Raw genomic sequence first — 72089 nt, 5'->3', positions numbered from 1 at the left:
GGCTCTCTGGTCTTCAGTCATAGACAAAAGGCTGCACTGTTGGTCTCCCTGCGTTTGAGGCTTTTGGACTGGGGCTGAGCTTGCAGACAGCCTATCGTGGGACTTCGTCTTGTGATCATATGAGCTAATTCTCCCTAATAAACTCCCATTTTATTTTTTATTTTTTATTTTCTGAGACAGAGTTTCCCTCTGTCACTGAGGCTGGAGTGAAGTGGTGTAATCTCTGCTCACCGCAACCTACGTCTCTTGGGTTCAAGTGATTCTGGTGCCTCAGCCTCCCCAGTAGCTGGGATTACAGACACACACCACCGCTCCTGGTTAAGTTTTGTATTTTTGGTAGAGACGGTGTTTCACCATGTTGGGCAGGCTGGTCTTAAACTCCTGACCTCAACCCATCCCCCCACCTCAGCCCCCAAAAGTGCTGGGATTACAGGTGTGAGCCACTGCGCTGGGCCCCTAATAAACACCCTTTCATATATACAAACATCCTATTAGTTCTGTCCCTCTGGAGAACCATAAGACATTCTTCTAAAATAATTTGTCTGTAGTCATGCATTGATAAAGTACATTATAGTTAGCATCACATTTGACCCTTACAATACCACTCTGCAGGTGTTAGTGGATCTCTTTTAGAGATGGGTAAACTAAGACTCAGAGAGCTCATGTAACTTTTTGAGTCCATGAGAGTATATATGGCAGAGCTTGGAGTGGACCTCCTGTCTGGAGGAGGTCCCTCTGAGCCACAGATGCTGCTTGCCAGTCCCTCCCTAGGTTCATCATTAGATGTAGCTGGTAGGATGCCTTGACAGAAAGTGTTCTTGTGACGTATCAAGTCTGGGTTCTAATTCCGACTGCCTCAATTGCTAGCTTTGAGCAAGTCAATTAATGGCTCCCACTTTGTTTCATTGTATGTTAAAGGGAATAATAATCATTACCCCAACTTGGTTTGAACATTTATACATATAGTAGGACATGAGTTCTGCGAGGAGACTACTAAAGGGTAGTGGTAAGAAGGCTGAAGAAGATGCACAGTCTAACAGCTATACTCATGGTTCAGATCTCTCTCTCTCTGTGTCTGTCTCTCAATTTAAAAGGTATCAGATGCAGAAAAAGCTTCTTTGTCACTATCGCCACAGTTTATATGCCTGTATCACTCTATTATCCTTCCTAAAGGCAACCTCCAGTTTATGCTGATGTGTATTTGTCTCTTGCATGTGTTATAGTTTATTTACTCGTATACAACCGTCTGTGAGTAATGGGATGTGCTTTGCAGATTCCCAGCATGTGGCAAGTCCCAGTGATGTCAGAATGGGAGTCCATATTTCTCTACATCCTGGCCAGAAATTGATGTTGGTATTCATTATTTTAATTTGAATTTCTCTCATTACTAATGAGGTAGTACATTTCATAAGTTTGTTGCCATTCAATTTTCTCCTTCTATTCTTTGCCCAATTTCACCTGTTGGGTCATTTGTGTTTTGCTTAATGATTTTTGAGGTAACTTGCTGATTGTGAATACAAACCAGTCATTGATATGTTATCTTTTAATCTTTTATTATTTTAATCTGTGGTTTGTCTTTTAATTTTGTTTTTGATATCTTTTATTATACCAAAGCTATTTACTTTTATCGTTGCTAAATATATCATTTTATTTGGACTATTGTGTTTTTTTCATCTTGTTTAAGAAATTCTTTCGTTTCCTGATAGTAAAAAGATATTCTTCCTACATTAATCCTACAAGTTCTCAGCACTCTTTCATGAGGATCTTTAATGGAATTGGTATTATTTTTGTTTGTGGTATGAAATAAATCTATAATTCTGTTTTTCCACAATGAAGGCAATTATTCACAGCACCATTTAAGAATGGGCCAGTCTACTAATTTAAAAAAAAGCCACATCTATTATATACCAAGCAGGTAGAGAGAACATTGCTAATAAAATGCAGCCAAGCACATGGGACAGTATTGGCTATTTTTTCTTCAGGTCACACTCTAAGGGCCTTTAGCTACCATCTTTAATTGTGCAGAAATCATCATGGGATGCTATCTGCAGAATGGCTTCTTGCCAACTTACTGCTGCATCCTTAACTTGTTGAACACTTCAAAGGGCAATAAACTTCTCTAAAAAGACACATGAAGATGATCTGGCTGGTCATGGTGCTCAGTTATAGATCTGATTCCTTTAAAAAGCTGATCTTGGAGAAATAGAGTCTTAGAAAATCTGCTGGAAGTGTCCCTTAATAAAACAAATTCCACCAACCTTTGCCAACCATGGTACAATCTGTGGTATAAGCACTCTTTTCCTAATAGCTTATCATTCTGTGTCTTGACCAAAGGAGAAGACCTCATTCAAGTGACCTACTTTTGTTAATGACTTTGTTTTCTACTTTTTCCAAAATCAAAAATTCAAAAATCTTCTGAATGTGCAACTAGAATCCTTTCATTTCTTCAAAGTTTGACCAGGTCAGTCATAGAAAGGATGAGAGTTGGTGTCTATCTAGAAGGACTTTGTGCTGTTTTGGCCTCAGAGGTTGAAAAGAATATGACTTTGATATATGGAAAGAATTGAAATCATATCATATATTATAAAATTTTTACCCCCATAAATTAGAATCAATAAGAAACAATAAAAATGTATGTGGAAATCTTCCACCTAGATAGGGCAATGGGGTGGAAGCCATTGGGTCCAGTTTTATAATCAGACAGTTCAATCATCCATCTCATCAAAAGTTGCATTTCCCTGGTGATTTTTTCCTTCTTTCCCTTTATTCTATTAGCACCTGTGGCACGTGAAGCAGTTGGTCTTGATAGTGGTCAAAAGACCATCACTCTGTCAAGAATCCTGAGAACCCCATCTCATGCAGCTTCAGGAAACAAATCCACAAATTTCATCCAAAGTAGTGTAACAATTCCACTGGGAGCCCAATCAAGTGCAAGGTTCTTTCATTAGAGTTCTAAATGATCAACTTTTAGATGCAATAAATACAAAGTTAATTGGCTGAATTTTATTTGTGAACTTATTATTCTATTTAGAAAAGGAATAATTTGGCTATAAAAACATGGGAAAGAACATAGAAAATACCCATGAGTTTTGAGTCCTCCATTCCTTTGAATTTATTAAGTTATATTGGTTAAACTATGATTCTATCAGACTTGAGTCCAGAAACAAAGGTTATTTCTTGTACTGGAAATCTTGAAATAGCAATGAAATAAAAAGAAAATAGTGTTGGTAAAGCTGGCAAAATAGGTGGAAATAATTTCTCAGAATATGGAACTGATGTTGTTAGTTGTCCTTAGCAGGCATGATGGCCTTCAAGTTTGCCATAATTAAATGCATATAATAATGAAATTGATATCTTGAGTACATTTTATTTTTTGAGATATTATCTCCTGTGGTTAAACTTCAAGACTAGACCAACCTTTGGCTTTCACTATTCTCTCATAGTTATGAAAGACATGATCCTTACATTTGAGAACAGAGAGAGTCAAACCGAATTATGACACTTTCTTGGCAGAAACCTCTTAAAATTAGGGCAGTTTTAATTTTAAAAATTGACAATGTTTTGCCAATAATTTGGTTTAGTAAATTTTATACATGAATGTAGTCGTGAATTTTTTTACTTGTGCTTGCTTACTTCTCCACAAACATGAGTAAAGAAAATTTTCTTTTTTTTTTTTTTTTTGAGGCGGTGTCTCCCTCTGTCGCCCAGGCTGGAGCGCAGCGGTGGGATCTCGGCTCACTGCAAGCTCCGCCTCCCAGGTTCGCGCCATTCTCCTGCCTCAGCCTCTCCGAGTAGCTGGGACTACAGGCGCCCGCCACCATGCCGGGCTAATTTTTTTTTTTTTTGTATTTTTAGTAGAGACAGGGTTTCACCGTGGTCTCGATCTCCTGACCTCGTGATCCGCCCGCTTCGGCCTCCCAAAGTGCTGGGATTACAAGCGTGAGCCACTGCACCCCGCCGAAAATTTTCTTTTAATATACCTTTTATCTATAATTGTACTAATAATAACTTGAAGTTGCTCCTTTTTATAATCATCCAAAGGTTTTTACCCTGTTTTTATAAAATGGATGAGTAAGTGAAAACTAAATTGATGAATAAAATACATTTCTAGAGGCTTGTTGAAAGTCTCTGCAGGTATTTTCATGGTGTTGATTACCAATGAAAAGCAACCAAAGTCATGTAGACTTATGAATCAGTAAGACATAATTACTGAGTATTCATGAAACACCAAGACAGAGCTGCCTCTGTCTAAGGATATTATATTCTCCCTTAGACAGCCACAGTAGTACAGTGACGCCAGGGTTATGCCACAAACTGAAGATCAGTAGCAATGTATATTTTACCAAATTAAATAGCTAAAAACTTTTTTCAAAAAATAATTTTTAGTTAAATAGATTTTTAAGATACTAACATGTTAGTATTAAAAGTAAAGTGGAGCATCACAAACAAAACTTTGTCTTTTAAGACAGTAAGAGAGGGCGATTGTGGATAGAATAGTAAAAGGGGTAACAGTAAAAGAAAGAGTATATTATATAACTTTATATTCTTTTCTTTCATGTTTGCATTTCTTTAATTCTATTCCTATCCCTTGGCTTAACAAAGTGAACTAAGGGCAGACCTTAAACAAATGGTGAGAAGCCAGAAGTGGAACAGGAAACCTGGTTTGATAAAGGCAATTTTTTCAACATGTGGGACCAGTGCTTCACCTTGTTAATAGATGGTCTGTGAGCTGAATTGTTACTAACAGATAAGCTATTAATTTAAAATAGAAATTGAATCCATCTTATGGGATTTGCAGAAGTAATGGTTTTTCTTACATGCTTCTTTCCAGATGTTCTTTTTATAACTACAGGCAATCTTAATTTTTAAATGTTCCAAATGTATAATTAAAGTTACTGTTTCACCTCAATTTAAAGTATTAAATCTTGAATAAACTTGGACAGACTGCTGCTTTGGCAAACCAAGAAATGTGTCTTGAATTCTTCTGATTCTTTCTTCACCCATTCTGTCTGCCATCTGGCTATAAGCCACTCTTCACTTCTCAAAACACACACACCTACTTCTTCCTTCCTGGCATAAGCGTGACCTTACATTTTAGAACATGAATTCCTTTATATAATATTGTTCAGGGCAGAAAGCCTTTGAACTTCATTTTTCCTTTTCTATTATCAAGAAATATGTCTTACCCTGGATTTGAGACTATATGCTTTCTGTTGTTCATCTTCAGTCAAGTGGACGTGCCTTTTTGGACTACCAGACCCTTCCAAACTCAAGAATCCCACTTAGTTTGAACAAGTCTTTCAAGGCCGTTTTTTTTTAATCATGTGGCTCACTTCTTAAAATATAACATTAGATTATGATTGACTAAATCAGCATATTGTGAAGACTCACAATAAAAGTTGTTAAAAGTTAAGTCACTAATGAGGGTACTAGCCATTAGTAAAACCTAGAAACTTCAAAACAGAATGCTTGGCCTGCATCTTCTCTATTAGTTTGCTATTTCTTACCTACTGTTCCCTACTACCAAGACCATTTTTATATTTTCAAAATATGCTTGTACCTGAAAAACAAAGGATCGAAGGTGAGACAGGCTTGGTGGCAAGAAGAGGGAGGGTGTGGTAAGCACAGGAGCTTTGAGAAAAAAGCTTATTATCAAACTCTGTTCAGACTATTCACAATAGCAAAGACATGGAATCAACCTAAATGCCCATCAATGGTAGACTGGATAAAGAAAATGTGGTACATATATACTATGGAATACTATGCAACCATAAAAAAGAGCAAGGTCACGTCCTTTGCAGGAACTTGGTTGGAGCTGGAGGCCATTATCCTTCCAAACTAACACAGGAACAGACAACCAAATACCTCATGTTCTCATTTATAAGTGGGAGCTAACTGATGAGAAAACATGGACACATAGAGGAAAACAACAGACACTGGATCCAGTAGGAGCATGGAGGATGGGAGGAGGGAGAGGATCAGGAAAAATAACTAATGGGTACTAGGCTTAATTCCTGGGTGATGAAATAATCTGTACAACAAACTCCCATGACACAAGTTTACCTATATAATAAACTTGCGCATATATCCTCGAACTTAAAAATTAAATGAGCAAACAAAAATAAATTCTGTTCAGGTCACAATCTCTGTGAACCTCAATAATATTTATTTCACACAGTTTTTGTAAGATTGGTACATTAAATATAAAAGTATTTATCAGTCTTTTGATATGACAGTTTTGTTCAACAGACATTAAAATATTAATATTTTGGCCTGGCACGGTGGCTTACACCTGTAATCCCAGCACTTTGGGAGGCTAAGGCGGGCTGATCACCTGAGGTCAGGAGTTCAAGACCAGCCTGGCCAACATGGTGAAACCCCATCTCTACTAAAAATACAAAAACTAGCTGGGTGTGGTGGCGAGCACCTGTGATCCCAGCTACTCAGGAGGCTGAAGCAGGAGAATCACTGGAACCTGGGAGGCGGAGGTTGCAGTGAGCCGAGATCACATTACTGCATTCCAGCCTGGATGACAAAGTGAGACTCTGTCTCAAAAAAATAAACAAAAAAAATTTAATGTTTCTTTAAGGACTTACAGAAACATCTATTGGGCATTTATGTCTGTTTGTGCAACTGACAGTTTTAGATACTCTGATTATTACACATTATATGCATATATCAAACAAAATATCTCACGTATCGCATAAATATGTACAATTATTCTGTGTGTATCAATAAAAAAGAGTAATTTATATTTTAGACAGAAGCAAATCTTAAATAACAATGATCACTTTATCACTGCAATTTACTTACTGTTTCTCTGATCTAGTCAGTGAGAGGTGAGAAAAAATAGAGGAATCAGTAATGAAAGAAACCCAGTAATACATTAACAAAAAATATTGGGGGCTTGTAGAAACATTTACTGGGTATTTGTATATCTAGCAGATTGGCTGCAGTCTTGGCTGGCCTCAGCAGGACTAGGTTAGACTCCAGGATTTAGGTCAATTCAGACATACTCAAACTAAAGAGCAACAGCTACCTGGGTGTGCTGTTCTGATGGCAGAAGGTAGAAGTTCAAAGAGGGCAGGCAGAAACTGCCATGCCCCCAAAAGTTTTAGCTTGATATAGGCACTCTGTCACCCCCACCCACATTCTATTTAGCAAGGCAAGTCACATGGCCCAGCCCAAAGTCAGTGACAAAAGAAAAGAGATTTGTAGGCAAATAATTCGATCTATTACTACATGGAATATACTTAGTTATCAATAAAGGGTGCTTTTTTTAAAAAGAAAAAAAGCCACTTCCTTGACCAGTTGCATTTTTGCACCTAAATTCTAGCAAGTACATATTAAATTTAATTTTTCTTATTATGAGTTTAGATAGCTAAATAATATTTTAAATAAAATAGTATATATTTTAATGATCCTAATATCTGGATTACCAGTGTCATTAAAACAGCCACTTAGAAAAGAGGATTTTCTTAAGTCTAAAAGACATGTTTTTCCTGTTGAACTTTGCTTTCTTTGAGTATTTGAAGATATGTGTAGATTTTATATTGTGGGTAGAATACTTCTGTATGAGGATGATTAGAAGTTATTGGAAGATTTAGGATTTGGGATGAAACTTGAAAGGAAGGTGAAGAGAGAGACAGGCAGCAACTGAGAGATGTTATAATTTGGGGAATAATTTGGTCAAATGACACAAGGACAAAAATATTTGGAGGCAGGGAAGTGCCAAGAATGGGTACCCGTGTTAACAGCATAGCATGAAGCAAGATAGAAGCAAAAGCAAAAGGCACCTTCTGTGAACAATGCAATTACATATAATAGAGGTTATGAATGTTTTAGATCTGTATGTAAAAGCTGGTTATTTAAGCATGTTTTCTATCTTTGTGCTTGGTTTATTGTTTATAAAGTCATTATTTAACAAAACCTTTATTTTTTATTTTATCATTATACTATATTTTTTTTAAACAGAAAGCATTTCTAAATCTGTGTTAATTCTTCGGCTTATTCTCAGGAGACTAGTTACATGTTACATTACAAATAAAAAGTTGCATATTTTCTTCCATATTTCCCGTGTTTTCCCTGCAACTTATCAAATTAATTTTTTAAATCTCTCCTTCACTATCTAGTGAAATAATGTATTTAACATTCAAACGCTACATACGTAGGCACACATACACTATTGTTAATGCATTTATTTGTATGTATTTGATGAATCCAGGGATTTTAATTGTTTTACTTCTGTAAAATATGACTCTTTAAATTACCATTAAAAGTGGACTGAAAGGTTTTTGCCAACTTTTTCATCACGGGCTAACTAACAACAATTGAGAAATCTTTCATCCTCCTTATATTAGGATGAAAAGCCTGTCTCTGACATTAATTCTGAAGATAGATGGGTGAATACTTTTCCTTTTACAATGCTTGCCTTTCAACTGCCCCTCCTGGTAAACCTGAAAGGCAACCTCTAAGCTAGGCACATTGTGAAGCACTTCTACAGATCTAGAGAAATAAGAAATCAGAAAAAGATGAAGCTGCAGCTAGATTTCTCATGCCACCCTGAATGTACTTCAGAAATACTTCTTTAATTTTAAAACTTTTTAGTATTATCCACTATTCTGGATATTGTGTGATATAAAGAAATTAAAATACAGTGCTTCGATCTAGATAGTTTTGCTCTTTTTAGTTTTACATCTACGGCTCCTGCTGTGACCTACGACACTCATATGATGCTCAGATGCTAACACTCTGAATACGCCAGATTTTCATATAAGTCATAAAGAGATTTATGGAAATATAAACCATCAATTGATAAAACATACATAGTAGAATATCAGTTAAACAGAGCATCATTCTGAAATACAATTCATAATAAATATTTGAGTCCTCTCTCTAGAAAACATTTTCCCGTGGATGTTAGGAAGAGTATATTGAAAAGGGTGAATGGTCTGGAAATGGATGGCATTTCCCTCTCTCCTCCTTTAAAAGAAATATTTACATATATACATTTTAATCTCAGTGAATGACTGGGGCAGTACATCTTAACTGCTTACTGAAAAGCTGTTCATTGTAGTGGGTCTGCAGATACTGTAGGGAGCAATTATGCTATGTCTGGTACATTCAGGGACATGTGTGTACTTTTCTAAGAAATACTAAATATTCCAAAAATCCAAATTTATTTGTTCATTAAACACACACGGCAAGAAATACAAAGCTCATATCATCATAATCTCTCTTCATAAGGAGATTTTAGCATTGCGGGAGAAATACAAGTATATGAACAGCTATAATTTACAGAATAGAAAGCGATTAGATTTAGAGAAATGAGAAGTACCAGAAAAAAAAATGGCTGGCTAGAACAATTAACATCTTTGCAATGGGGATGGTAAGGGTGTTCATACTCAGAAAAAATACATGGAAGAAACTTCAAGCTGTGAAAGCAATATCAAGAAAAGCACAGAAACACATAGAGAAATTATTGACATTTCTTTCAGATGCACAGAGGACAAAATCAAAAATGAATTATTACATTTAGTGATTGAAGATCAGTCAAATTTCAAAGAACAGATGACAAAGTGGGTCTGCAAATCTAAAAATAAGCTTAAAATGATTACTTTTCCACAATCAAGAAATAAGGAGTTTTTGGATTATGGCATTAATATAGGCCTTAGCAGTAATATACTTTTTTCTTCTTAAAAATTTTTTAGATTTAGTGTAGTTTTGTTACATGGATATATTGTGTAGTGGTGAAGTCATCGGATAGTGAACATTGTACCCAACAGGTAATTTTCCATCCCTGAACCTCCTCCCACCCTCCCACCTTTTGGAGTCTCCAGTGTCTATCATTACACTCCATATGTCCATGTGTTCCCACTGCTTATCTCCCACTTATAAGTGAGGACATGTAGTATTTGACTTTCCGTTTCTGAGTTATTTCACTTAGGATAATGGCCTCCAGTTTCAGACATGTTTCAGCAATTGTATTTTTGAATAATCCAATTGAAACATCATAATAATTCTAGATTTAAAGAACAATGACATTTTTTCTCTCTCTTATTTCTGAAACTTGAATGTTCTCCAGAACAAATTCATGAATTTTTTTAATAATGATGACAAGAAAGGTAAGCTTTATATATAATCATTGTAATCTTAAATTAATCCTTCTTCACATTATAACACAAAAACCTATTTCAGATAGACCAAAGATCTAACTGTAAAATGTAAAATAATAATGCTAGAAGATAACACAGGAGACTTTTCTTCATGATTCTAGGATAAGCAAATATTTCTCTAAAGGTCCCACAGAGCACTAACCATAAAGGAAAAGACTGATAAACTGGACTTCATTAAAATTAGGACATTCTGTTCATCAGCAGATAGGATTAAGAAACTGAAAAGGCAAAGCAAGGAGAAGAATAATAAATGTATGATACACTTTATGTCTAAAAAGGACATATACCAAAAACAAAAAAAACTTACAAATTAATAATAAGGTATACAACCTAGTTTATCTATTTGAGTTGTACAGAAGCATACCTTAGGTCCCAGTAGTTCTACTCTAAACTACACAGCCAATTTTTCAAAAAGTGTAAATATGTGCACAAAAAGACATGTATGAGATTGCTCTTAGCAGTACTATTTTTAATAGTCCTAAACTGGAAGCAATCTTAATATTCAACAACAGAATGGACAAATAAATTGTAGTATGTTCACCAAAGAAAAAGCACAGAAGTACATATAGAAATTACTGACTTTTTCTTCCCAGCTGCATAGAAGGAAGAAAGGGTGGTAAAAAAAACCATAAAAATGAAGTTTTAAAGTTGTTTTTATTTATTTATTTATTTTTGAGACAGAGTCTTCCTCTGTCATCGAGCTTGGAGTGTAATGGTGCGATCTCAGCTCACTGCAACCTCTGCCTCTCAGGTTCAAGGGATTCTCCTGCCTCAGCCTCCCAAGTAGCTGGGACTACAGGCATGCGCCACCACGCCTGGCTCTTTTTTTATTTTTAATTTTAATTTTTTAGTTTTAATAGAGACGAGGTTTCACCATGTTGGCCAGGTGAGTCACGAACTCCTGACCTCAAATGATCCACCCGTCTTGGCCTCCCAAAGTGCTGAGATTACAGTCATGAACCACTGCACCCGGCCAAAGTTTTTTTTAAAATTGGTCATATAGCTATTACATATACAGCTACATACAACAACAGGAATAAATCTCACAAACATATTGAAATAAAAGAAAATAGACACGAAAGAAGCCAGAAAATGGAATTTTTATAGACCACAGACTCTTTGGCTTCCAATGTAATGAAAGTTAACACGGGCCAAACAGATTTCCCAGACAAGGCTTTTATTTGGGGCTTGTGCTTGAGTATAAGGGAGACAGCAGAAGCAAAAGAATCCTCCAGCTGACTCCCTGAAAAAGCTGGTGTGGATTTTTTTAATTAGGCAGAGCAAGAGAATTGACATCATGTGTAAGAAGTTATGCAGGCTAGGTTGGGCAAACCTTGTGAGGGGTACCGGATGCAGGTCAGCATCTGTGGTTGTGATGGTTATCTTGAGTAATGGACCATCTGGAGGTCTGGCCAGAGGCAGGAAGGATGCAAATCAATTTTGCAGCATTCCTTCCTGAGATGGGACACTCCACAACCTTGATTCCATATTTGGGTCTTCTAAGGCCCTTTTCTGGACTTAACATTTACCCTATTTGAGTACTTTCTACTTACTATTATGTTTTAAACGCTTTCATGCATTAACTCATCTTAATACAAAAGTAACAGATGAGATAGCTACTATTATTTAAAGAGAAAGGATTCAGGGCTGCACAAATTCCAATGACTAGTGGCACTTCATGAATCTAATTTAGGCAGCTTAATTTAAATTACAAGTTTTAAAACATTGCCCTACACTGATTCTACCTCCTAACACAACAGGAATTCGATTCTTACACCTCCCCAATAGAGGATGTACTTACCAAAAAAGTGGTGATAGAACAGACATGGAGTCATGAAATTATACAGTGAACAAAATGTCTATATATACCCACTTTTGCAAATTCAGGGATAGGAAAACACGTAAGAATAGATTTAAAGATAACTATGCACATAAGCAGACAATAATAGCCACATGAAAAAAATATGATATTGACAGAAAAATGTATCTTCTTTGTAGAAATGTATCTGTTAGAATGCTTTGTGATGCACGTAACTGAATACCCTAATCACTGTGATGTAAACATTTATTATTTATTTTAGCAAGAAAAATGGAAGATAGGTGTTGCAGTGATTGGTCAACGGCAGGGAGAGTCAGGCCCAGTTGGTCTTTTTGTTTGGCCAGGGTAATGGGTTTCTGCCCTCAGGCTTGTCTGTCTTCTTTGCAAAGTAAGAGCTGCCATCTTTCAGTTTCACAGACTTACACTCTGGTACCTAAGGAGACATTTTCTCTTTTTGCATCTCTTTTTATCACAGAAGAAAATCCTTGCCAACCCTCCTCCTTATCCCCAAGTCTTCCTTTCAACAGCTAGGGTTGCATGACATGCCCATGCTAAATCAGTCACTGGTGGCAGGGATAGATTGTGATGACTGGCTTTGACTGATCAACATTCGCCTCCTGAAGATGCCAGTTTGACAGCGTGTGAGAGGGTGGATATCCCCTATAAATTGGAGGCTATGGGCTTTGAAGGAAGAAAGGGGTGGAAGGCTGGTTGTTGGTAGGCAACCACCAGTGTTTGCCACAAGAAAGTAGTAATGCTAAAAACAACCAGGGCTTTACAAGTAACAGCCTTAGCCACAAACCAAAGTGCCACTTTTACGTGAATTCTGTGTGAAGAAGATATTTTCTTATGTCTACACACAGATTTCTCAACAACAAATAAAAAATGTGAACAGTATCATCTTTGAGTATTCAAGAATATTGTGTTTGATTTTACTGTTCAAAATGGCATTTCCGACATATATACTCAATCAGGAATGACAAGATGTATTATTGAAATGCTAACATGATGAATGTTTAAATCACCTGCAGTACCCAAATTGGAAGCCAAAAGAAATGCTGAGTCAAAGGATGTTTTTTCCTTGTTTAGAGAAAGATTTGGAATTAAAGACTTAAAACAATTTTTATTTTCTTTAATGTAAGCCTTTAGGTGTTGGATTCATACATTGTGTAAGAATGTTTATAACTGAAATATTCAAGAGTTACAAATTCATTTAACTTCACTTCCCTATCATTTTAATTCCCTTCTTCCTAATTTGAATTCTCTTTGCAAATGTTTCAAGTAATATTATTACTTTCAACGGCTCTTTATTCAATATTCAGTATACTTTTCAATGCCACATGAACATTGCAGTATAAAAACATAGTCTTCATCTGCTGTAACAAACGATAGTTCTTTTACCATAAACTTTGGAGGTTTTCTATCAGTTTCTAGGAGGGAAAGCCAGTTTTCTCAACCCTGTGCATGGAAATTATGAATAGTTATTTGAAAAATACAAAGTTAAGAACTTTTTTGTACTTAAAACTGCTATAAAATTGCAAAATTACACTTCTATAAAAGTCTTACGTGCATCAAAACTTTTCACCTTCTGCACCTTTCGAATAAGTGATGCTTCCCTTTTCTTTGTGACAGGAAGCAAGGTCTCACCTTCAGCTGAGGCTTAGAGTTGAGTTTTTAGGTTTGATAGATATGGTGTAGTTGAATGGTGGAAAGAGACAGGCAACAGCTTGGGATGATTTGAGTTACTACCATAATGTTGTACTTTATTTGATCATATGCTAGATACTCTAGCATTTAGAAAGAAGGAAAATTGAGACTATGATTCACCACATTAGGGAAGCAAACATAGATGGATTAAATAATTAAAAATAAAAATAAAAAGCCCCACACTCGGTAGGGTAAGCTGTTGTGAATTTAAAATTAGTAATTTTCTTACCCCAGATTACAACATGAACAGAGGAACGGCCTCTCCTTTCACTACCTATTCTAGCGCTGGTGTTTCAATTCCTGTCAACAATCCCTGATAAATTAATTAATGGAACCCTTTATATCAACTCCTTAAATGTATACATCATCATAAAAAGAAGTGCTATGGCCACCTTGAGAAGACAATGCCTCATATTTTATGAATAAAGAGGGGGTCTCAACTGTCAGGCCATTCTGAGTCACATATTGACCCCAAATTCTATTGAACATCTTCCCCACCTGGTCCTCATCAAGGATGCGGACCCCTGGGAAAAATAAAAGGAAAAATCTTTCTCCATTTCGTCCCCTATTTCCTCTTTTGTGTCTTCAAGATTGAAGGTGTTAACCCCATCCCCCACCCACTCCATGCTCTCTGGGGCAGTCCCCTCGTCTGTAAGGACCCTTAAAGGCGTTTCAGCATCTCAGCAGAAAGGAACTGATTGGGAGGAGGATCTTTTAATGCAGGAGAGCTGGAGGATTGAGGGGGGTTGGGGCCTTCCTCGCACACATCTCCCACCAGGGGCCAGACCTTCCCGGCTTGGGTCTCGGGAGCCCAAGGCACGCCCACAAAGGCCGAGCGCCCTGGCTTCGCTGCGTTCCGGAGAAGCAAGGGCGGGCTGCTTCTCCCGGATCTGGCGGGCCTCTGGCCAGGGCTGGTTGGAGGTGGGGGTGGGCGAGGAGGGGCGCTCAAGTCACGTGCCCGCGCTGGGGCCGCAATAAATGCTCGCGAGCGCGAGGGAGCGACGGAAGCGCTCGGCGCCTGGTTCTGCGCGCACCGGCTGTACAGAGCAAGAGCAAGAGGTCGCCGCCAGCCTCCGCCGCCGAGCCTGGCTCGTGTCCCCGCCCCTCGCTCCTGCAGATAATGCTCAGAGACGCTGGGGCGCCCACCCTGGCAAACTAACGAAGCAGCTCCCTTCCCACCCCAACTGCAGGTCTGATTTTGGACGCTTTGCCTGCCACTTCTTCCAGGTTCAGGGATCCGCAGAGGCGGAGGCTCGCGTATTCCTGCAGTCAGCGCCCACGTCGCCCCCGGACGCGCGGTGCTCAGGCCCTTCCCTAGCGGGGCTCTCCGTCTGCGGTCCCTTGTGAAGGCTCTGGGCGGCTGCAGACGCCGGCCGTCCGGTTTGGCCCACCTCTCCCAGGAAACTTCACACTGGAGAGGTAAGGGCCATTCTAAAATGCATCGCTGGGTCGTCAAGCTGCCACCCTTTCCTATCTCCCTTTGCCTTCTTAAACTGTACTTTTAAAAAAAAAAGCCAACTGTACAGAGTGGTTGGGCACGATGGGTGGGTGGGCTACTCAGAAAGCAGCGACGATAGAGATTAGCGGGAGCTCTAGTTCTTGTAAGTGACTTTGTTGGTTTCACCTACTTTCTCTGTCGCGCGCTTTCCATTTGAGTTCAGAGAAAGAACAGTGTGTGCCTTCACACTTGAGAGGAAAAGCTCTCAAGTTGCCGGGGAGCTGCTGGCTTCTTCGGGTGCAGGCCACAGATTAGTCACAGACTTTCCAGGAAATAAAGATTGAGTTCTTGACCTGAGCCTGAATAAGAAGAGACTTACCCCAGGGACCCAAACCATTCATTTGCAGTAGTTCACGGGGCCCCCTAGATGTAGCCATGGATGCATATATGAATAGCCTTTTGTATTTCTTTGAAACATTCACTCTCAATTTTAGAATGCTGTGGACATTCTGAGTGTGAAACAGAGATGGGCCACTGGAATAAAATAATACCAAATAAAATATTAACAATATTAACTCTCTTCATAGAGAGACATGAACCTCTAGATTGAAATCAAACGTTCTAGGTAGATATAACATCCTTTGCAGGATATATGTAATGTATAGCCACTTAAAGTCTTGCAATTCACATAGTATTTTCAAGCTTTGACTCTTCTAGGCTACTTTTGCCATTTACTTTTGGCCTCAGGAGTATTGATAATACAGTCTATTTTGTGGAAACTTATTTGTGAAAAGTCCTCTGGAAGAAAAAAAATGGGTTGGAGATAAGTTATTTCAAAATGTGAGTGTCCATTTTCTGCTGTTAAATAGACAAATCAAACTGGCACACTTCCTTTGTAACTATTGTTTTGCTCGTGTTATTAGAAAATTCATATCTGCTGGAATTTTCATCTTAATCACATGACATGTCGTTATAGCCAAAAGGAGTGGAAGAGCCTGTCTTGGAGATTTTCCTGGGGAAATCCTGAGGTCATTCATTATGAAGTGTACCGCGCGGGAGTGGCTCAGAGTAACCACAGTGCTGTTCATGGCTAGAGCAATTCCAGCCATGGTGGTTCCTAATGCCACTTTATTGGAGAAACTTTTGGAAAAGTACATGGATGAGGATGGTGAGTGGTGGACAGCCAAACAACGAGGGAAAAGGGCCATCACAGACAATGACATGCAGAGTATTTTGGACCTTCATAATAAATTACGAAGTCAGGTGTATCCAACAGCCTCTAATATGGAGTATATGGTAAGGACATTTTTCAAGTGGTATGTACAAAAGAAATGTTTATTCATGCTTTCAGTCAGCAGTCCTCATGCTGTTCTTTAATCATTTGTTTTATATGAAGTTAAAAAAAGATTTTCTCTGAGGGTATTTTCCTCTGCATATTCGTCTATTAATGTTCCTTTTGTTTCTAAGAGCTCTTGACATTTCAGTGTAGGACTAAATGCCTTTAGATGCAATGTTCCTAGTAAGTGCTGTAAATTTTACTCTTACCAGGAAGGTTAATATAGTGAAAATGCAAAACAGGTGATATATTTGCTGTTAATTGACTTAGCTGAAAATTTACTTCCTAATTCCTGTAGAACCTTTTTATGAATGGTGGATCTGAAAAATTCAGACTAATAATTGGAAGAAACTTTCTGGATTGCTGAAATATATTGTTCCTGGTGGGTCTTTGTTTCTTATAAACATGTAAATGACATTGTAAAGGATACGTTTTTATGGTTGCTTTGTGTTAAAGAGTGCTTTGGCAATGGCTTTTTTCTCCCCTTGGATTTATTATTCGTGAACTTGAAGCATGAAAATAAGCCTTGGCAAAGGATTAATTTAAAATATTCAGCTTATCCTTAACAACCTTATATTTACTCTGAGTAAATTTGCAACTTTATGGGACAAAATTACTTCTTTAAGACTACTAGCATGTAACTCATGAGTATACTGCCATTTCATACCCTAAACATTTAGAAAACTTTTCAAAAATCTATTATATTCCTTCCATGAATGAGGAATGCACTAGCAAAGCCTGATAATAAATAGTTATTGGTGATGGCAAAACTTATTTAACAAACATTGGAAATGGCATTTTCATTGCAGTTAATTTTCATACATTCTAATTTTTTTCTGCATTTACCTTAGTTTTGGTGGATATTCTTTATTTAGATAATTTTCACAAAGCATGGAAGTTCTAAGTTTGTATTGCCCATTATAAAGTATGGCATTACACTATTTTAACTTTTACCAGAAAAATTATTTTACCCTAAAGAAAGTAGGTGGCACTCAAGAGAACTAATCAGGGATTAAGAATTGAGACTCAGGAATGAGGCTGTCTGGGTTAAACTTCTGGCACTGACACCCACTAGCTGTGTGACATTGGGCACTTGCTAATTTCTCTCTACTTCAGTTTCCTGGTGTCTAGTATTATATACTCACCTCAAAGGATTATTGTGAAGATAAAGGGAGATAACCTGGACAAAGTTTAGCTCATTATCAAACATACTTCAAGATCTCACTAAATGTTACGAAGACATATATAACTAATTTTATGTTTCCTTATATAGTTTAAATATAATATCTAAGGAAATTGTTAGCTCTTCTCAAAATACTGTGCAGGATATGACATCTGTAATGTCTCATATTTCTGCTTCTTGTATAGTGTTTGTCTAAAGTGAAAAATTCTATCACTTCTTCATCTGTGAGACTTCAAAGAGAGTAGCCAGTTCTGGAGCCCTTCCAACTAGGCTACTGTATGCTTATTCCATGTGAATACGTATTCAGTTGCTTTTTACTTAAAATAAGGAAGACTTGGGAGTTCCAACCCACAAAATGAAATCTCAGAATATGTGTGTATGTTTTAAGTAGTATGGAAATCATGAAAGAACAGTTCTGTGATTAGTTTTCATGTCTGGCTTCCAAAAAAAAAATAATAATAACTGCCTATTGTATGATGTCTGGTCTGGGATGTTTATATGAGTTTCTTTTTAGTTTCACTGGTTTCAGTCTATCCTTGAAATGTAGATTCAGAAACCAGCCAGGGTTTATGTTGTGTTGCCCTTAGATACTATTAGCACTGGAACTGTGTCTTGGCCATTAACTGGGCTGCAGAGAAGTGCATTGCCCAACTGTAATACACATTTTCTAGAGTACACATTTAAGGTGAAGTCTAAAATACTATTTTATTTAAAATACTGTTGATTTAGGCATTTTAAAACAATGTAAATGAGATGTAGATCATTCTTATAAAAATCCAATTTATTCAAATCGTTATTTAAAATGTATTTATTCTGAGAAAACCTTTAAACTGGCTAAAGAGCTATTTTCTGTAAAATCTGCAGTGTCCTATGGTAAGTACTGCTGATTTTGGCCCCTTATACCCTATGTGTCTGTCATTTCGTGTTAAATGTTTGAATAACCAGTTACCTACTGGTGCATATTTTAGTTAACTCTTTGTCCTTAAACCTATGGGAGCCAGGCTATATCCAGACATTATTAATATTACCTTTCTACCCGTATTCTTTTACTCATTTAACTTTTAGGGTTAAAAATTGAGTCTGGGCTGGGCGCAGTGGTTCACATCTGTAATTCCAACACTGGGAGGCAGAGGTGGGAGGATCACTTGAGGTCAGGAGTTCCAGACCAGCCTGGCCAACATGGTGAAACCCCGTCTCTACTAAAAATACAAGAAATTAGCCAAGCATGGTGGCATGTGCCGGTAATTCCAGCTACTGGCGAGGTTGAGGCACCAGAATCGCTTGAACCTGGGAGGGGAAGGTTTTAGTGAGCTGAGATCACGCCACTGCACTCCAGCCTGGGTGACAGAGCGAGACACTGCCTTAAAACAAACACAAAAAACTTGAGTCTGGAAAGCCTTATTTTCTTTTAAAGAGCTCATTGGCGTTGAGAATAAAGAAATAGACTCATTTGAAAATTTGCTCAAAAGCAAGGACACAAGAATTCTTTGTTCATGTCTGTGAGTAATGCCAGAGGAGCACAGAACAAATGGAACATTTCTAATTTTGAGAGCTAATCAGTGGGTGAGATGAGGTACATATTGTTTCTGAAGGTGGTCAGAAACATGAATCGTAGGAAAGAGTTGGGGGTATACGTCAATTAGACAAAGAGGAAGAGAAAAATGCAGGGTGGCAGGAATTGGCAGGCTGGTTGTGGGGAACTGGAAGCAGAGTAAGTTCATGGAAGCAGATTAGTTGATGAAAGCACAGACCTTGTGGCAGAGTCAGGAAGGGGAGAAATAAGTTATTGGTGATAGAAACCAGTAATCCTAAGGATGGAGATTACCTACATTTAATTTGGGGTAAATGGAGAAACTGGAACTTTTAGGTCATTCAGTGATACTGTTGTTGAAGTGGCAGTAGGTTTTGGAGGAAAAAATATTGGCTTTGGATCTAGATTTCAGCAGGTTCACATTTTGCTTCTGCTTATTGGCACATGAACCCTGATAGTCAGCAACCATTCAAGGCGTTGTTCTTCTCATTGGCAAAATAAATGAAAGAATATAAACCTTATATGTTTATTGGCCATTTTTATGTGTTTTTTTATTTGAAAAATATCTGTACATGTCCTTTGCACACTTGTTAGTGGGGTTGTTTTTTTTCTCACTGAGTTGAGTTCCTTGTAGATTCCAGATGCTAGTCCTTTGTCAGATGCGCAGTTTACAAATATTCTCTTCCATTCTATAGGTTGTCTGTTTACTCTGTGATTATTTCTTGCTGTGCAGAAGCTTTTTAGTTTAAGCACCATTGGTCTGTTTTTGTGTTAGTTGCATTTGCTTTTGAGGTCTTTGCCATAAATTCTTTGCCTGGGCCAATGTCTAGAGTTTTCCCTGGGTTTTCTTGTACAATTTTTATAGTTTCAGGTCTTACATGTAAGTCTTTAATTCATAAATCATGCAATATGGCTCGGCCATAAAAAAGAATGAAGTCATGTCTTTCGCAGCAATGTGAATGGGACTGGAGATCCTTATCTTAAGAGAAATAACTCAGAAACAGAAAGTCAAATCTCCTATGTTCTCACTTACATGCGGGAGCTTAAATACTATGTGCACATGGACATAGGAAGTGGACTGATAAACACAGGAAACTTGGAAAGGTGGGAAGGGTGGCAAGAGATGAGAAATTATGTAATGTGTATATTACATTATGTAATATATGTAATTATGTAATGCGTATATTGTACATTATTTGGGTGGTAGTTACACTAAAAGTCCAGACTTCATCACTACACAATATATCAATGTAACAAAACCACACTTATACGCTTTAAGTCTATTAAAAAAAAAAAAAGGAAACAAACCTGATAGGTTGTAGTGAGATAAGACATGTGCTACTGTGGAATAGCTTTGCTTTCTTCAAGCGTTTGCCTTATGAGTTTTAAGATCCCATTGCTTGGTTCTTCCATATTCCCATGCTCTTGTTTCCCACACATCTCTGAAAAATTTGTTTCCCAAGTTTTCACTTCTGTCTTTTTCCCTTTCTGGAGGGACTTCTCTACTCCTTTGACTTTAAATATCCTATATTTGTGGCTCCATATTCTGTATCTCCAGCTGACAGCCCTGTCTTTGAGCTTCATTTGAGCTTCATTTTTATATTTCCTACTGCCCACTGGACCATCTCCATGTAATATTACTCCACAATGTAATACTGCACACTGCAAGTGTCAAAAAAAAAAAAACTGCCTTATCCTTTTCCTCCAACCTCACCTGCCAACCTCTTTGTTGTTGATGAATATCACTAACATCTTCTCAGTACTTTCTAAGAAACATACAAAAAAAAAATCCAGAAAATTGGGCACATCCTTAACTTTTTACCACACATTTCCATATATCATACATACACAAACATCAATACACCATTACTTGCCAAATTGTGTAGATTCTGTCTCAAATGTCTTTTGAATCCCTCTGTTCTATTTCATTCTAATCTTTGCTCTTTTTTTTTTTTTAGAGACGGAGTCTCGCTCTGTCACCCAGGCTGGAGTGCAGTGGCACGATCTCGGCTCACTGCAAGCTCCACGTCCCGGGTTTGCGCCATTCTCCTGCCTCAGCCTCCCTAGTAGGTGGGACTGCAGGCGCCCGCCACCACACCCGGCTAATTTTTGTATTTTTTTTAGTAGAGACGGGGTTTCACCGCGTTAGCCAGGATGGTCTTGATCTCCTGACCTTGTGATCCGCCCGCCTTGGCCTCCCAAAGTGCTGGGATTACAGGCGTGAGCCACCGCGCCCGGCCTTCTTTGCTCTTTTTATACCTACATTGGTACCATAGCTTCCCACCTAGCAGACTATACCAATCTGTTCCTATTTTTTTTTTTTTTTTGAGATGGAATCTCACTCTGCCAGCAAGGCTGAAGGGCAGTGGCACAATCTCAGCTCAGTGCAACCTCCACCTCCAAAGTTTAAGCGATTCTCCTGCCTTAGCCTCCCAAGTACCTAAGATTACAGGCACGCACCACCATTCCCAGCTAATTTTTATATTTTTAATAGAGATGGAGTTTCACCATGTTGGGCAGGCTGGTCTCAAACTGCAGGTCTCCTTGGTCTCCCACAGTGCTGGCATTACAGATGTGAGCCACCATGCCAGTCTTTGTACCTACTTTATTTCTAATTTAGCTCACTCTCCTCACCATTAGTAAAGGTGACTTTTCCCTCAAACCAATCTGTGCTGGTTGCTTAGTTGCGCAAAAGTTCTGTTGACTTCTGGCTGCTCACAATTTAAAGCCCACCATGATTAGCTTATAAAGGGAAGCATGTTGTCCAGTCTGCCCCACAGTGGTCAACTCCGTTGTGTTTATTTGAACCTGTGCTCACATTCAGTTACTCAATGTTCTTGAAGATGGGCATAACTCCTCATGCCCTCGTGCTAGGCTGGAGTGCAATGGTACTGTCTTGGCTCACTGCAATGTCTGCCTCCCAGGCTCAAGAGATTCTCCTGCCTCAGCTTCCTGAGTAGCAGGCATGTGTCACTTTGCCCAGCTAATCTTTGTATTTTTGGTAAAGATGGGGTTTCACTGCGTTGGCTAGGCTGGTCTCGAACTCCTGACCTCAGGTGATCCACCTGCCTCAGCCTCCCAAAGTGCTGGACAGGTGTGAGCCACCGCGCCTGGCCACAAACTCTTACTTTTCCCTTAAAACTCAGCTTAAACCTTGTCTTTCCTATAAAGCTCCCTCTGCTCTCGCCATTCCACTGCTGCATTCCTACTTATTTAAGCCTATTTATAGTATTAAAGCCTATTTATTTTGCAGTGAAATATCGTATTTGTTTTCCTTTCTAAGACTGAATTGCTAGAAGGGTAAGTATCATACCTTATTTATCTTTATAACTGAGCTTGGTGAATAGAAGGGCTACTCAGTAAACATTTGTTGATTGAGTATTGTTGAATGCTCAATAAATACTTTTTGAATGAGGGGATAGATGGATGAATAGGTAAGATTATATGAAACAAATATGGAGGACAGGTAAGACGGAGAAATTAAAATAATAAAAGTTCTGGAAGATAGGATATCACCAAAACCAGAGATATCGATGTGGCAAATTGGAAACACTTGAGAACAAGATATAAATGCTTCAAATAATTTGGGATTTTTTCTCTAGTTTTTCAGATTTTCATGAGCTGCTAAAAATTGTGCTATAACATAAAGCTACTAAACTATTAGTAAAGGTATTGAAATGTTGTGGAATTTAAATAATAAAACTGATTAATGAGTATTTACCCCATGTTACATATTTTTAACATAGAGTCTCTAAAACATTATAGATAAAATTCAAATAGTTTGCTACTGTACAAAGTGTGCCTAAGTGTAGAATGTACTTCAGCAACCAGGGAGGGCACCTGACCTAAAAAGGACACATAGGTCAACTATGTAAACTGTTTCTTGCTGTTATTACTGTTTCCCTGTTTTTATGAGAAGTGTTGGCAGACACTGTACTGGGGGGTTGATTGCTATGCATGCCTCCTCTCCCCTCATGTATTGGAGAGGCTATGGGCAGAACCTTCTCATGACTCTTTTCTAACTGTAAGACAAAACACATCTGAATACCTCTCCTTTCGCTAGGCAACCGGAACCCAGGGGCCAAATAACCGGTGGTACTTTCAGTCCTGGGTGTATGTTGATGCAAACAATGTCTTGGTTTCAGTTGGTTGCTTATGTTCTTTCTAAGGCCATGCTTAAAATTAGAAATTATGTTTTTTTTTTTCCTTCTGTGCTTCAGTACAGAAGATAACTCCAGAAACTGGACATGGGACAACCTAGTTTGTTGAACAGGTTGATGCTAATCTGGAATATGCAAAAGTGATCTTTAGCTTGTGAATTGCTTCATTTACTCTTATAAATTCATATTTTCTAACATTATTTGCTATCAGCGGTATATGTCCAGAATAAATGTAGATAAAGAAATGATGGCCTTATAACTTATTTACCCGTAGCTTGTTTCCTAATCTTGGTACAAGTGCCAGGAATTCATTGCAATGAATATTTTATTGCAATTAGTGTTTAATGGCAATTAAGGTTATTGCAATTCTTGATTCCTAAAATAATAGTTTTCTCTCTTTATACTGCTGCTCGACTGGTCATTTTCAAAAATTAAATATTTTTATCTCTGTGACATATAGTATCTACACATACCTAAAGGTATATGAAATTTCTGTTTATTTAAAGAATATCATTATTACTTAAAATTACTAAAGTTCCCTTATTCTGAATTTAAAATAGCTTATTTAATTTTCCTAAGGGGTTTTTGCTTTAATAGTATTATTGAGATACAATAAAGTTGTTTTAAGTGTCATTTTCTACAGAATTTTAAAGTTTACAAAACCTTAATTTGAATATTTTTAAGACTTCGACCTTTAAAATGAATGTATTTTTCTTTTTGAAAATTGCACCATAGATGGCAATACCTATAGAAAGAAAAGTGACATTACAACCCAGTTCTATTCTCCCTTAAATGTTAGCAACATATCTAGGGGCTTAGAAAGACAAGAGAAGAAAAGTAGTTGCAATAGGAGAATGGAACATCCAGAGCCTGAGATACACCACAAAATTTTGGAATTGTACTTTTACTCATTCCTTTATTCAGCATGTATTGGGAGTTTACTAAATGCCAGGCACTATCTAGGGTCCTAGTAGTAAACAGAACATTCTTCCTTGCATGGAATTGATGTGAGTCTCCAAACAGCCAGGGTGCCCATGTGGCAGACAGAGGGAGCATGAGAAGTGTGGTAGGAGACGAGGTTACAAATTTAACTGGGGAAGGATGCAGATCATCGTAAAGACTTTCTATTAGTTAAGTGATAAGAAGCCATTTGAGGCATTTCGACATATGAATAGCATGGTCTTACTTACATTTACTCAGGATCATTCTGGCTTTTTTGAGAACATACTTTAGGCAGTGCGAAGAGGACTTTAGGTGGTGGGAGGAGCACAGCTGTGAACAGGAAGACAAGGCAATTGCAGTAATCGTACAACAGTTGATGGTGGCTAGGAGTGGGGTGGCAGCCATGAAGTTAGTAAGAAATGGAAAGAGTATGAATATAACTCCCTATGTGATCATAAAATTAATCTTGAAAAATTCAAGGAGGCCTTGTTGCAAGATGAATGAAATTGACTTGGCTGGCCAGGCAGCCAGTAGGCTGGGATTTCCTGCATTTGACGCAAGATCTAAATCCATCCAAGCCTTGGCTGTCGTGTTTTGAAAACTGATGGCAGTTTCCACTCTGGTTTGAATATCAGTGGAGAAGATTCTGGATCCTTCAACTTGCAAGGACTTCTGGAATGGTTGCAGAGATTCCAGAAATCACATTTTACCCACACAATTTCAAGAGATTAGAGGAGGTGGAACCCAACCTCTGTCTCCTCCCTTCCTGGGATAGATAACGCCTGCTGTTTCCTCACCTAGTCTGCCTTCCCTCTCAAAACGCAATCTCCTCCCTCCCTCCTTAAAAACAGAAAATGAGAACTTTTACATGAGAAATAGAACAGGAAATTGTCCAGTTTCTGCCCAGCAATCATTATTAATTGCACTATCATGGGGAATGTCTTTGGGATTTTATTTCATTTTGGAGGCAGTGCAGATAGATTTTGCATATGGGGTATAGCTGTACAGTTTGCGCCATTGGAACTTGGAAGCATTGTAGTTGTTATTTTTTCTAAGATGGGGAAGAATATGGATAGATCAGCTTTAGGTAGAGAAAGCTGGGGCTCAGTGTGAGACATATTAAAATTGAGATTTAGCTTAGATATCCAAATGAATGTGTCAAGTATGTCATTAGATACAAGGCAGTTAATATATGGAGGCCAATCCTGAACATGAAATTAGGACCCACCACCATTTAGATGGTATTTAAACTCATGAGGAGAGATGAGATCATCAAGGGAATGAGTATAGATAGAGATGTTCAAGACATGAGTTATTGACGCACTTCAAAGTGTAAAGGCAGGGAAGGTGAGAAGGAAAAACACAAAGAAAATTGAGAATTAGGAAGAAAACTAGAAGAACATGATGACCTGGAATTCAAATGAAAAGCAGAAAGGGTGATCAGCTCTGTCAAATGCTGCTTATAAAGCTCAAGTAAAATGCAGATATGACAATTTTATAACGTATTTGACAATATAGAGGCTACTGAAGTCTGATAATACAGTTTGGATGAAGTCATAGTGGTCCAAGACTGGTTCAAGAATGGGATCAGAAAAATTAATTCATTACTTATTTATCAAACATGCAACATCTCCTGTGGGTCAGGTAGTACCCACAGTCCTTTGTTTTGAGTCAGGGTCTCTGTCCCCTAGGATGGAGTGCAGTGGCACCATCACAGCACACTGCAGCCTTGACCTCCAGGGCTCAAGCCATCCTTCTACTTCAGCCTCCTGAGTAGCTGAGACTACAGCAATGTGCCACTAGGCCCAGCTAATACACAGTCTTATCTCTCTTCCAGCCTGAAGTTTTCAACTTAGTTTTAGAAGAGATAATTCAATTAGGGAACATATCTCAATTTTTATGATGATAAATAGGAAAATGTAATTTCTTTGCATAATTTTTGCAAATTATGCCTTATTTAAAATGAATGCCTTTATTTAAAAATGGAAATATTAATTAATCATATAATCCCAATTAAGAATTACATTTAGTTCAGGAAAATTCTCTGTTTGCTATTGTTCAGGCTGTGCTCTCTCACTTATTCCTTATGGGAATTTATACACCAAATTATTGCATATGCTTTAAAACTTAAATTCTCATATTTTTAATGATTTTTACTAACGCGAAGCCAAGTGTTTATAAAAATGGCAATGGGTCATTGCTTTATATATATATATATATACACACACACACACACACACACATATACACACACAAGTGTTATATATATATATATATACCTACACATACATCATGGATGTTTATACATATATGCATAAATATAATACATGTATATGTATGATATTTAGTTTACAGAAAGAAAAATGTGAAAATTCAAGTGGTAATGAATTATCTGCTGAAGATATTACAGTATTTATGTCTAACCATGTTCTTACTTTCCTAAATATTTGTTGCCTTCATAATTTTTAAAAGCTACTTGTAAGGCTTTTATAATGATTAAAGTGATTTGTTGTTATTGATAAATTTATGTTTAAAAAGGCATTTAAATCAACAAATATTGATTGAGCACTTATGTGACAGACACACTGTTCTTAATGCTGAGGAAGGCCTTAGTGTATAAAAAGTTTGAAAAGTTAATGAAAATAAGCAGAGTGAGGTGATAGAGAATGAGGGAGGTGGAGCTAATCATATTGGGTAGTTGGAGAAGGCTTTCCTGAATTGGTGAATTACAAGGAGTCAGCTAAGGAAAGATACAGAGACCCATCATTCTAGGCAGGAGAAATACTAGGCACAAAGTCTTTAAGTTAGGAATAAGGTTGGAATTTAACGAAGAAGGACTGTGCGACTGAATTTTATTCCATAACAGGGTAAGTATTAGAAAATAAGGTAGGCATATAAGCATGAGCCAGAATCTTTTTTTTTTTTTTTTGAGACAGGATCTTGCTCTGTCACCCAGGCTATAGTGCAGTGGCGCAATCGTGGTTCACTGCAGCATCAAACTTCTGGGCCCAAGCAATCCTCCACCTCAGCCTCCCGAGTAGCTGAGACTACAGGCACATACCACCACACCCAGCTAATTTTTAAATTTTTTGTAGAGATTGGCCTTGCTGTGTTTCCGAGGCTGGTCTTGAACTCATGGGCTCAAGTGATCCTCCTGCCTTGGCCTCCTGAAGTGCAGGGATTATAGGCGAGAGCCACTATGCCTGGCCCCAGAATCCTTTTTGGCCTTTTAGGTGAATAAAAATTTGTTTTATTTTGAATGAAATGGAAAAGCACTGGACAGTTTCTCACAAGGGACTGACTTGCTCTTATTTCCAGTTTCAAAAAATTACTCTGTCTACCTTATAGGGAATCATCTGAAGGAGGAGAAAGGCTGAATGCAGAGAGTTAAGAGGCTGTTGCTATATTCTGTGTGAGAGATGGTGGTTACTTGGATCAGGGTGATAGGGGTAAAGATGGAGAAGGTGAGTGGTTCCATGGTATGTTTTGATGGGATTCCCGATGGGTTTTGCTGAAAATAATGTGAAGGGTGAAGGATAAGGAGGAATCTGGGATGTTCTTAGGTTTTTACAAAGCTCTTTGGTGGATAGTTGAAGCATTTGCTGACACAGGAGGAGAAACAGACTGGAGAAAGTGAAGATGAAATTGGTAGTTTCTTTTTGGCTGAAGTTTGTTTGAGATGCATGTCATCCTTAGTTATGTTTAGTGGTCAGTCGAGTGGTGGGACACAGGTAAAAAATATGGAAATAATGTAGCTATTAGGAACTCTCTGAACTGACTGAATAATAACACTCAAGAAGAAGATTTTTTATAGACAAAGGTTGAATGCCTTAGACTGAGCTGCGGGGCATACAGCTATATAGAGGTTGAGCAGAAAGAAGTTAGCTGAGAACCAGTGGTCAGCAAGGTAAGAGGAAAGGATAGGATAGGCTGGTGTCCCAGAAGCCAGGAGGAGAGTTCAACAGGAAAAAGTTAACCTTTTTCACTATTGCTGAGAATGAGATGAAGAAGGAAAGTCTGCAATGGTTTTGTCAATATCGAGGTCACTGATGACCTTTCTGAGAGTAATTTCAGTGGTGGGGAATGCTCAGAAGTCTTGTTAAGCAGATAAGAGAATGGGAGGCAAGCAAGTAGAGAAGTAACTATCTCAAGATGATGTTGCTGTGAAGAGATCAGAAAAATGGGATAAAGCTAGAGGGACATAAGGGAAAGCTTTTGCTTTTTTGTTTTTTAGAGATCATGTTTACAGGTTGCTGGGAATAAATAGGCTGAGAAAGCACTTGGCATAGGAGAAGAAAATATAACTTATTCTAACAGGAAAAGCTGAGGTTGTTCGTTCTGAAGCAGGTAGTTCAGAGCATTTAATGAAGAAAACAGAAGGGAATTATGTGAAATCTTCTCTTTTGCCCAGACGCAGTGAACTATCAAGATCATCAGCTGAGTTGAGAGGGCAGGAAAGAAGGGGGTCTGAGGATAGGACATTATGAAAAATAGTTTTGGAGAAATTGCCTTAAGAATATTTGTGGAATCAAAGTGTGTGGGAAGTTTTTAAGTGCTTTAAATTAACCTGTTTTACCATGCTTTAAAGTTCTTAGGTTTAGGTCAGCGCCGTGGCTCATGCCTGTAATACTAGCACTTGGTTGCTGTGGCGGGTGGATCACCTGAGGTCAGGAGTTTGAGACCAGTCTGTCCAACATGGTGAAACGCCGTCTCTATTAAAAATAGAAAAATTAGCCAAGTGTGGTGGTGCATGCCTGTAGTCTCAGCTACTTGGAAGGCTGAGGCAAGAGAATTGCTTGAACCTGGGAGACGGAGGTTTTAGTGAGCCAAGATCGTGCCACTGCACTCCTGCCTGGGCAACAGAGAGACTCCATCTCAAAAAGAAAAAAAAAAAAGTAAAGTTTGGAGGTTTAATAGCAGTGAAGAAGTTTACTATATTATTTCAAGGTATTGCCAAGAATCAGAGATTTAAAGTAATAATTTCTTCTCTGATTTGCCATTGGTCGCACCACTCTGTCCAGCCACTTTGCTTGGTGTCTCCTGCTTGCCCTTTGGAGACATTTGACTAGGCAACATCTGGAGACTAGAAAGAGATAATCAAAGACATGTTAGTAACGGATTAACTTTTTAAGTATTCAGATGTTAGATAATATGGATCAAGTACAGATACATACCAAATAGGATGTTTGGGGCTCATATTGCAGATTGATTGCTAAATACAGATGGTTATACAGGAATCTAAATTATGAAAATTATGGAACTGTTGACCCAAATATGCAACTTGGATTACTGGGTTATTAAACTGGCTAAAAATAAGAACCTGAAACTGATCTGGCGAAGCTTACTTTCTTCTTTTGACTTGTTAACAGAATCAATAAGGTGTGATTAAGTCAACTACTTACACATACATACATACATAAAAGACAGCAGATTTTCTGTATTGGCAGCTCATAAACCTCAAAGGCAAACATTTGAACAAGGACACAGTCTATTTAATAAGCCATGCATGCTTTATATTTTTAGTTTTAAGCCAAAAAATATTTTGAAATCACCAGGATATTAAAGATAGAAAGCATATTTTTGTCATGGCAAAGCAAGTAGGTATGATTTTGGGGGGTAGAAATAAGGGGTGCTTTAGTCAAATACTACTCAAACTTTAATGTGCCTATGAATCCCCTGGGAATCTTGTTAAAATACATATTTTGATTCAGTAGTTCTGGGAACCCCAATATTCTGTATTTCTAACAAGACCCCAGGTGATGTGGTGGCCGCTGTTCTAGCAACCTTGTTTTAAGTAGAAGGCTTTAGCCTTCCTGGAGGAAGTGGGGGTTTAAATTGGGACATGAATAATTGTAAAATACAGGTTCTTTATTTTCTACCTCCTCAACTGTCACATTCTCCTCCCTTTCTATAAGGTAGTAAGTGTAACTATTAAGGCAGGAAAATGGAATTTCGTTTTCATTTTCTTTTTTTTTTTTTACAAAGTACTTATAATACACAATGTTGGAGAAGTTTGAACAATAAGAGTCGCTCCTCTAAGGCCAAATGTTGAAGTCAATCTAATTGGAGGAGAAATGGGAAATGAATCTCATAACTAGTTAATGACAAAATTCTGCTGGATAGTGAAAGTGAAATACAGCCACTTACAGAATAAACCTTAAAGGCCATATGAGTAAGAAGGGAGGAAGTAGAATTTCAGTTGAGTAACTATGAGGGGTTGGAAGGCAGCAACTAGATACAAGGATAATGAGCTATTAGGCAAGACCAGGAGTGAACGTGGGAGTTACTGTTTCTAGAATGTCCCCTGTATGTTGTTGTAACTCAAACAATATAAAGTAACCACCAGAACGCTGGACAATCCAGTAAAGGTGCTGCTGGTAATAAAACATAAAACTATATCTTAGGCTTGGCCAAGACGTGTCAAATCTGTATCTGAAATAATGAATGAATGAGATCAGATGTTGTCCAGAGAAGGAAAATCCAATGATAAAAGTGTTGAGGGAGGGGCAGCTCTTGAAGGAAGATGGAATAAGAACATGGAAACTCCTGTGTGGAAAGAAAAGGCCAAGAGGTCTGCTAAATCAAGAGTACTGTGAATAAGTGAGTACAACCTGAACAAATACAAAGCAGTGCTATTTCACATGAACATCTACCGTGTTATTCCATATGCCTTGAGATTTTTGATGCTGAACAAATCTTGCCAAGCCTGCTGCCATTTGCAGATGTGAGAATGCCGATTACCCTCCTTGTTTGCTTTGTAATGAATTTCTACTTTCTGATTCCTTTAAGACTCACTTAGAGCCTAACCTGCTTTTGTCTAAACCCTCCATACAGAGTTAGGTGCCCCCAGACCCAGTTCCCTGGCTTCCATAGCCTCATTTACATGCCTCTGCTTGCAGTGTTTACATCCTTGTCTCTTTCTCTAGCCTCACATTCCTTTGTAGGAAGGGACTGTGCCATGGTAATCTTTGCATTCCCCAGTTGTGTGGGTGACACATGCCCTAAGCTCAGTTTATGTTAGCCGGAAGGAAAACAAAATGGGACGAATGAAAAAAAATGAAAAGATGACGAGATTTTCAACAACAATTTAAAGTGGACAGAATGAAAAGGATTTAATTCTGTCTTAACAAAATAGTTTTATTAGAAAATTGCAAAAACATTCTTTTTAGTGAAAGCTTTTCACTAAAATGTTTTACATAATTACATATCATTGTAAGTTTGATGTGATATGTAAAATACTGTTTTACATATCCTGAAGTACTCTATTGAAAAATATAACATTATGTAAAACATAATAAAAACATAAAGTTATGTAAAACAATTTTATATATTTTAAACATAAATTATTTTATGCAAAACAATTTTACATAAAACAGAATTTTATGTAAAACAAAATTTTGTGTTTTTAAGTAGAATACTTTTTGGCTTAGGGCAAACTTACTCATTTTGGGTTAGTGCAAACTCATTCTTTAATAAACATGACAGGTGGCTAAATTATCACTGGATTTCATTGACTTTCTGAGTTGGGCTGGGTTACTGACATCTCTGTCTCATGATTTGGGGGTGGCCAGAACCCCTCTGAAGTTCAGGATAGGATCTTCCAGGAGATACAGTGATCAGAATGCCAAGACTCTTGATGAACTGTTTTCAAGATGTAAGTCACAGTATGGTAAGAAGTACAAATTAATATACTTTAAACTGCATGTAAATCATGAAGAATTTCAGAATAAAGCAGTGACCAGTAAAGCTTCTTAAAAGAGGTATGTTTTGAAATAGTATTTGGTAGAAGTTACCGTCCTTGTGTGGAAGGGAATATGGTGAGATCCTTATCAGTAAGGAATTGTTGTGAAAATATGTGTCCAGCTGATTCAATGGGGAGGAAATGGCAGTCACAATCTGTGTGAATTGATCACAGCCCCAATTATGGAGATATTTAGGCTTGGTCAGATTTTCCCAAATGGTGGAAACAACCTTGTTCTGTCAAGTGTGAATCATGGCAGACTTGAGCAGCATAGCACTATTCCATTTTCTTATCTGCTTACTTATGATGAAACATTTTATTTGAGGTAATATGACAGTGTTAGTCTGATTTTTTAAAGCGAAACATTTATTACAAATTATTTCCAAACTTTGAGTTTCTTGACCTTTCTTGACCTAAAAAATGTTTTACATATATATATGTATGTTAGTGAAACCTGAACTTCAGGGGTACTTGGAGGCTTCAGTTGGAAATGAATCTCAGAAAGATTTGTTTTTAACAAAGGTCTTAAATTACTTGTTAAGAATTTACAGCAAAGCTAGGAGTAACATGCTCCAGCCTTTGTTTTGTAATTCATGTTGTCTTAAATATGAATTATAAGATTATTTACTCTCTCATTGGAACTTTAGATAGCAGTGATTATCTTATTTTTCAATCATTCAAAATTTTGAATTTTAATTTCTCTCTTACTCATATAAATACCAGCAATGTTCCCAAAGTGAAGAGACAGGATACATTAATTACAGCAAATCAAGCAGATTCTTATAGGAGCAGGGGAAGAAGAGAGCATTCATTAAGATCTAGTATGTGTCAGGTAACAGGTTGTTAGGCAGTTTGCTAATCAAAATTCTGTGAAAGATTTTTATTTTCAAATATTTGTTTCTCAGCAGGAAACAAATACCACAATAACTAGGGTTCAACAGTAAAAAAAAATCATAATAATAATGAAGGGCCTATATGCGAGCCATGGGGTGTGGCAGGGTGCCCAGGCTTTTGTGGTCCTGACCCAGGCCGGTGAAGACAGGCGCCTGGAAGCAGGGTTGTGTGAGAGGACCCAGTCACCATCGCGGTGAGGCCAAGAGGACTCAGAGGGGCAACACGTTCTGAAATTCACCTCCCACCCTCGGAATTCCTGTTTGTGTGTTTCGTTGGCCAAATCTAACTAGAAGCCAGGGGGCAGGAGAGCCTGAGGTAACTCAGTATGTGGAGCTATCTTGTGAGACATAGAACTTGGCAGTAAGGGGCTGAGATGGCTGTGTGGGGTAAATGAATATTTAACACCGTCTTCTTTCTCAGAGTTTTAAATAAGGACTTTTGAAAACCATTCTTTAAAAAAATCATCCTTTTAGTCATTGTTTTAATATTGAGGAAAATAATGCTATAGTCATATTCCTGAGGAATGTCTAAAAATCTGATTGAGAATGCTATGGTTCATAAACCAGCTTTGAGCTTCATAGCATTCAAGGAAAACAGGAAACCGTATGTTGTTTGTAGCTCTCACTGCCTGTTTGCGGGCACAGCAATTTATCATTCTTGAGGCAGGAATTATTAGTGGAAACTTATCACAGAATTCTTAATATAGCAATATAGAGACACTGAGCAATGTAACAGCAGTTTCATTAAAAGTATGTAAATATACATTTGAATGTTTCTTATATTAGTCATCTTTGGTTTAAATTCAAGTTTGGATGTCAAATTGTAGATTTCAGTTTCAGTGTGTCCATTAACTTTCTTTTGTCCAAGAAGTTTTTTGCTTTTTAGATCTTTTTTTTATTTCATTTTGAAAATTTGGTGTCCCCACATAAATACACAAAAGCAATTATATTTTACTTACTTTCAAAACCTAAGTTATGGTTATTTTGATATTTGAATATAAAACAAACTAATTCATAAGTAGATACTGCAGAGGGATTTTTTAATGAGTTTTCCTATCATGCATTTTTATAGACTTGACTTTTAGATCAATCCTGCATCTATATAAAATTTACTGGGTTATGAATAAACTAAACACAGATGTTTATTCTTATAAAATGGCCTAATGTCTATAGATCAAGACTTAAAGATCAAGAAGTAAAGAATATGTATAGATCAAGACTTAGAGTACCATCAATTATATGATAATTTGCAATTACTAAAGATTTTCTGGATAAGTGAGTTAGGTAAGGTATGGCCAAACTTGGGGAGGGGGACCTTGACACTGAGATGAGATGAGCTTAATCAGTAGAAATTCTATAGAAAATGTAAGGATTGTAATTCTATAGAAAATTAATGGCTTTTCTGTCCCACAAAGACAATAAGCCCCATGACATGCATCTGATGTAATATTAAATATGATATCTTTATATATTGATACAATGGGTTTAATTGAAATAATCTTTTGAGTATATCTGCATATTGTTTCCATTACAAAAGTTATTTTAATTTTAATAAAATGTAGAGGAGTTTCCTAAATTGTTAGGTTGCTATTTTTTTAAGGTTTTAAGCCTTTGTTTTAGATTGTAAGTGAAACACTGCCACATGTGCCTCACATCTCTGAATTTGCAGGAGCCCCTAATTTGTGCATTGCCTTAAGGTAATGCTTCTTTCTCAGTAGTTGGCAAAGTCACTGTGCCCTGTAACACAAGTGTTTCCTTTGAAATCTGAGCCTCGTGCATTTTCCCTATAACTACAAAGTCTATTCAGAATGGGTGAAGCACAACACTTAAAATACCTGGAGTAATTGAATTGTAAGGAATGCAATACAGCTGCTTGCCATAGTGCATTTAATACCAGATGATTTAGTCACAAAAGCATCTCACACTCTTTCAGGACAGATTTATTTACTTCTTTATTTCATTGATGCATGGGAGAAAATTACGTAGCTTTACAGATTTTATGAGTCATTATATTTGGAATTTGAATCTGATGTATTCTGAACTGTTCAATGTATTATTTTCATAGACTAACAAACTATTGGGATATCTTGGAAGTCAGGTTATTGCTGTAGTTAGGATCACGTTGACAATTTTATCAGATTCTTGGATTGTAGTTTCTGATTTAAATGGGAAAACACAAAAGATTTGGGAAGGGATCGAATTAAGATGGATGATTTGCAAACCTATTTTATTTCAGAAGTGGTAGCATAGCAAGAATTATATTTTAAAGCAGTATTTTTAAAAAGATAATTCTGTATGTTTCATGCGCATCCATGTGAAGAGACCACCAAACAGGCTTTGTGTGAGCAACATGGCTGTTTATTTCACCTGGGTGCAGGCGGGCTGAGTCCAAAAAGAGAGTCAGCGAAGGGAGATGGGGTGGGGCCGTTTTATAGGATTTGGGTAGGTAAAGGAAAATTACAGTCAAAGGGGGTTTGTTCTCTGGCGGGCAGGAGTGGGGGTCGCAAGGTGCTCAGTGGGGGTGCTTTTTGAGCCAGGATGAGCCAGGAAAAGGACTTTCACAAGGTAATGTCATCACTTAAGGCAAGGACCGGCCATTTACACTTCTTTTGTGGTGGAATGTCATCAGTTAAGGCAGGGCAGGGCCTTTTCACTTCTTTTGTGATTCTTCAGTTACTTCAGGCCATCTGGGCGTATACATGCAAGTCACGGGATGCAATGGCTTGGCTTGGGCTCAGAGGCCTGACAGTATGTCTGATTTTCTCAAATCACTTCTGCATTTATGAGCTTGAAAAATTCTGGTGTTCCTGATAGCTCTGCAAAAAATTGTATTTAGAAGTCTGTGCTTTATTTTCAAATATTTTACCATCATAATTTCAGGACTAAACTGAAGAGAGGCCTGGTTTTAACTTTTTATTAAGATTATCTTCTTATTCAACTAAATGGAAAGTTTTATTGAAGGTTCTATGTTGTATTTATCTGTTATGAACAATATCAAAAATACTTCGAAAAAATTGAGCTCTGCTCTCATGGGCTCATAATTAGAAAATCTGAAATCTCCTTGGTTATCACAAAACAGCTTCTCAAACAGCAGTTTGATAACAGCTTTTGTTTCTTAGGTAATTGAGATTCTCTTCATTGTCATTTTAATTGTCATCAGATGCCTTTATTTGTCACCAGAAATATTATTTTACAGCTAATTCTTATGGGATACTACAAGCAATACAGGGTATCATCTAGAGACTGTGAAGTACAAACAATGGAATTGGAAAGCTAAGTCTTTTCGATTTAAGTACAAAAGAATTTGGAAAGACTTATTTCAGCTCCGTAATGTTAGAGATAAGGAAATAGAAACCAAACTTGATATAATCAAAGATATAAATTTGGAAATAAACAATTTAAATGGGAAAGAGAACTCTTCCAGGGTGTTTCATGTATTTTATGGTTTGAGTCATTTGAACAATGCATACTTTTGTCTCTGTATAATAAAAGAAGAAGAAAATTGATCACGAATGTCCTTGACTTATATAGGTCCAGAAGACACAGCACTAAAGAAGGGGCATTTTCAGCACCATTGAAAACTAAAGCGTAATTCTGTCATTACTTCTGTCAGTCCTTGACTGCTCAGAACCGGGATAGGTAGGATTAGAGATACTGGAGTGCTTTTCTGAATTAAGCATGCACATTTGTGTGTCTCGAAAGATGTTTGGGGAATTCATTGTTCAAAACTCATTGCAAATGCTAAGACAGTTTTAAAAATAATTTTATCATTATTTTCAGCTTTCACTAGTGGAAAGGTAAGACTTTAGAGCCTCCAGCCTAGATCCGGACTTCCAACATAACTGCCTTTGCAATGCCACCATATTTTCATTAGATTATTACTTTGCCAGAGAGAAATGCATACTTTATTTTGCTTTGTAGATTCAGGGGGTACACGTGCAGGTTTGTTACGTGGATATCTTGTGTAATAGATATCTTGGGCTTCTAGTGTGTCCATCATCCAAATAGTGAACATTGTACCCAATTACCAGTAGGTGATTTTTCATTTCTTATCCTTCCCATATTCCTCCCTTTTGGAGTCCCCAGTGCCTGTTATTTTCCTCTGTATGTCCATGAGTGTGCCCACTGTTTAACTCCCACTTATAAGTGGGAACATGCAGTATTTGACTTTTTGTGTCTGAGCTAATGCATATTTTAAAAGCCCGTAGTGTGAATTATATCATGGGCCAGTATTTGTCATCTAATTAGACTACTTAACAGTATAATAGTCCAATTAGGAATTCTTTTGGGCATTTATCTTGGAAGTCGATTAAGGCTACATCAGTTTTGCAAAATGTTGTACAACAAATTAAATCATTTCTATATTATCCTATATACAATTTTTAGATAATTAATTGCAATTGTTGCTATTTTCCAATTTTTTTGAGAAAGGTTTATGTTATCTATTTAAGACATTTTTCTCAGCATGTCTTTAAAAGTCTCATTGTAGCTTCATCCAGTTTGGTGAAAGTTTCTACAGTGGCCAAAAATCTTGCAATCTTTATACAGGGACTAGCATTTAACAATTATGAGGTTATGTAAGAGTTTCTAGTCAATAATTATTTCTGTGTAGTGGTTAGAGGTGTTAAGGTATCCATGCTGGTCAACTTTTTATTAAAATTTCATTATTTACTAATTTATTTTATTTATTGAGGAATCTAAAGGATTCTGTAAAATAAACTACTTAACAAATTCAGTGTCATGCTGGTCTCTGGTAGACTAATTACAACTTAACAAACAATTTTGTGGATAAATGAAGGCCCATCACCTCCACCCCACCACTAATCTTTGGGGGTAATTTATGTGTGAAAGTCTGATTACACAAATTTGCATCAAGCATATAATCTCATAAAACTTTATATCCTTTAATGTAATCCAAAACAATGCTAATTAATGGAAAACATATTTAACATTAGATATTCTTTGTGAAATTAATGTTTGGTATTTATATGAAAAATAATAACACCTTCCATTTTAGTTTTTCATTAACATTCTTGAAACCTCAATTATCAGAAAATACTCTCTTCAGACAGATTCTTAGTTATTAATTATTGGTCTTCAACTCTTGTTTAATGTAGTACTGTAATAATTTTGAAGTTATAAAGAGTAAACAAGCCCCAGGAAATGAATTTTCACATTATGTAAATCTGGAAAGAGCTATTAATTTTACTATGGCAAGAAGATATATTTGAAAATCTTTAAATCTTTTTAAGAGAAAAAAACTCTGTGTCAAAGAGAATGAAAAAGTTGTATCACTAATTACGTTTTTGCATAATATACAGTGATACAACCTACTGGTAAGCAATACTGCTAGCCTAAATTACATTCTTGAATGATTTCCAGCTGTCATTGACTCTTATTCGAGCAACATAGCAGGTGTTCCAGTGGGAGCTCATTCATGTTTCACAAAGGATAGCAAATTTTTATGTATCTAGATAGCTACTTAATTTCTCATTTCTATGATATTTTAGTACTAAAATTACTATGTAGGTTTACCAGTTTTTAGTTTTTTTGTTTGTTTGTTTGTTTTTGAGACTGAGTCCCGCTCTGTCACCCAGGCTGGAGTGCAGTGGCGCTATCTTGGGATTACAGATGTGAACCACCGCCTTTTTTTTTTTTTTTTTTTTTTAAGAGACAAGTTCTTACATTGTGGCCCAGGCTAGAGTGCAGTAGTATGATCATAGCTGTCATAGCTCACTGCAGCGTCAAACTCCCTTGGTCCTTACAACTTAGCCTCCCAACTTGTTGGGACTACAGGCAAGTGACACCGCACCAGCTAAATTTTTCATTTTTTACTTTTTGTAAAGACAGGTCTCTGTATATTGCCCAGGCTGGTCTGGAACTCCTGGCCTCAAGTGATCCTACCACCTTCGCCTCCCGCAAAGTGCTGGGAATGTGGACATGAGCCACTATACTTGGCCTGGTTTAATTTTGAAAGTTCTCTGCCAAAATTTAAAATTTCTCATACACACACTTGAGATGAGAAAGCCTTCATGCTGAACTAGTTTAAAAATATCATTGGAGACAAAGAATGTCAATAGTATTCTAAATATTTCTTTCAGTAATAAAACTTCATTGAAGACTTAACTATGCTCTAAGAAGGAACAACTTTCAGATGTAGTTGGGAAACAGAGTTGTTTTCATTTTTGCACACCTCAAGTGTATAGAAGTGGGTACCCAAGTACTCATTTTATAGAGAAATGGTAATTGTAGTGTGGTTTGACTTTAAATTAGTGCTGGGTGAATAGTTTAGAGGAAGAAAAAAAGAAGCTCTTTGGGCCATCTTGATTTAATTTGTAAACCTGATTTTAAATAGAAATGTGTAGGGACTAACCTACACTTAATGGGATGGGTATAACTTCTTGGCAGTTTTAAAACGTGAAATATGTTGTAGCTTTAACAAATATGTACCATGCTTATTGTTAAGTCATGATAGAATTTCTTTTCAATAAGTTTTTAAGACTTGATTTGTATTATTGAACTTGACCTAAACAGGTATTCTTTATTCAATTCTATAAATAGATAATTACTTTTAGTCACTAATATTAATATTGATAAAGAACTAAATTTTAGTTGCATGCCTCTCTGCTTCAGCACTTATATTAAAATAATGTATGCCATTATTTTAGCAATATTATAGTTTATTCAGTATGCTTTTCCCACTATTTTTAATGGATTAAATAAAATCATAAGTCATACCTTAAATACAGCTTATGCATTGTATATATTCAACATTGAATTTTACTTCTCAAAGTGATTGGAGTTACCTTCTATTTCAGCTAACAAATTTACAAATAAGAAAAATTAGCTTAAAGTATTTGAATAATATGTTTTACATTTTATTCCGATTTCTATACAACAGAAATATAAGCAAACTTGAAACAAATACACTGTAGCATATTAAACTAGTTAGGAACTAGTTGTATATCTTTTCTAAAAAGGATCCATTTTCAATTTCATAGGGAAAACTGACACCTAAGATTGTAGAATCATGTGTGAAACAAGAGTAAATTGAACTTGAGTAGAGGCCATAAGGATTCTTCTAAGAGCTCAGCTGGATGGTCCTCACTTGAGGTGTCTCATGATTGCCCTGACTTGAGTTGCTGTCATCTGAGGGCTTGCAAACTCACAGGTCACATGCCTCGGCTGGAAGAACTCACATGTCTGGAACTCTCTCCATATTTTCTTTCCAGCTACCTATTCATGGTAACTGGACTCCTAATTCATTGGCTTAGGTCTATCATGATGTGTCTTAACAGAAAAAAACAACAAAAAAAGAAGCTTTCTTTCCTAACCTAGCTACCGAAGTCTCCCAGCCTCTTGCTTTTTATTGGAAGTGAGTCACTATTTAGCTCAAATTCAAGGGAAGAAGGGGGAATTCAACTCCACCTTTGGTGGAAAGGGTATTTTAAAACCATCACAATTGTTTCAAAGCAATGATTTTTAGCCTTCCAGGAACTGTTTCTATTTTTCCTCTGTTTTCTGGCTGCTCTTTGAATATGAGATTCATATATTAAAAAAAAAACAACCTAGAGATAAGTGTAGTTATGTCCTGTGTATAACTAGAGTACTCTGCAAGAATCTGATTTCCTGGATTGCAGACAATAATTTGTCTCTTAAGGACAACCTATGTTTTTACGGACTCCATCTGGAAACCTGCTTGCTTTTGAGAGACGATTACTTCTCCAACTTTCTAGATACAAAAGGAAATCAACATTTTGCCCATTTTCTGGGACTTCAGCCAAATTCAGTGTTTCTTTCTTAATTCTTCTTTGGACAAATAGTGACCACAACTTGAATTATACTTTTGTATAATAAACATTATATGTAATTATAAAATTAGGTCAAAGTTAAATGGTAAAGTTAATTAATAATATGCCTGTAATTGGCAAATAAAGTGCTTACCTGATAATACTCGTTTATAGCATTTGTTTCTGATGTCTATGTCTTAAAACCATTCATCTTGAGTATTTGACACTAATTGAAAGTAAAATTAAAACTTTTATGAAAAGCAGCAACTCTTGCTGCTCTTATATTTTTAGTAGCATATATACTGTTTTTGTATTTTTGCTAGAAAGTTAAGATACACTAATGATAATAAACTTATTCTAATTTTGTATAAATTTTCCTTTGTGATTTGATCCATATTTCTGAGCCACAGTGGAATGGGGAGGAATATTCACCAATGAAAAATTATATTAATGAATTAGGAACTTCTTCTCCTCAAACATACATTTCTTTTTCCATGGCTGTTTGTCCCTAGAGTGTTTTCCTTTTGGCATATTGACGTGATTAGATTTCCTGGATCCTTTAAAAATCAAAGCAAGTGAACAAATTCTCCCTAGACTCTGGCATCTCATCTATAGCTTCTGCCACATTTCTCTTCCTCTCTAAAGTATTGAGAAAGTAACTCACATTTGTTTTCTGTACTTTTTCTTTCTCTTCACTTATTAATGCTCTGTGTTCTGATTTCTTCACCCATCATTGATCTGAAGTTGCTTTTAGTCATGAATTAGTACTTAGGAAATCTTGGTTTTCTGTGTCATTCACACTTGTTACTCATTCTCTACTCCCAAAATATCTTCTCTCTCTCATTGCTTTATAATTTCATATTAATTAGTTTTTCTTTAACCTCTTTTATCCTGTCTTGCCTGGCTTCTTTTGTTATCTTGTTAGGGTTTTTTCCCTTTAGATTTTGATAACCCCAGAATTTTCTTTTTTATTCCTCTTCTCATTCTATATAATATTCCCGCATAAATTTATCTCTGGGTGAATAACTTCAAGATTCATATCTTCAGAGCATATTTTTCCTCTGGACCCCCAGTCATGTAGTTCTGCTCTCTACTTGGCATATGTGCCCTCATACATCACCGTTGAAATATGCATGGAAATACCTAGACACACACTTGCATTACAACCATCTATTTCTCTTTCCCTATTTCCTTTCTTCCAATTTGGTAGTATCATCGGTCTTCACCTTTTCTTTCCCTGATCACCTACTCCAGCCATTATCAAGTTCTAGGAGTTTAAATTTCTAAACATCATTTCACTGTCTACTCTTTTCAGCTTCATCGCTGTCACTTGGGTTGTGTCCTGAGGTTCCATTCCCAGATTTGTTTTCCTGTCTTCATAACATGCCTGGAGTCTGTAATTGTAGTGCTAAGATTGAACCCAGGTCTACTTAACTCGGTGTTTTTACCAGCACACATACTATACTGCATATTTTTCAAATTAATAAGTTGAATACTAAACCCAGAACTTGCAAAATTATTTCAGTAATCATTTCACTAAAATAACTTAGTGTTTTAAATTATTTCTTTTTAAATTATTTTAAAAGAATGAATTTGTCATCATTTAATTTTAATTTTATGTCTGCATATATTTTATGAGAATCAGATTTGTTAATCATTCATGTATTTAACAAGCATTTATTAATCACCTTGTCCAGATGATAGACACTAGAAAATAGACCAAAGATACCAGCAGCACTGTCCCAATTTACAGTCTCATGAAAGAGATAGATATGTAAGCAAATACTAATATTACAATGTAATAAGTGCTAAACAAAGGAATGTAACAAAGCCTTAAGAGTCCCAAAGGGATAGCTTACATCTAAGAGAATTGATATGATGTCACAGAAAAAGTATTTTATAAAGCTGGATTGTGAAGGAAGAAAGAGTAGGGACTTGTCTGACAAATAACTGGGAGAAAGATGCTTAGGGAGAGGAAACAATGTCAGCAAGAGCAAGGACTTGTATGCTTAATGATAGGGAAGAGTGGGACCCCGGACCTTGGACTTTATATATATGGAGATTTGTTTTATATGTTTAGACAGAGGAATCACTTCAGCATATTCGTGTTCACTAAGTAATTCTAAACACGTATGGGGCAATTTGGAGGGTTAAGAGATAGAGACAGGGAGATTGATTTGGAGGCCAGTGCAAAAATTTAGATGACTTTTGAGTCTGATGAGAATCCAGACTATGATGTTGACTTTGTAAAGAAAGAAAGAAGAAAATGCAAGAACTGCTCAACGCTGTGTTCTGAAGAAGTGTCCAAATGCTACATGTGCACATTTTGCTTTTGTTTTAAACTGTAGACATGGGATGTAGAGCTGGAAAGATCTGCAGAATCCTGGGCTGAAAGTTGCTTGTGGGAGCATGGACCTGCAAGCTTGCTTCCATCAATTGGACAGAATTTGGGAGCACACTGGGGAAGGTAACTTAAAGCACAACTTTTTCTTTCTGAAAACATAAGTGTTTAAAATGAAATCCTTATTAATTCATCAGTACAATTTTTCAGAGACTTGGTGCCTGAAAGAAAAGTAATCACGAAACAAGTAACAAAAAACAATGCCACACCAGAACAATCAGCAGTTTTTTAGACTTTAATATAAATCACCAATTTATTAGTAATGGGCATAAATATGTAAGTTTAATAATTTACGCCAAAGTATCTTTCTACCAAATTATACCAACGTATTTTGCAATATTTAGTTTTGTATTTTCTCCAACTTTGCTTGCCCTCTGTGACTTACTTTCTTTCTAATAGATATAGGCCCCCGACGTTTCATGTACAATCGTGGTATGATGAAGTGAAAGACTTTAGCTACCCATATGAACATGAATGCAACCCATATTGTCCATTCAGGTGTTCTGGCCCTGTATGTACACATTATACACAGGTATGTTTGGGGGGTATTATACTTAATTCCCCCAAATTGAGTTAATGTAACTATGAAAGAAATTAGGCTAGTGAACTTGTCTTTCTTATATCATTTAATATGGTTATTAAAAAAATTTATATGGATATTGATTATGTTGAATTGGCTTATGAAGTTCTATAAATAATGAAAATAATTATTATACAAAAAAGTCCAAACATCTACTTTAATAGACATTATTTCAGTGATTTTGCATATCAAACATTTTTAATATAGCCCCAGTAATATGGGGAGAAATTTGCCATCTTCAATGTCAAAGTTTTATCCCAAGGAATAAAAATATAGTTTTATTTACCAATGACATTCAGTATTTACATGTGCAACATATATATATATTTATATTTCGTGTTCACAATTAGTGTGTTCTAAACTTCCAAATCAAACAACTAAAGGCAGATTGATAAAGCTCACTGCTGATCAGACTTATTATCGGTGAATATAAAGCAGATTAATTGTTCTGTATGCTTTTGCATGTGATAAGATTGGCAAGCATCAAACTATCTGATAATCAGTGGCATGATGAAAAGATCATGTTGTATAAGAAATCTGAACATGTAAATTTTTGCTCCAGTATTTGCTGTTTAGGATGTGATTTTTCTGTTCCTTTGTCAGAAAAGTTTCTTCATAGAAATGTTAATATGACATTAAGTTTGTGAGGATGTAACTTTTGAATTATTTACTAAATTTGCATTTGAAAATGCTTGCATTTTATAACCAGACACAGTTATTTTTCTGTAGCTCTCTTTTTAAAATTGAATTAGGTATTACTTAAAGTCTCAGGAAAAATATGCTTTTTGATTTCATCTCAGTTCATTTTGAATGATAAACGTTGGCTTCTCACATTCAAATTTTATGCGTTTTTCTCTCAGAAGTGTTATCCTATTTCATTTCAGCCTGCTTTTTCTGAGCCTTTCATTTTTCTAATATAGGTTGTGTGGGCAACTAGTAACAGAATCGGTTGTGCCATTAATTTGTGTCATAACATGAACATCTGGGGGCAGATATGGCCCAAAGCTGTCTACCTGGTGTGCAATTACTCCCCAAAGTGAGTAGACAAAACTCTACTTTCAGATGTACATTTTTCTTAACAAAATGAAAATACTTTATGTTCCTGGTTGTTCCCCATTTTCAGTGTGTATCACTGAATGAAGTGTATTATTTTAATTCTGTTTATTTAATATGGCAACAATTGTAGTTGCCTAATGCATAAAATAAATGCATAAAGGGGGATATGAAATATGAAAGTATAATCTTTGTAAATATGGGAACCATGTTTTTATGTCTTCGGTTTTGCTCACTGTACTATCCATAAATATTGAATAATTGTTATTTATTAGAGATTAACAACTATACATTAATTGAGAAATGTATTTTCATCTGTGTAAAAACCATTTAAGGGATTACGTTAACAATGTGACACAATCATATTTAGGGTCAAATTCAAGTTTAATAATGTGTTTTTATTAAAGTAAATGGAATATAGTGAATATTCCATGGCAGAGTTTGGCTTTCTGCAAAAGTTTGATTTTGTAATTTTTAACAATATGTGTTATAAATTACTTTGGAAATTTTCAAAATGAGGCAGTAATTTATATTTAAACCTAGTAACCAAAAGGGCTCTGTAATAAAGTATATGAATGTCTTAAATCTATACACCAAAATAATTACTTAGAATGTTCATATATAGTGATGTTTCACAATATTTTATAAATTATGCCGTTAGACTACTTTTTAATAGAGCGTATCATCTCTTAAAGGGGAAACTGGTGGGGCCATGCCCCTTACAAACATGGGCGGCCCTGTTCTGCTTGCCCACCTAGTTTTGGAGGGGGCTGTAGAGAAAATCTGTGCTACAAAGGTAAGTGCTATTGTTTTGTAGTATTCATGTTGATTTATATTTTAATCCAGCTCCTGCATTACTTATGTTTAAAAAAGCCAGAAGTGCACTTAATGATTACACGAAAAGTATCTAGAACTCTATTTCAAATATTTTGAAGAAATCTTTTACAAATATTTATATTACTAATAAGTTGGTTATATAAAATTTTTAAAGTTCCACGGTTATTTCAGGTAACCATTTCTGATTCTACTTTGAAATTACCCCAGAATGACAAGTATATTTATATTCTTAAAAAGAGTCATCTTGATGTATGGTTGACTAGAGTTATTTCTGTAACTGTCATCTTTTTTTAAAGGATTTAGCAATTTAACACAATTTATTTTTAGTGCTTTAAACATTTTTAACAAAATACCCCTTTGTGTATTGAACCATGCTCAATGAATTAATTATATTGATTTTTCACCTCTCACTGCACACTATTCAATTTGTCATGCTAAAATAATAAGAAAAGTATAATAGTAATATAAAACTACTATAAAAAGTAGTACTCTCAAATGCATTTGATGTTTTAAAAAGTAAATATGGTGTCCTGTTTATAGCACATAAAGATAAACTGTTATGACAAAGTTTTTTGAAAAGTCATGCACTTGTGCATTCAAGTGAATATTTTCTACTGCCTTATACTTTTTTCTTGACGACTAAAGGAGGAATAATATAGACGAAGTATTTTAGGAAATATTTGAACAATTGCAGCCCTTTTTTAGTGCTCATAATGACAGGTGTCTCTTTTTTTCCCTTAATGACTCATTAACGAAAATGAGTAGACAAGAAGTGCCCATGTATGTCCCTCTGTTGTATAAGCCATTTTAAAATTCCTGGAAGCATTTGCAGCATTTTTTCCTTGTGTGGGTGTTTTTCATATTCTCTATGTTCAAACCTCCAACCTACGTGCCTCTTCCCCGGTGACCATTATCTTTTACTTAAAGCTGACTTTCTTGTGACTTCATACTTCTTTTTTAGGTTCTGAGTTCTTGGGCATGCATCAAAATAATACGCCTCTCCAAAATGTGCCATTGTCAAGCCTTTGATAAAGGCCAGTCTGGAAATAAACATTAAATTCAAAGTTTGAAATTACTCTCCATACTCGTTTAAATTTCTGCACATTGAATTTTCTTCTAAAGGAAAAAAACTTTCTATGGACATGGATTTCGTCATAAATAATAAGGGCATGTGAATCTTTCTTTAGGCCACATTTCCATTTGGGAGAAGTCTAAATGTGATCCTCTTGAAAATATTAAGAATATTATTTTAATTGAAAACAAATTTGATTTTGCTAAGCCATGACCTTATTAGATCACTGTGTAGATTTCATGGTGTCATTATTGAAAATCAAACAATGATATGTTGAAATGTAAGCAAAGTTTAGAAGTGGCTTCATTGAATATTAGTCGAACATTAACATAAATGAATCAAGGACTTAAAGGCTTATGTGTGTTCATTTATTCCACTGGAGTACCTAAGATCACCACCTTAAGCCAAAACCTGCGCAGAAAAACAGTACTGATTTTTCTAGTTCTAAATGTTAAATAGGAGTATCAAAGTATATTATTATTTGATAATTCATGCACATGTAAAATAGGGTTAATATTTTCTAAATCTGCTTTCTCTAACAGAAGGGTCAGACAGGTATTATTCCCCTCGAGAAGAGGAAACAAATGAAATAGAACGACAGCAGTCACAAGTCCATGACACCCATGTCCGGACAAGATCAGATGATAGTAGCAGAAATGAAGTCATAAGCACACAGCAAATGTGTAAGACCTCTATATTACTTATAAAAATTTTTAAAGTATGTAAATGGTATATCCATCAAGATTGTATTAATTTGAACATTTTTAGAACGGAAAAAGTTTTGTCATTAGGCTGTATATAATGAACTACAACTGCTTTTATATTATTTAAGTTATTTAGCTATTTTTTTCTTTGTAGCCCAAATTGTTTCTTGTGAAGTAAGATTAAGAGATCAGTGCAAAGGAACAACCTGCAATAGGTAATATTTGTTATTATTTTGAAAATTAATTGAATATAATAAATATTTTTATTTTGTACTGAGATTCAGAGAAACTAAATTTTGCGCCCAATTACTTCTATTTAGGTACGAATGTCCTGCTGGCTGTTTGGATAGTAAAGCTAAAGTTATTGGCAGTGTACATTATGAAATGGTAAGTGTTATAAATGTAATTATTTGAGGATAGAGTCATTCCATGTAATATTTGATTTTTATTGTGCAAAATAACACCTTACATAAGTATATTTTGCTCAGAAATGTTTATTTACTTGAAAGTCATATAAGTGGCAAATAGTTGGGACTTATGCAGAACTCTAATATTTTTAACATCTGTTTATCTCCTCCTTTTTTCCAAGCAATCCAGCATCTGTAGAGCTGCAATTCATTATGGTATAATAGACAATGATGGTGGTTGGGTAGATATCACTAGACAAGGAAGAAAACATTATTTCATCAAGTCCAATAGAAATGGTATTCAAACAGTTGGGTAAGTACCCAAATAATCTTTTGGACCAGATAATTTTAAATTGTAACAGTGAGCTAACACATTTTTTTTTTTAGAGCAAAGCATAGAATAATTTAAGAAGAAATAATTTGGTTATTTTCAAGGTTCATTTTAGCTTGTAGTTTTCTTAGACAAAAAGAAGATAAAGCATTTAAGGTCAAAATTGAACTCTTTTGCTTTTAATGGGCATGCTAAAACTCCAAATTTTTGAGTTTCACTAAAAATGTATAAATTTACAGTGAATTCCCAATGTAAAGCAATACATTTTTTAGCTTGACAGAAAATACCCTGAGAAGGGTAAGTAATTCGCATATTCTTCCTGTCCTATTTAGGGAAAATGGCTTATTTCATGCAACAGTAACTTTGTTGATAAGATAAATTACATTAGAGAAAAGAGCATTTTGAAAAGTTCTCTAAATATGTATTATGCTATGTCATCTTTCTTTTGTCCATTTAAAAGTATCCCAATATAAAAGCATTTAATTTTATTAATTTTTCTCCTATTAGGTGTACCAAATACCTTATTACAGAACGCTGTGCATTTTTACATGTACCGTATAGAAAGTAGAAAAATGGGGGCTTTTGAAATACCTTTTTAGTGTCTTTTTTTTCCCTCTAAGTAAAACAGTAAACATTACTGAAGTTCATACAGAACTCCTTTTCTTAAGAAATTTGACATTGTCTCTTTTGTTACAATACAGTTGCATGAAACTTCACAGTGGGGTTAAGTTAGAATTAATACGTATAAAAAACTATTAGGAACTCTCAAAAATTTGTGTAATGATCTCCTATACAGTCTTTTTTTTATGGCTGTTTTTCGTTTGTTTGTTTTGTTTTTTGTTTTTTGTCACCCAGACTGGAGTGCAGTGTCACCCAGACTGGAGTGCAGGAGCGTGATCTCAGGTCACTGCAACCTCCACCTCCCGGGCTCAAGCGATTCTCCTACCTCAGCCTTCCGAGTAGCTGGGATTACAGGTGCGTGCCACCACGCCCAGCTAATTTTTGTATTTTTAGTAGAGACGAGGTTTCACCATGTTGGCCAGGCTGGTCTTGAACTCCTGACCTCAGGTGATCTACCTGCCTTGGCCTCCCAAAGTGCTGGGATTACAGGTGTGAGCCACCACATCTGGCTTATACAGTCTTATTAAAAGGCTTGAGGGTGGGTTTTAGCTGTTAGTGATAACTCTTTTTAGCCAAAAAAAATTTTTTTAAGACAGTCTCACAAGTTCAGCTTTTCCTGCCTCAGCCTCCCAAGTAGCTGGGACTACAGGCATGTGCCACCATGTCCAAATAATTTTTGTTATTTTTAGTAGAGATGGGGTTTCACCAGGTTGGCGAGGCTGGTCTCAAACTCCTGACCTCAAGTGATCCACCAGCCTCAGCCTCCCATAGTGCCAGGATTACAGGCGTGAGCCACCACACTTGGCCTGAAGTTCTATAGAAATATTCATTAATTAACCTTTCACTTGGAAAGCATTTATTATTTTCAATAAATATTAGTTATTAGCTTTAGTAAGCCAAGCAGTGGGTGTCCCATTAAAGGACATTTATCCTGTTATTTACTTTTTTTCCTCTTAATTTTTAATTATCTGTATTATAGAAATTCTCTTGAAACTTGAAGGCTATATTTAATGGATTGTATATTTTATGCCTCAAAGAATGTTGTTTCTTTTGGACACATTATAGATGATGAATATTAAATATTGAATTTGAAGCTGATGGAAATAAAGAATTGTTGAAATTTTACACCTTCAGTTCTGAGATAATGTATTCAGAGAGTGTACCATGTTAAAGTACCATCACAAATAAGCCTTACGTTTTGCCATAGATGTCATATAAACCTATTAAAATTTTGATGTATAATTGTGTGCCTAATCTTATATTTCAGCTTTTTAATAATGCATGTAATGAGGAGAAGTTTATTAATTTTACGTATAATTTTGCTAGATACTAGGGGGAACCAAAAAGGAATAATGGATGCTCCCTTAGGTACTTATTATTTTGTAGTCTTTTCACAACATTGTCTTGTATTTCCTGTTGTGAAAGACTAAATAGTTTGGTCCCGTGGAGTCAGGAAATTAGTATTTGAGGGTTTTAATTTTGATAGGAATCAAATATATATATATATTTTTGATAGGAATCAAATATATATATATATTTTTGATAGGAATCAAATATATATGTATATTTGATTCAAATATATATATGATTCAAATATATATATATATATGGCTCTATGCTATTATCTATACGTTTTTGAGTTTAATAATGAAAAGAGATCACCTTAAGAATGGTGTTGATTTGGTTAATACCTGATGGTAATACAGATTTAGTATAAAACTGATGATGTATTCTTATATTGCTACTTGCCTATTTTAATAAGTGTTTAAAAAGAAAATTAAGTGTTCATAGACTTGAAAGATACCAGAAATGATGCTGCTGTTGCTGATGCCTATATGAAAATAATTAACATTTCTGTATTTTTACTTTCAGCAAATATCAGTCTGCTAATTCCTTCACAGTCTCTAAAGTAACAGGTTAGCACATTCTTCATCTTATTTTCTTAGTACTGTGTAGTATGTTATTGCTTTCGAAGGATTCACTCATTGTTTTGTGTTTTAATTCTTCAGTTCAGGCTGTGACTTGTGAAACAACTGTGGAACAGCTCTGTCCATTTCATAAGCCTGCTTCACATTGCCCAAGGTAAACCAGTGTACACATAGGGGGCTTTGGCCCTGTGATAACTGTTTTTGTCTGAAATTCTGATGTCTTTGGGATTCAAAAGTTGTATAATCTTGAACTGCTAAGCAAGAGGGAGCAATGAAACATCATAAACTACATGCACTCCAGGCAGGCCTAGTGTACTTTCTCCCAATGCAAAAGTATTCTCTGCTATTTCATAATATTTCAGGGTTTGTGCATGTAATCTGTATGTTCATCTGTGGTACAAAGAGTTCTTTATTAGTCTGCTGTGGCTGCGGTAACAAAATAGCATAGACTGGGTGGTGTAAACAACAGAAATTTATTTCTCACAGTTCTGGAGGTTGAGAAGTTCAAGATCAAGGTGCTGGCTGATTCAGTTCCTGATGAGGGCTCTCTTCCTGATCTACAGATGGCCACCTTCTCTGTGTCCTCACATGGTGGAGGCAGAAAGAGAGCTCACTCTCTTACATCCCTTCTTATAAGGACAGTAATCCTATTGGATGAGGACCCCACCCTTATGACCTCATTTAACATTAATTACCTTCATAAAGGCCCTGGAGACATCAACGTATGAACTTTGAAGGGACAAAATCATTCAGTTCATAACAATTTCTTACAACAGAAACTAAAGTGGCATAACTCATATTTTTAACGTCATTATCCAGTTTTTTAAATTAGATCAATCTGATTGCATTTGGTAAGTTAAAAAGCCCATCTTTGCCTTTCTTTTATTTTTTTATATTCTCTTTTACAAGATTATAATGGAATTTATGTACTATAAAATAATGAAAAAAAGCTTTATTTATCTTGGCCAAGCTAAGATGAAAACTGTTAGAAGTATTATGGTTTAATCCATAATCAGTAGATAGGAAAAATAAAGTATGTCTCCATATATCCAGTCTTAGTTCTATACACACTATTTCCATTAATGCAAATATCCACACTACTAAAAACTAGTAATGAGATTTAAAGATATAATTGTAATTTGACAAAACATTTTAGTCTAAAAATTTAAGGAGCTTAATTTTTATGGAAAAGTTTATCTACTTTGGAAAAACATCATTACTTACCCTTTTAAAATGAAAGCAACGTTTCACTTAAAGAATGGGATTGGCTGTTCACAAGGTACATAACGGAATCTTTATAACAGAAGACTGTGATCTTCATATAACAGGGTACTTCATTTTCTGTCAGTTTCTAAGTTACAGATGTGATATAAATAATAAATGCCCTCACATACAAATAGCCTGTTTCCTTTCAAATCATTTGTTTCTACTAAGGCAAGACTGCTGTTGTAATATTTTTGGTCAGCTAACTTGGTGCATGCTAATTGAGAATTTTAAAATTCTTCAGCTTGTGTGTTTGCTGAAATCAGCAGATTACCAAGTATGTAGGATAATTTGAGGACCTGTTACTGGATGAAGTGCATCATATGCTTTTTACCATTTGACCACCAGTGAATTATATGCTGAATATTTTTGTGATAAAAATACAATCTCCTGTTACTAGAGCTTGACTAATTATCCTCTTATAAGGCTCACATATTTGATTAAATCATTGTTTGCTTTGTAGTCTTAGTCAATTTTGTAGAAATATTTTTTTTTCAGATTTCTCAAGACCTCTACACTTACAGATTGCAGTTTTATAGAAGAAAGTAAAGATGTATTGCTAGGTGAAGCTGGTAAATTTTAGCATCATAATAATGTGAAAAATCCCAGGAACTTTAGAATTTAAATTTATAAATATGTATTAAATACCTACTAAGTACGAATATTATGCCTAGCCTTATGTCAGCCATGTGACTAGGTTTATGAGGACCAAATAATAAGGATAGTCTCTGTAGAGCATTCCAACATAAAGGCTCTCACTAGTAGATGCTCAATAAAGGGTAATTTTATAACTACAAAACAAACTATATCAATATTATTGCAAAAGGGATAAATCAAGTAAAGCGTTAATAAATAAGCTCCCTATTTCTTGGCTTGTTTCAGAAAGCAAAACATAGAAATAAGGAAAATGATATAAATTTTTAAATTTTAATTTTAGCCCTTACTGTTACCAATATAATAAATCCATAGAAATGAAAATTTATGCATAATATTGACCTTAAGTAGTCTGAAAAGCTTCTCCCTTTTTTTCTATTTCAGTGAAACAAAATTCTCATTTGTTTTTCCTGTATAAAATTTTTAATAGTTTCGGCCAGGCATGGTGGCTCACGCCTGTAATCCCAGCACTTTGGGAGGCTGAGGTGGGTGGATCATGAGGTCAGGAGATCGAGACCATCCTAGCTAACATGATGAAACCCCATCTCTACTAAAAATACAAAAAAAAATTAGCCGGGCGTGGTGGCGGGTGCCTGTAGTCCCAGCTACTCCAGAGGCTGACAAAGGAGAATGGCATGAACCCAGGAGGCAGAGCTTGCAGTGAGCTGAGATCACGCCACTGCACTCCAGCCTGGGCGAAAGAGCAAGACTCCGTCTCAGAAAAAAGAAAAAGAAAAAATATTGTAATAGTTTCATAAACTGGGTTATAATGATATTATTTATATGACAGGTTATAACTTTTAGGGAACCATGTAGTTGGTATATTTCTTTTAGAATTTCGTATCACTTAAGTAGCCTGAGGCATAGTCTATTCTGGAGAAAAAATGACAAATAAATTAATGAAATTAGCTCAAGAAGACCTTGAAGAAACAAGATTCCTGCAAGTCATGTCCTTGAAAGTTTCCATGTCTGGTAGAAGAATTCAAAATAAACTATCTAACTATTATTTAGTAACCATTTGGTTACTATGTAGTAATTATTACTTAGTGTCTTATAAAAATTGTAAGAAATGTTATCCAGTTTTACATATATCTATAAACAATTAGATCTTTAAAATTTATTGAATGCTCAAGATGTAAAAGTAGATATTAAAGTATGTCAGCATTTTCATTCAAAGTTTACTGGCAAATTGTAGTTAAAAAAAAGAAAAAAAGTTTACTAGACCAGTACCTACCTTCTCAGTAGTATGTAACAAGCTGTTAAAAACAGATTGGAATACAAACAAGCAAAAACTTCCCCCAATCTTTGTTTTACCTGAACTCATCTAAGTAGAAACTAACTCAACTTGGACTACTGACTTTGGCATTCTGCAAACCAACAGCTGAATATGGGCAAGATAAAGTTGGCAGAACATGCAGAGCAAGTGATTTTACAACCATAAGGATGACGGTGAATGCCTAGCAGTTCTCAAATAGAGTAAGATCAGTTTCTAGTCAAAGGGGACACCCTTCTTCCTGCAGAAACCCCAGACAGCATCTTTTACAACAGTCAACGCTTTAATTCAAAGTTATAGAAACTCAGATGGATTTATTATACTTAAATGGTTCTGGTTTCCATGTTATGTGAAGTATATACACTCTAGAGTATACAGTGTTATACAAATTTTAGAAATAAAAACTACAACTATTTCTTAAAAGCTATGTTAAGGAAGATCTGCTTCAATTGGCAAGGGTAGTTTCAACTGAAGTGTATTTAGAATACTTTTAGGAAAATTGTTTATGCTATCATCCACTAATGATTATCATGTAGTTATGTTGACAGTCTCATTTACTACTTAAAATTGTGTTTTTTCCAGTTTTAGTTTGTGTTTCCTTTTAGTGATGGGGGTGTGTGTGTGTGAATGCAGACGAGCCACTTGATTAAAAGTAAAGTGCCATTCGACAGTTTCTTGAACTTTGGGGGTAGATTTTTAAAAATACCATGTGATTGATTAAATATTGATAATTGGATCCTATGTTTAAATAAAAAGCTTTTGGTCATATTGTATTAGAGCCTGAACAACAAAATAGTGTTTGGAAATGTCTTTTAAGTGAGCTAAGCCGACCAGATATCAGTAAGGCAGTAGGATTTCTGGAGGAAGAGCATTCCACGCAGAGAGGAAGATAAATGCAAAGGCTCTAAGGCAGAAGCCTATTGTGTGTGTTTGAGGAATAACCATTAAGCCCGTGTGACTGGAGCAGGGTGAGAAAGTGGGAAAGGAGTAAGATATAAAGTTGGAAAGGCAGTGAGGATAGAAGATGCAGGGCTTATTGACCTTCCTGAGGCCCTTGTCATTTACTCTGAATGTGATGGAAGCCACTGGAATATTTGGAGCAGAGGAATGATGTGTTTGGACTTGTACATTTGTCGTTGTTTTGTTTTGTTTTGTTTTGAGATGGAGTCTTGCTGTGTTGCCCAGGCTGGAGTGCAGTGGCATGATCTCAGCTCACTGCAACCTCCGCCTCCCAGGTTCTAACAATTCTCCTGCGTCTGCCTCCTGAGTAGTGGGATTACAGACACCCAGGACCATGCCCGGCTAATTTTTGTATTTTTAGTAGAGACGGGGTTTCACCATGTTGGCCAGGCTGGTCACAAACTCCTGACCTCAGGCAATCCACCCACCTCGGCCTCCCAGAGTGCTGGGATTAGAGGCATGAGCCACTGCGCCTGGCTGGACTTGTACGTTTTAATATAAGTATGGAAAACAGATTGGAGAGGGCCAAATTGGAAGCAGGGAGACCATAGAAGAAGCATAGAAGAGCCTATTGCAGTAAGTTAGACAGTAGATGATAGAGCCCAGAGTTACCATGATTGAGGTACTTGGGGATGCTCTGGTCTTGGATATGTTTTCATGTATAGCCAGTAGAAATTGCTGATGGGTTGAACGTAAGGTGTGAGATTAAGGGAGGGATTGAGGATAGAAAGGTTTCTGGCCTGAGCACTTGGAATCATGGAGGTGCCATTTATTGCAATGGGAAGCCTACGGAAAGAACAGATTTGGGAACTAGAGAAGGAGATTAGGAATTTGGTTTCCTACATGGTAAGCTTGAGATGTTTATTATAGCTAAGTGGAGATGCTGAATAAGCAGTAGGATATTCAAGTTTGGAATTAAGAGATGTCCCAACTGGAAATGTAAATTTGGAAATCAGCCATTTAAAGATGATAATTAAAACCATGAAATTGGATGAGATTCCAAAGATGTGAATATAAAGAAGAGAAACTGAGGTGTATGAGGCAGACAATGATTCAGATTTTCCAAGTTATTGGTTTACTAAATTCTACAGATACATTAGGTACCAACTTTTCAGATACATTGAGATGCTTTCTGATGTTTCTTTTGGCTTCAAATCCCCACATTAGAAAGCTTCCTAACTAATTTTTTTAAAATCACATTTATGCCAAAAGATAGAAACAGATAAACAGAAGCAATTGTGTCTACTGCTTGGGCTTGTACAATTGACCTATTTCAGGAGAAAAAATGAGTAGGGTTTAGAATGTCGAGCTTACTTTGTGTATGCATATCTGTGGTTTTACTAATAAGAAAGACTTAAGTAACCAGCTTACTTTATATATATATATAATATATTATTTTTTTCAGAGTATACTGTCCTCGTAACTGTATGCAAGCAAATCCACATTATGCTCGTGTAATTGGAACTCGAGTTTATTCTGATGTAAGTATCCTAATTTATACAGCTCTCAACATTCATGTATATATATAAATGTATAGACACATTTAAATGTATATATGTACATTTATATACAGAACAAAGAAACAGACTTTGTTAATATGCATTCTCAGAAGACTTAAACATCCATATCACTGAAAAATTAATATCCATATGTAAGATATGAGTGTATAATTATTTGACAAAATTTTTCTTCACAGTCTCCCCATACGTTTTATATAAGACACATAATGAAATAGTCCGTAGTCATTGTTGGGAAGGAAAATGTGTTTTGTTTTTCTTTTGCTTCTTTAGTATTTGAAGTCTAAACTAGATAATTAGGAATTTGTCAAAAGTTGAAACAATATCTTCACTGCCAAACGGCCATTTAAAATGTAGCATAGAGTCATAGAGATGCTACATTAAAATATATGCAAAAGAGAACTAGTCGAGGGGATGTTGTAAAAGATGATTTTAGTGGGGTTGGACAAGGAATATGAGCTGTGATGGCCGAGGCTGGAGTGCAGTGGCATGATCATATCTCAGTTTAACCTCAAACTCGGGCTCAAGTGATCCTCCTGCCTCAGCCTCCCAAGTAACTAGATGAACAAATACATGACACCATGCCTGGCTCTTTTTCTGTTGTTTTAGAGATGGGGGTCTCACTGTGTTGCCCAGGCTGGTGTGGCCTCAAGCAGTCCTCCTGCCTTGGCCTTCCAGGGTGCCAGGCCTGTTAAGTGCTTGCTGAGCCAGGTTTTTAGTGTGGGTTGGTAAAGAGGATCAGGGAACATGTTCTAGTGGGATAAGTGACATTTACAAAGTAATGGAGTTAAGAGTCAATGAGCTGCACATCAGTCTAGCAGATAGCTTTGTCTCTAAGCTGCTGAAAATCGGAAGAAAAAGAGGCTTCAACCAAGTTAGTCTGAGAGAGAGAGGAATCCAGCTCACATCAGTGTGTAGACAAAGTCTGAAAGTGCTTGCTGATGAGTTTATGTTTTATGAGGCAAACACTTAGAAACCATTACAGATTTCTAAGCCAGAGAGTTACAAATGCAAATTTAGGAAATGTCTTATGCACATATTCAATAGAATATTAAGGGAATTTGATCATGTAAAGAGGCCTGAATATGTACATTACCACCTGTTTCTCTTGGTGAGCTTACTTACCAAGATTTTTTTCAGTTCAGCTTTACCTTTGCAGTTATTCTCCAATTCTGAGTCTCTCTCAAGCTCCAGATTTGCACTAGTCTTATGTGCCACTGAAATGTCCTGCTGGTGTCTTGAATGTACTAGTCTTCACATTTGTGCTTATATTCTTGCCTCTGTTGAAATACAGTATTTTTGAAAATTTTGTGTCAAAACTGTGGTCATTCTTCAAAACCTAAATTATTGCCACTTTCTCTGTGAGGGTGCATTGCTGGACCTTCCAACCCAAGTATGAAGTTGCCCTTATTTCAACCCCTATAACTTCATTTTTTCCTTTTGGCACTTAGCCTGTTGTATTGGGTATTATGATTATTACCTTATCTCTTTTATTAGTTCGTAAGTTTCTCAAGGGCAGCAGCTGGGTTATTCATTCATCATTTTTTGATCACAATTTGATGTCCGCCAAGCTGTGAACAAGACAGGCATGTCCTGCCTGAACAATGCTTAGAGCACATAGTTACGTCAGATATTAACCAAGTACCTTGCACATAAATATTTGTTGAAACAAGTAGATTAATAAATATATAGGAATATGCATATCTGAACTCAACAGAGATTTCCAAAGAAATCATACTTTTCAGATTTTCCCTTTAAGCAGGAGAACTTTTAATTTTAGTCATGTCTAGTGAAAGTCTTTCAAAATATCCTGTATGCTTCTATATCTTTAAAGTCATCTATTTGCTAGAGTTAAGGTTTTGTTAGAACTCATATCTTGAGATCATTTTATCTTTCTACCCTCAGTGAAATGGGTGCATAATATGTGTCTTATATAGGTCCTTTGAAGAGTAAGTTGGAAATATAAAGGTTACTGTCAAATGGCAAGTACGAAATCAGAGATCCAATCATTAATAGCCAGTCTTCCTGGCCCTACAAAATACATTATCTCTCTAAATAAAGGATGGAAATGTGAGAATCAATCAGCCAGACTCCCTCCCTCTTTCCCTCCCTCCTTCCTTTCTCTTTCTTTCCTTCCATTTGTAGAGCTGGACCTTGTACATTCTGTTTCTTTGAACTTTTATTTATAGTTTATTATATATTTCTGCATTCACTAAAAAATTCTTTTCATCATATATTAATTTTTTAAAAGTCTATGAAAAGAAAATGTCTTCTGACCTTTGAACTCAAATAGGATGCCTGCTGAATGCATAATTGCAGGCAATACAATAGTCTCAAAACATATTAAATACTTGGACTTAGTAAATGTTATATCTAAGCACTTTTGTTGCCTTGGGAAAAATGCTGATTAATATCCTTTTAACAGAACAAATACTGAAATGTGCACGGAATTATTTTTAATTCCATCTATTAGGAACCATATTGGATGCAAATATAATTCAATGGAACTTTAAGTGTTGAAGAAAATGCCTTTGAGTAAGGATGCAGGTTTTAGATACATGGTATTTTGCAAAAGCATGGAAAGGATTAAACAGCTTGGCATTCAGACTCTGATCTAATAAATACTGACTGATGCTCTAGAGTTCACAGCACAGTAATAAAGCAAGGTCATGTAAGATATACATGCTTATGTGAACTTTAAAAAGCATATTAAATCACTCACATGTGCATAGAGATAAGAAAAGAACACAGCAATGGGATCAGAAAAGACCCATGGGCATTTGACACGGATTGCTTTATACTGAAACAGTTCAAATATTGTCTTTGGTTGGATTTCCTTGGATTGTACTTAGTTGTTGACAAATTTTGGAGTAAAGCAAATGTTAAAATCTTGAGAAGATTTTAATGGGCCAAAAGAAATGATCTGACTTTTAGAATTCAGTAGTTTTAAAAATTCAAAAGTATTGGACCTGAAACAATAATTTTCTTCTCCATAGAAATCCCATTCAATTCAGATTATATGACTAGTACAATGTAATCATAGGACTTTCCTAGTATTTCATGTCAGACCATTCAAACTAATTTGACCGGCATTGCAAATCTAGGTAGAAGCTATGATGATTCTTCATTTTTTTCTTTTTAGGGTTATTCTTTTAGGCAAAGTTTCTCTGTGTAGATTATATTATTTACTAAGAAAAAAACTGCCCCATTTCTTGTATTTTGGAAGAGGCGCCATAGTCATATGCAGAACTATGGTGGAGTTTGTATTAGGCAAAAGTGAACATACATGAGGGATGAATAATCTAACCTATGAACATTTGGTCAGAGTGAGCCCAGTATAGAACAAAGGCTAAAATTGAAGAATGACAAACAGGACCTAGAAGAGATAAAAGAAGCTAATTTGCTTTTTATTGCTTTGATACTCTAAAGCCTACTGTTTGGACAGAACAGGTGTTTGCTAGATTAGATTGGGGTGGGGTCTTACCATTGCAGTCACCTTTAAGGTTGGCCTTCAGACTTGCTCCAAATTGGCTTTGACTTGGTGACATTTCAAACACTCTTTTATGCACAAAACCTCATCCTGTAGCTGCTCACTGGCTATGCATGACATCAGGATGTCAGCGACTTCAGTCTATTAATAATAGAAGAATAGGCTGGACAAGTCTGGCAGGAATTTTCAATAATGGCAGTTTGTTTCTTTACCTTCTCAGCTGTCCAGTATCTGCAGAGCAGCAGTACATGCTGGAGTGGTTCGAAATCACGGTGGTTATGTTGATGTAATGCCTGTGGACAAAAGAAAGACCTACATTGCTTCTTTTCAGAATGGAATCTTCTCAGAAAGGTAAAAACAAAACATATGTATGTATACTTTTAAATACCGTTTATCACTGTATTCATGATTGCTTTACAGTTGACCCACTTTAATATTTTTAATTTTTTTCAAAGTTAAGTGGCAGAGCCAGTGTGTTCCTTCGCACACTTGTGTACCAGTCAGCCTTCCAGGGATGGGAGAAGCTGTAGTACCAGAGGTGCCTGTCTCCTGCAGGCTTATAAAAATCAACGTGAAAATCGGATTACAAGTCAGAACTACTCTTTTGTTAATTGATCTTATAATTAGGAACTTTCTTTCATCCTCTTTTGGATTTTCTAGATTAGTTTTTATATTTAATTCTTTCTAGGTGAGCAAGGCACAGAATATTTCTCTAATCCAGTTATCTGACAAAGTATTTGACAAAAACAATGTCTGATTTTCCCTAGAACCAAATTCTCTTATTGATTTGAAATTGGACGCCTAGTGTGATATAAATGAACCCTTTCAGGTCATTTTTCATATTATTTAACCCACCCACTAGTGTCATATTTTGGTGATTTGAGAAAATTCATGTAACTCACTTTATCAGGTATCAATAAATATTAAAATAAATGAAGCAATGGTGATTTTTAAAATCATTATTACTTATAAAAGTAATATTAAAAGTCCTATTTATTTGTATATAGAAAAATCCCTAACTTTTGGGTATTTCCTGGGTTCTTCAAAATTGCCAGTGGAGAGCACACACATGTACACCAAAGGATGTGTCATATGGGGTATCTAGGTTATCTTCAGCATAACCATCTGGGTGTCATCCTCACAAAAATACAAATCTGCATTATCTGTTTTCATATTAGACTATATCAAGAGGTAAGTGTTGAGAAAGTGACATCTCTACAACCTGCTCATGGCCTCCTTAAGCAGAATAATATATAAAATGAATCTTTGAGTTATAAAATTGGATATGCAATTTTATAAGCTAAACTGATGCCTCATAATTCTTAGATTTATTTTAAAACTATAAAATGATAGGTGATATCCTAATAAAACAGTATAATAATTATTTTTGAGTACCTACTATGAAAATTACAGATGTTAGATGCTCCTGAGCACTCTAAGTATGTTAGCTCAGCTTCATGTCAGGCCTATACCCGGAGATATGTGTGTGTGTGTGTGTATGCATATGTACGTGTGTGTGTGTCTGTGTATATATGTATAAGTGTGTGTATATACGTGTGTATATGTATATGTGTGTGACTGTATATATGTGTGTGTGCATGTGTATGTATATATGTGTATGTGTATGTATGTATGTGTTTCTGTGTATATATGTGTGACTGTATATATATACACACATATAGAGATACATATATATATATACCTCTATATACACATATACATACATGTATATACATATATACATATATATATGTTAACTGAGACTCTGAGGGGTTAAATAATGTGCCCAAGTTCATATAACTTGTAAATCTCAAAGCTCAGATTCAGTCTGTAGGCTCAGAGATATGTGTTATTCCAGTATTTGTGTACAAAAAGGAAACACACCAAACACATTCACTTCCTAAAGCACTCAGTCAGTTTGTTTCTCATTAAGTAAAATGGCTTTGGATTGGCCATCTACTTGCATGAAAAACCTGGCATGCATGCATGCACATGTGTGTATATGTTGTGTGTGCGCACTTGTGATACCCTTATTTTTGCTCACTCTAAAATTCTCTCCCTTTTTTCTTGTATGAATAAATATATAAAAGATATTTCACTTTGTCTCTTTCTTAGCATTTATTTTATTGATCTCCAAAAGTCTTTTGTAATTATTAAGAAAATAAAACTTTATGTAAAAGTTTCAAAAGCTTACAGTTGATTTGAATAAATAATGATTAATGGTACTACCAATCTGTTAACTTTTAGACATTTAAACAAAACATATCTAGATTTATGTTGCTAAATATACACAATTTAATAAAGAGTAAAATTTATGAGTCTGCATTACTTTTAACTTCTATTTAAAAGTACTTTCAAAATGACATTGAATGCTGTGTGTGTGTGTGTGTGTGTGTGTGTGTGTGTGTGTGTGTGTATTTTTTCATCTCAGTGAAGATATTCTTAGGTCTTTCAGAATTGACCATTAAATATCCTTACTAACATTTTCCTTGAAATTATAGATGTTAAGAGTGTTAATCTGTATGATAGCAATGTAATTTAAATTTTGTCAGACTTGGGCAATGATAATAAGCTAGTGCTCTAGAGTGTTGCCTAAGTATCAGCTATCTTTTTAGCTTGTAACCATGCATATCAGTTTTAAATCTGAGTCTCAGTATTCCCCATTAAAATTGAATAACAGCTGCTGAACTCTGCTTTATTAGAATGAAAGTAGGTAATACAGGAAAACATGATCTAGAATCTGTGAAGTTCTGTGGAGACTACTGTTATTACCATTACACATCTTAAATGTCATTAGTAAACTTGCAGCCCAGCATAGAACCAAGAGTTAAGAGTTAAGTCATCCTCATTCAAGCTTTCCAATAACTCCAAATTATAGTAGCCTAAGAAAGTTGACCATCTGGATTCGTAGAGCTGCTTTCTTGACTGTCATAAGAAAGCATGATTTATAAGAAGGATTATGTATAGAGATGACATCAATATACTTTTTGTATTTTTTTTTTTTGCAGTTTACAGAATCCTCCAGGAGGAAAGGCATTCAGAGTATTTGCTGTTGTGTGAAATGGAATACTTGGAAGAGGATCATAAAGACTATTCCAAATGCAATATTTCTGAATTTTGTATAAAACTGTAACATTACTGTACAGAGTACATCAGCTATTTTCAGCCCAAAAAGGTGCCAAATGCATATAAATGTTGATAAACAAAGTCTATAAAATAAAACATGGGACATTAGCTTTGGGAAAAGTAATGAAAATATAATGGTTTTAGAAATCCTGTGTTAAATATTGCTATATTTTCTTAGCAGTTATTTCTACAGTTAATTACATAGTCATGATTGTTCTACATTTCATATATTATATGGTGCTTTGTATATGCCACTAATAAACTGAATCTAAACATTGAATGTGAATGGCCCTCAGAAAATCTAGTACTTTAAAAAATAATCGACTCTAAAACTGAAAGAAACCTTATCACATTTTCCCCAGTTCAGTGCTATGCCATTACCAACTCCAAATAATCTCAAATAATTTTCCACTTAAGAACTGTAAAGTTTTTTTCTGTTAATTTAGGCATATAGAATATTAAGTTCTGATATTGCACTTCTTATTTTATATAAAATAATCCTTTAATATCCAAATGAATCTGTTAAAATGTTTGATTCCTTGGGAATGGCCTTAAAAATAAATGTAATAAAGTCAGAGTGGTGGTATGAAAACATTCCTAGCGATCATGTAGTAAATGTAGGGTTAAGCATGGGCAGCCAGAGCTTTCTATGTACTGTTAAAATTGAGGTCACATATTTTCTTTCGTATCCTGGCAAATACTCCTGCAGGCCAGGAAGTATAATAGCAAAAAGTTGAACAAAGTTGAACAAACTAATGTATTACATCACCATTGCCACTGATTTTTTTTAAATGGTAAATGACCTTGTGTATAAATATTGCCATATCATGGTACCTATAATGGTGATTTATTTGTTTCTATGAAAAATGTATTGTGCTTTGATACTAAAAATCTGTAAAATGTTAGTTTTGGTAATTTTTTTTCTGCTGGTGGATTTACTATTTCCCATAAACATATTAAAATTTATCATGTTTCAAAGTTTTATTTTCAGTTCCTTTTGCATGCCTATTTTGATTTAGAAATCACTTTAAGATAAATGAACAAAAGTATTGTATGTCTTCTAAATTTGGTTTATTGACATTAGTATAAATAACATACTCAATACCAGATGTCTACAAAATCGACCTAATTATTTAGGTATTTGTATGTGAAAGAGAAACACATATTTAGAAACATAGCAAGGGAGATTTTGAATAAAGAGAGATAAGAATTTATAAAGTAGGAAAAAAGAATCTGAAAGATACAAAGTGATTATAAAAGAATTGACAGGACAATAAATACTTCAAATACTTTTAGAAAGTAAATGAGTAGGAGTTTAGGAGGGATAAATGAGATAAATTCCATGCAATGATCAAGGAAAGCAAGAAAGCAGATAATACAAAAGAAAAAGAAGAAGGGTTCACATAAATAGCTTCTGGAGTGTAAATTATAAAGACATCAACATTTTTGATCATATAATAAGTATTGGCTTAGAGCTAAGTGGTTCCAAATACTGGTAATTAAAACAATGATGTATACGTTAAAGATTGCAAAACTTAAAAGCAGATTTTTATGGGAACATTTTTTCAAAAGGATACATGACCACCTTTTTAAATAGTATGACTTTACATAGACTGTTTTTCTGGTCCTTCCTGCTCCTGCCACAACAGGGAAGCCCCATCAGTTCTGTCAGTATAAGGTTTTCTTCTATTTGCCCTTAGTTTAGATCTTCATCGTCAATTCCACTTACTATTGTAATGTCTTCAGCTGGAGCCTCTTTGTGTCTTTCTCCATTCCTTTTTAATACATTCGTATTTCCCAGCCCCAGAACCCTTGAAATTAACTCTTCCATGAGTTTTCATTGCTGAAGAAAAACCAAACATCCTTGTAAAAACATTTAAGAACTTCCATAGTCTTGTTCATATTGTTTACCTATCTTCTACACAAGGCGTGTCCTCGGGTAAGTTATTTAACTTCAATTTACCTTACCTGTGAAATGGAACAAAATATCTCCTTAAGATTGCTCTACGAATTAATTGACACATTATGTGTGATGTACTTAAAGGAATAATAAACACATAATATGTGGTCAGTGGATGCCATTTTCTATTATTATAATCATTTTTGTTATTTAATTTGGGGAAACTATTCATCTGTCATATACTATTGATCCTTTGGCACTTAAAAAAATGTGAAATCCTCCAGGAATTTTCCTGTGATTCTTGTAAGAATTAAATGCTCTCTAATATGATATCCTTTTAATTTGACCATTGTAATTATTTAATTTGTGTTTTATTATATTCTTTAAAAGATAAGCTCTTTGAGAATGGTAATACTCTTACTCATCTCTCTACCCAAGAGCACAATTACCTCAGTGATTTTTACTTCCTTGGACTCTACAAATGGTATATCAGTATTGTTGAGTGAGCATTCCAACAATTCCTAATTTTATTTTTGATGAAAATGAATATTTTTTCCACATTATAGTGTGAGGTCAACACAAACAAAGTGCTATAGCTAGTGAAAATAGTTTATTGATAGACGTGGATTTAAAACCGATCGATGCTTGTAGAATAGTATTAATATCATTATTTTAGCATTTAAAGTTTACCAGACCATGTGTTACTTTAATACTTTTCATATATTAAAAAATAATTATGTATTTCAAGCATAGTATTATGAAAATAACTCTCCTAACCTTAGATAATTTGCATATTACAGGGTCCACTTTTCAATATTGTCCTCTAAAATCTTGACTGTTCTCTAGCTGTTCTAAAATGTTTTTAAAGAAATGTAAACTCTTCTAAATAGCATGGTGAGCCAAGCAAAGAAACAGCTATCATTTTTGCAAACATACCAAATTTCAGATTTGGACTTTAAGCTAATTCATTGCACAAAGAATTACATTGTTAGAGTTGATTTTAAAAACTTATCTGAGGTGACATTTCTACCCTGGCACCATAATATTCAGGAGCTAAAGAAATAGTTTAGTGAAATAATCTGATCCTCTTTTATTAATTTGTTGTAATTAAGTTGAAGTTGTATCAGTTTGAGATTTAAAAAAAGCAGGCAAACTCGTTAGAACACTGCTCTTATACTTAACAATTAGATATTCTCTACTTCCTTTTATCCTCCAATCCTTATGTCACCTTGCACGGAATTATCAGAACGTGAAACAATGCTGGTAAGCAAATATCCTTGCACTAGACCATTAAGTTATGAAAACTAATTTTCCAATGATTACTAACAAATATTTTCTGATTAAAACCACAGTGAGTTGGCAATTATGTTTACCACTGTACTGATGAAGATGAAAAGCAGAGGGCCTACACATGACTGTATCTGATAAGCTCAGTTTAAAAAAAAAAAACGTGTACAGAAGATGAAGTAGAAATTAGAGATAATTATTTAAAAGGCATGAACTGATAGCAAATATCATTAGAGGCTGGATGTGGTGGCTCAAGCCTGTGGTCCCAGCACTTTGGGGGGCCGAGGTGAGCAGATCAGTTGAGCGCAGGAGTTTGAGACCAGTCTGTGCATGATGAAACCCTATCTCTACATAAATTAGCCAGGCATGGTGGCGCCTGCCTCTAGTCCCACTGACTTGGGAGGCTGAGATTGGAGGACCATCTGAGCCTAGGAAGTTGAGGCTACAGTGAGCCGTGATTGCACCACTGCACTCCAGCCTGGGCAACAGAGCAAGACCTGGTCTCAAAAAAAAAAAATTAATTAGAAATGCTTTTAAAAAGCCTAGGCTGATTGAGTCCTTCTGCTAAGACAGATAAGAATTTTTTACAAAATGATATGAGAGCAGCATGATTAGGGACAATATAACAAAAAACAGCCCCTTCTGAAGCTTTCTGCTTTCATTCATGCAAAAATTACTGAGTTCCTACAATCTGCTATAGATTTGCGCTGATCACTGTAGATATGTTTATAAACAAAAATGCCCTCAGGAAATTAGATTCTCTTGAGGAACACATACTAATTAGATAATCACATGAATAAATATAGGAAACCATGGAGATTATAGAACTTTGTTACTACAAAGAAAATATTTATGATACCATGGCAGTGTTGAAAAGAAGGACTTGACCTTGCAGGAAGAGTAAAGATGACTTTCCTGAGGAACTGACATAAAGTTTAGAAGAACTTAAGGATGAGTAGAAGTAACTTGGAAGGGGAATAATTTCTTACATAAATAAACACTATGCAAAATACCTTATGGCAGGAATAGTCTAGAAACAACAGCAACAAAAAGCTGAAGGCATGCTGTACGTGAGTCTGGACACGTAAGTGGGGGAGCAGAGGAAGGTTGAAAGAATCTCTTTAGGGTTAAAATGCACTGTTGGTGCTCTAACAGATGCCACATGAATAACACATGAATAACATGACACATAACAGTATACTCAAAAGCCACTCAGGAATTCAGAGTTTGAGCACAGGAGCAAAGTATGAGATACATTCTGTATTAATAACAAACTTACAGTTTTATAGCCCCTTACAATAAAGTTATTTAATACTCCTGGGATCTAGAGTTTGATTCTTACATGATTAATATGTCTATAAGCAATGAATTGAAGATGATTGAGAGCAGGAAGAAGGATGACGTGTGTTGAGAACCAACAATATTTTAGAAACACTGCTATACATTTAACGTATTTGGTTCTCACAACAAACTTGTGAGACAATATTATTTTCCCATTCTTATGTCTTAGAGTGTAGATTCTAAAAGGTTAAGCAACACGGTCTAGGGCCTTGAGTTTGGGAAATGTGATTCATGTCTCCATCTCTCTAAATCTAAAGCCCATCTCTTGCTACTGGATCACTCCTGCTGGACATTTCCATGGGGACAGGGAATAATTTCACTAGTTCTCCTTACATCAGGTTTAGAAATACTCTTATACAGAATTCTGTAATCTTTGAATATGCCATACATTTGCTAGATGTAGAAAGATCTGTAGAAGAGGAATAGAGATTTAGCTTTCTTTAAAAGTAGACCATAAAAAATTTTAAAAAGAACACTGACTCAGGGAACACCAGGAAAGGATGAGGCTTGTGTTCCATAGATTTTGAATTAGTAAACTACTTTTTCAAGAAAATAGACTGAATTACTTCTCTTTCATCAATTCATAAAAAGGGAAATAAAGACAAATAAAAATGTTATGCTCATAAAAGCATGGATATCCTGAAAGTGGATGGCAGTTGAAATCATATTGACAATTCAGAACACATGGTGCCTCAGCTCAGAGCCCACCCAAGAGAAGGGTGCAGTTGAGGAGAAGGCTTCTCTTTATGGTACAGCCATAAAGCAAAGTGATTGAAGAATCTGCCTTCTGATTTTCATTCAGGTGACCTCCTGGATTTCACTCTACCCTTCAACCCCACCCTGCCCACATACCCTCAAATGAGTCCACCTTATTAACATGCCATGATACACATAAAGAACTTTAAGTCAGACCTCTCTTATCCAGGTGACAGGTTGGCAATGAGAGATACCTACTTTAATCAATCCAGTTCTTCAAACAGATATAAAAACAGACAAAATGAACTGTCAGACATAAGCACAGAAAAGCAAGCATCACATCAACTGACACCAGAAGAAGCAGATGTTTCAGAGAAAACAAAAGTACCTCTTAAAATCTTACCATCAATATCCTCAGGGGATACAGTACACCCATAAAACAAGAACAGACTAATATAGAAAAGAAACCATCAAAGAATAAGAAAACCATATTTTGGAAGACATTAAAGTAGTTAAAACTTAGCCATTGGACTTCAGGAAGCAAGAATGATGACATGCTTGGTGGTTGTGCCTAGAATGTAGGAATTCTGGGAGAAGCATTGAAGTGGAAAACATAACAAAATTTCTTGTTAAAGATAAAAATACAAAATGCGTATAGATATCCACATACATGATAACATTAGATATCATTAATAATTATGTAAAATTAGGCATAAACTGTGATATTGCATTTGTAGTGAAAAACCTGTTTCCATGTCAACTTTGCTTCTTTCTAGTTGGCTAATTCCATTGAAGTTTCATTAAACTTTGCTTAAGCATAGTTTGCTTATATGTAATATGGGAATTATAATTACTTCCTCACAGGGTTGATAACAGAATTAACTTAAGTGATAGAACATAGTTGAAATTACCTAGCACTTGCTGAACACTAACTAAATGATAGTTCCATTTGTATATTGCATTTTCTCAGAGGTTGTGTGGATTTTATTTCAGATTTTCATGAACCATGTTCAATCATTTTAAATCAAATTTATTGAGGTATAATTTAAATAAAAAAGATGTGTTTTCTAGAGTTTTATATTAATATATAGTATTACCGTCTTCTGCCTTGCCTTTCTTGCTCAGCATGTTTTTGAGATTTGTTCATATTGTTACATTTAGCAGTAATTTTCTTCTTTTTATGATTGAGTGGTATTTTATTATATGAATATCCATCAATTGTCTTATCTTTCACCTACTAACAGATGCTAAAATTGCTCCATCCTTTAGTTAATACAAGTAGAGCTGTTATAAACATTCACGTACAAGTCTTTGAGTATACATATATTTTCGTTTTTAGAGTAAATAAGTAGAATTTCTGGGTCATATGGTAAATATACAATTAAAAGATTTTGCTGAACTGTTTTTCAAAGTGGTTGCGCCATTTTACATTCTCACAGTAAATGTAACAGAGCTTTCATTTGCTCCACATGTTGGCAAACTCCTTTTTCTATTTTAATTAATCTTTTATATCTATTAAAATAATTTAAATAAATTAATTCTATTTGATATTTTTGATTTTAGTGATTCAACTGGTGTGTAATGCTATCTTATTGGGGTTTTATTTGGTGTTTACCTGATGAATAATACTATTGAGTATCTTTTCATGTGTCATTTGTATACCTACTTTGTGAAATACCTGTTTTAATATTTTTCCCATTAAAAATTGGTTATCTTTTTATATTTAGATATAAATACATAAATACATATGTAAATATATATGTATATCTTTTTAAAAGTTTATATATATAGATGAACTATATATAGAAAGTTTGAATATTTTCTTCCAGTTAGTGGCTTAACCCTTTTTTAATGACATCTTTTGAAGAGCAAAAGTTTTAAATTTTGATGAAGTCCAGTTTATCTTTTGTTGTTTTTTGGTTTTTTTTGGGATTTACGCTTTTTGTGTCATATCTAAGAAATCTTTGCTATCACCAAGTTGCAAGAATTTTTTAATATGGCTTTCTCTAAGAGTTTTATAAAGTCTATGATCCACTTGAGCTAACTTTTGTGCATAGTGTGAGGTAAAGATGGAGGTTTATTTTTTTCCATATGGATACTCAATTTTTCAAGTACCGTTTGTTGAAAAGATGATGCTATCCTATTGAATTACCATTACTGTCTGTTAAAGAAGTCAATTGATCACTAGTATGTGGATCTATCCTTGGACACACTATTCCAGCACCATCCAATAGAAATTTAATATGAGCCACACATGTGATCTTAAATTGTCAAATAACTACATTAGTAAAAGAAAAAAAATTCATGTGAATAATACATTTTATTTGATCTAACATATCCAAAATATTATTGTTTAGCATGCAATTTGTATAAAAATATTTGGTAATAATTTTGTTCTGAAGACTATTTGATATTAATCTTGCCACTCCAGGATTCACATGATAGTGGCTGAATAATTTCCATCCATCCACTTACTTTTTTTTGAGACCAAATTTTTATGCATTTTAGTGTATACATTGCATAATTTGTAGTGTTATTCTCAGACTATTGGCACATGCATACAGTCATCTAGCAAGCAACACAATCAATTCAAAAATTCTTTGGTGCCCCATTATCTTCAATGCTGCCTCCTGTTCTCAGTCCCTGTAACCCCTGTTCTGTTTTGTCAGATAGTTTTACGTCTTTCAGAATTTCATAAAAAATAAAATCAGTGTAATATTTTGAGTCTGGCTTCTTTCACTCAGCACAAATGATTAGAGATTCATCCATGCTGTTGTGTGTCAGTGGTACATTGCATTCTTCTTCCGAGTAGTATTCCATAACGTGGATGTACCAAATTACATCATTCATTTACCAGTTGAAAAGCATTTAGATTAATTTCAGATTTTGGTGATCATAAATAAAGCTTTGTAAGGATTCCCTTATAAGGGACATTGTATGCCTAACTTTAAAAAAAAACAATATTCCAATGTGGTTGTACCATATTTTGCATTCCTCCCAGCAATATCTGAAGGTTCCGCATCCTTGCTAGCATGTACTATTAGCATTCTAACAGGTGTGCCGTGGGATCTCATTGTTAAAGACTTACTTTTAATCTTATCATTTCTTTATATTTAACATAGTTTTCTTGTAGGTAGCAGAGTTGGGCCGTTTTTTAAATCCTGTCTGACAATTTATCCTTTTAAGTATTTATGTCATTTACATTAAATATAATATTGAAATGATAAGGCTTAAATCTCTCAGCTTGCTATTTGCTTTTTACCTGCTTTAACTCTTTCCTGTATTTTTCTGGATAATTGAAATTTTTAAATATTCCGTTTTATCTCTGCTTCTTGCTCATTTGCAAGTCTATTTGTTTTAATTTTTTAGTGATTTTGTTACTTGAAAGGGGCCCAGATCCAGACACCAAGAGAGGGTTCTTGGACCTCATGCAAGAAAGAATTCAGGAGAAGCCCATAGAGTAAGTGAAAGCAAGGTTATTAAGAAAGTAAAGGAATAAAAGAATGGCTACTCTATAGGCAGAGCAGTGGCATAGGCTACTCAATTTAGTATACTTATAGTTATTTATTGGTTATATGCTAAACAAGGGGTGGAATATTCATGAGTTTTCTGAGAAAGGGGCAGGGATTTTCTGAAACTGAAGGTTTTCCCCATTTAAGACCATATAGGGTAACTTCTGAACATTGCCATGACATTTGTAAACTGTCATGGTGTTGGTGGGAGTGTCTTTTAGCATGCTAATTCATTATAATTAATGTATAATGAGCAGTGAAGACAACCAGAGTTCATTTCATTGCCACCTGGTTTTGGTGGGTTTTGGAGGGCTTCTTTACTGCATTCTGCTTTATCAGCAGGGTCTTTGTGACCTGTATATTGTGCTGACCTCCTACCTCTGCCTGGGACTAAGAATGCATAACCTCCTGGGAATGCAGC

At 35.5% G+C, this 72089-nt stretch overlaps 1 protein-coding gene across 3 annotated transcripts; it reads left to right on the top strand.

Moving 5' to 3' along the window:
• Nucleotides 1–14704: 14704 nt before the first annotated feature.
• CRISPLD1 (cysteine rich secretory protein LCCL domain containing 1) lies at nucleotides 14705–65173 on the top strand. Of its 3 annotated transcripts, XM_003269456.3 has the most exons (15): nucleotides 14705–15120; nucleotides 16116–16435; nucleotides 43064–43182; nucleotides 43516–43648; nucleotides 44617–44732; nucleotides 45445–45545; nucleotides 47201–47341; nucleotides 47517–47577; nucleotides 47683–47749; nucleotides 47952–48082; nucleotides 50594–50637; nucleotides 50731–50803; nucleotides 56205–56280; nucleotides 60027–60157; nucleotides 62815–65173. In XM_003269456.3, the coding sequence occupies exons 2-15, from the start codon at nucleotides 16178–16180 to the stop codon at nucleotides 62864–62866; spliced, it is 1503 nt and encodes a 500-aa protein (XP_003269504.2). In that variant the 5' UTR covers nucleotides 14705–15120; nucleotides 16116–16177; the 3' UTR covers nucleotides 62867–65173. The 3 variants fall into 3 exon arrangements, with proteins under 3 accessions (XP_003269504.2, XP_012351493.2, XP_012351492.2); XM_012496039.2 differs by lacking the exons at nucleotides 14705–15120; nucleotides 16116–16435 and adding an exon at nucleotides 30637–30891; XM_012496038.2 differs by lacking the exons at nucleotides 14705–15120; nucleotides 16116–16435; nucleotides 44617–44732 and adding an exon at nucleotides 30637–30891.
• Nucleotides 65174–72089: the final 6916 nt, after the last annotated feature.

Source organism: Nomascus leucogenys, chromosome 16 (assembly GCF_006542625.1).
Source record: "Nomascus leucogenys isolate Asia chromosome 16, Asia_NLE_v1, whole genome shotgun sequence".
Taxonomy (NCBI): domain Eukaryota; kingdom Metazoa; phylum Chordata; class Mammalia; order Primates; family Hylobatidae; genus Nomascus; species Nomascus leucogenys.
This window is presented reverse-complemented; position numbering and strand designations above follow the sequence as displayed.

What these genes read in the sequence shown, in the direction of transcription:
- CRISPLD1 (XM_003269456.3), top strand. Translation starts at nt 16,178, where the DNA reads ATGAAGTGTACCGCGCGGGAGTGGCTCAGAGTAACCACAGTGCTGTTC. An exon ending in CCTCTAATATGGAGTATATG is followed by an intron (nt 16,436 to 43,063) that starts GTAAGGACATTT and finishes TTTAAACTGTAG; the next exon opens with ACATGGGATGTAGAGCTGGA. An exon ending in AAAGGAACAACCTGCAATAG is followed by an intron (nt 47,578 to 47,682) that starts GTAATATTTGTT and finishes ACTTCTATTTAG; the next exon opens with GTACGAATGTCCTGCTGGCT.